This window comes from Saccostrea cucullata, unplaced genomic scaffold (genome assembly GCF_032062105.1).
Source record: "Saccostrea cucullata isolate Sc308-1 unplaced genomic scaffold, CSIRO_AGI_Scuc_v1 ctg1026, whole genome shotgun sequence".
Taxonomy (NCBI): domain Eukaryota; kingdom Metazoa; phylum Mollusca; class Bivalvia; order Ostreida; family Ostreidae; genus Saccostrea; species Saccostrea cuccullata.
Window position 1 is genome coordinate 44,869 of NW_026938259.1, and position 72,089 is coordinate 116,957.

Here is a 72,089-nt window from a genome sequence, read left to right on the forward strand (position 1 = left end):
GTTCACTGTTTTCAACACTTTCATTGAAATATTTTTGATCAATTTTATAAAGTCATTTGTTATTTCTTGCTTGGAGTTGAAGATAAAAAAAGAATTATTTTTGTTTTAAAATGTCAATTTCATTTTACCTGCAAGCGGCTATGCTATATACTGAACTTTAACAAAAACAGTGAAATAGCTATTTTTGTGTGAAAACTCTCTCATAGTTTTCATTAATAATTTATACAAAAAAGGTTTTACTTTTTTCATTTGTTGCAGGGTATATTTTTGATGAAAATTAAAACGTTTTTTATTTGATAAAGATTTTTTCAAACTGGTTTTTTTAAAACGATATTTTCATGTTTTTTGTATGTTTGCATAATCTCCCGATATCAGTTTAAAATAAGAACATAAATAAAAAAAGTGTTAACTATGAAAAGTTTTGTACATGTATTTAAATGAGGAATTACTACAAATGTAATGTAATTTTTAAAAAATCTTTATTTTAGCTTACATATTGGAATATGTGCCTTTAATTTTAAAATAAATATCTACCAAAACATATCAAAATCATTGTTTATGTTGCAATAGAAACAAGCCAGTAATTTAATAAAAATCAATTTTACTTTAACTGTAACAAAGCATATTCTATTTTAATCAAAAGCTTTAAAAAGAACATATTGAAAATATTGATAAACTAACCTAATTTTTTTTTACCTGGTTGTTTCTTTGCAAAATTGGAATTTATAGATTGCTTCAAAATATTGATGGCTTATATACTGTATATATTTTTTTGGCATAATCACAAGACTGCTTCATCTCGTGACAACGAAATTATTTGATATCCGCAAAGTACTAATACGAATCACTCATCATATTCTGATTATTTTATTAATTAATTAAATAAATATAACAAATGTGCATCTTAACTTTAACGAAATGTGATGTCCGTTTAAGTGTGTTTTTTGTTGTTTACATAATACTGAAGTAGACGTTTTTTTTTAATGTTTAATTAACTTTAATTTGCTTATTATTTCTATGTTAATCATGTAGCCTTGTTGAGTTTCTCTTATATTTACACTTTACATGTTAAAATAATTAAATATAACATATAAATTTCTTAGCCTGTATAGAAGAAAAACACAGCAAAATTTGTAAATATTTTGCTAATTTTTTTTTTGTTTTGTGAAAATTTAGTAATATGTATTCATGAAACCAAACTAAAAGAAAATATTTCGTTTAGGTAATTTCAGACTTTAAAACAATTCTTTTATATTTTTGTTACAAATATGATACACGATAGTTACCAAACTAAATCGGCAAAAAAGCCGAATATATTTGATATTTAAGGTTTGTCAAAACATCTATATTGCATTACTAGCAAGACAAGTCCAAATAGAGGAAGGGATAGCATAAAAAAACATTTGTAATCTGTGATCTTTTGAGTAAACTTGATTTAAATAATAGTCATTGATTTACGCATGTTTAGAATGAAATGTGGAAATGAAAGGATATGGAGAAAACGAACAGTATTCAATCTCAAAGTGCATAAAACAATACAAAATAAGAGCAGAGCAAATACGTACCCCCGAAACAACAGAGGTGGGATCAGGTGCCATGGAGGAGTGAGCACCCCCTGCCGACCGGTCACACCCGCCGTGTGCTCCTTGTCATGATCAGGATATAACGGAAAAAAATCCGTCGTCAATTCAGTGTATAAATAATGGACTAACAATTGGTATGAAAAACACCAGTCAGCATTTGAGTCAATGATAGATTGTATTTGCTGACAAGGTCATTTTATCGACCATAGAACTAACGAAATGATGACTTTTTTTGGATATCTCTATATAAAGTTCTTCCTCTAAAGGAGACCAATAACGTCTGAAAATGGCCTCAACTACCCAGCCCTCCAGAAAACAATACGAATCCGTAACGATAGAATAGGTTAAATGAAAAATTTAAAGAGGATTGATTTCTCATTTATTCGGTGATATCAAGCCCGATTTCATTGATAACATTTAGGAATAACTAGTCATTAGTATGAATAAGTTTACAAGTATTTAAAAACTTAACAATTTATGCATGTAATCTAAGAAGATATCAATTAGACTCAAGAGCCTAATATTGCTCATTGATTACGGAGTTTTTTTAAATCACCATATCATCAAACATTTAAGAGCTATTTAGATATTTTTGTTGATGGCGCCATAGTAAGCAATCAAAGAGATGCACGAGAACGGCGGGTTCAAAAACTGGTTACATCCAAATTTATAATTAGTTCGTACTTTTTAGCTTTGTAGGGGTTTAGACCATTTGAAACATTCACCTCATCATTTTTTAGGTCATCTGAGTAAACACAAGTGACCTATTGCTATCCGTTTTCGTCCGTTGTCGTGCATCATGTGTTGTGCGTTACTGTAACATTTGAACATTTTCAATTTCTTCTCTGCAACCACTGAACCAATTTCATTCAAATTTGGAACAAAGCATCTTTGGGTGAAAGGGAACACAAATTGTGATTTTTAATACCCCCCCCCCCCTCCCAGGATCTGAGGGGTTGGGCCAAAACCACTAAAATTAATACAATCTTTAAAAAGGCTTCTTCTTTACTCCTACACCTCAAGCTGTCAAAATGTTTGCATGATTGTAGTGAGCATTGAGTCCTCTTCCATAATTGTGAAATTCATGGGGAAAGTGATTCTAGTGCTAGGGCGAGGTATAATAAGTATACAGTGAAAATGCATCATTTCTTTGAAACTCTGCTCCTGGGTATTAAATTAAGCAACTAAGTATATTTTATACATAGTTATGATAAGCAAGAGTGCATCTACCAAAATTGTGAATTTATGGCCCCAGGATTGAGGGTTCTGGTGTTAGGCGGGGCTCTGTTGATTACATAGTGATTACATAGTGAAAATATATGAATTCTTAGAAAATTTTCTTCTCTGCTCCTAGGTATTAAATAAACTAACCAAGTGCATATTTATGATGAGCAAGAGGGCCTTTAACAAAATTGTGAATTTTATGGCCCCAGGGTCAGTGGTTCTTGTGTTAGGGCGGGGCTCCATTGATTATATAGTGAAAATACATGAATTTTTTGAAAATCTGTGAATTTTATGGCCCCAGGGTCAGGGGCGCTGGTGTTAGGGTGGGACTCTATTGATTACATAGTTAAAATACATGAATTCTTTGAACATTTTCTTCTGGTATTAAATAAACTAGCTAAGTACATAGTTATTGAGCAAAATTGCCTATTTGAAAGTTGTGATTTTATGGCCCCAGGGTCAGGGGTTCTGATGTTAGGCCGGGGGTCTATTGAATAGATATTGAAAACATATTAAACATTTGAAAATTTTGTTCTCTGCTCCTGGGTATTAAGCAGATGAACTACCTATATAGTTATGATGAGCAAGGGCCCTTATTTTCCAAAATTGTGAATTTCAAGGCCCCAGAGTCAAGTGTTCCATAGAGGGGGAAGGGGTTGTACATATATAATGAAAATGAATTAATTGTTTGAAATCTGCAGCTTGGTATTAATCAAATATTTTTGAAAAGCTAGGATGCATTTTAAAAATTGAGCAATGTGAGGATCTAGGTCAAAGGGTGAGGAATTCGTGTGTGGGAAGGGCACTACGGATTATTGCTGAATATTTCTCATTAGATGAAATGCATTTTTTGTTCCCTTACCCTGCCTATGATTATAAAGTAAACAAACGAAGCAACTGCTAAGTGTATAGTTATGATGATCTATGATGCCTCTTTTAAAATTGTCGATGCCATAGCATCTGGCTTAAAACATTTATCAAATGCAATCACTGGGAAGTTGTTGCGTAATGCTCAGGTGACCTATAAGACCCTGTGCCTCTTGTTTGTAAATCGAAACGAACAGATATTTGCTAAAAATGAAAAGGATACATAACACAATTTTTTTTAAAGTAATATACTATGAAATGATGAAATTATTAATATTCATGAAAGAAAAGGGAAAAGAAAAGAATTTGAATATCACTTAAAATCAGCATTTTTTTTATATTTGTGGAATTGGATATCTTTAGCATTTACAACCAATTCAAGCCCACAATGTATCAAATATTTGTAGCAGGCACCCTTAATGGCGATTAAATTCCACCAGAGATGTTTACAAATTGACCGTACGTGGTATAAACTGTCAAATAATAGAAATTTCATGGATGATTCTTCATATGTACACAAACATTATTTAGGTGAAAATATATACATTATTAATTGTTGCTTTTTAATTTAAATACGTTAATTTAAATTTATGATTTCCAACCAAAAGTAAAAGTCGATTTAACATACCGATGTGTTTAATTACATTTCAACTCCTGAAATGAAGACAAACGAACAGGAGTATGTGTTTTTATTTCCTATTCCATACGATAAAATAAATAAAAAATAAAAATATGTTAGGTTGGGGATAACAATAACAGAAATTGATGGATGAATGAGCATCATTCTACCATAAACGCTTCTTGCTTCTTATGAAAATGACACAAATTCTAGGATATCGGTGAGATAGAAATTGAATAAGGAATTCTTCCACCTGTAATCTACAAGTGTGCTATTATTTTCCACATTATTCTAAATGGAATGCAAAATGGAGATAACCAACAATATTAAAGTTCAGATTCCATTTAGACAATACAATCATGATAAGAGCAAACATAGACCTCTTAAAAACATCCGCTGTTAGATCGAGTGTTATTAAGGAGTGATCATCCCTTGCTGACTGGTCTCATCCGCCTTGTGTTCCTTGTCGTGGAAAAACGAAATAATCCGTAGATAACTCAGTGTATAAATAATGACTTATCAATTAGTATGAAAAGCCTGAGTTCGTATTTGACATATTGATAGATTGTATCACGTTACATGATTGAATCAACTATAAACTTGCGATATGATGACTTCAAACGCGATAGTTGATATCCTTTTTTCATAAACTTGTTTGTCCATAGCTTGCCTGGCTTAGAAATTAATCATACGTAGTTCGTGATCTTGCATACTTTAGAAGTTACGTTTTACTGTAAAATATGTATACATATTTGATTGTTGGAGAACCAAGTAATTTCTAAAATAAAGTGTTATTTATTAACGATGTACACGCACTCCTCTCCTTAAACATAATTATATTTTTCAAATTATATGCATGAGATACATGAATACGTATTTTGTTCACTATCATATCGATATCATTTTATGTATTAAAGATTGTTGTGGTTAATCCTAACCTATCTTCAAAGCGGAGACGAGAATATAATGTTGATATTGCCAACCGAATTGCCTTAGCATATCTTTAATATCAGCATACCTTTAAATTCATTTGACAAGCATGACATTCAATACATATGATTAAATATAGAAAAAAAATGTTTTTTAATGTGAAAGACCTAAGATGTGCCTTTCGCTGGGAGGATTTGAACTGAGGTTTCTTGGATATATTGGCTGTCGATGATTTCATTTGACAACTTTGAATAATACTGGATTTTCTCTCTAATTTTTTTCTCTTGCCACTTAAGAATTTTGGCAAGTATGTTCACAAATTTGATAAAACATTGTTTATTGAATGACATACCATGACAGGAGAAACGTACTGCGTACTGAAAACAAGATTAAGATGATTTGTTTTTTGATGGCCAAGGTCAAAACGGAGGATTTTCAGCTGCTTTAAATCGTGTTTTAGCCTTAATAAGGACCAATGGATGAAGATTAGCTTTCTCCAAAGAGCAGTGCACTTTTGTCACGTCAGTTTTCAATTGAAGACAAATGTAATCAAATATAGTAGATTTTCAGGGTTTTCAAAAATAACCATTACTGTCTTCCTGCAACTGAGAAATGAAAAACTGGTCACATTTCATCCAACTTTTCAAATATTTCTTATTGATTGTAATAGATCAAAGCCTCTTTTGTAATTTCAAATCGTTGAGTTCAGAAAATCTAACATTTCTTTTATTTAATGGAGTCTCTATCCCACAAGTTTCTGTTATCAATATAGTCAATCTACATTACAGATTCTAATGGGCATTAAATCATGCATTGATCAGACTTTTTACCTAAAGAACATGAGTATTTGACATTAATTATCTTTTTCTCAGTCAGTAAGGTATTTGAAAAGACATAGTTTGCTCAGGTCTCAACCTGGTAAAATATGTTTTGTCTAATAACTAATATCTGAATATATAAATGTATTCAATAAGTCAGTAGAATTAAAATCTTATCAATTAAGATTTAATGGCATTAATTACATAAGATTAAATTGGAAGGTTGGTCACCCACCAGTAGTCTAAGATAACATGTTTTGATAACAAACACTTTTTTCAGCACCTAGCTTTTTCATGCACATTGATTTATTCTGTTTATATAAATGCATGAAAAACTAGTAAACACTTGACACCCTAATGCATTACTCAGAACATACCACAGTAACTGGCATGCAAACTTATTTATATATTTTATAAACAATCGTAACAGGATGTTTTAATGCCAAAAATGTAGATATTATAATGCATTGGGAGAGACGATAAATGCGAAAGGATCCATAAAATATAAAAAAAAACCCTAGTATTAAGCTTAGAATGTTTAAATCTATGAATACGTCATCTTATTTAAGGGTATTCCATTTCCTTGAGGTTGTAAACAGACATTCAACCCTAATGTCCTACATAGTTAAAAACAGTTAGTATTATCATTTGTTATAAAGAGATACCCCCGATAAATGCTACAGTCAAGTTAAATTAAATTTGATCAAAAAAATATTTTGAAATTTCAAAAATAAAAAAAAAATATTAAATGATTATTTCTGGACTCCACTATTACATGACTTCCATCTCAGTCAAACAGCTGACAATTAGGTTTGATTTTTTTTTTTTACTAATAACGCTTTTTTATTTCTGTTTTTAAAAATCATTTCCGATTTTATTAATTATATTTCTTAATTTTAGATTGAAGACTTGTACCGTTTTAGGATTTTTTTTTAAATAGAAAAGCCAGTTTGCATCAAATATTTTCAATAAATCACAAATGAAAGGAAGAGCATACTCTTCTTCAACTTCCTACAATGTTGTTCAATGGAGACAGTTATAAAATACTTCAATTTAAAAAAAAACATGATAAATCTGTTTTAAATATTTTCAGAGAATTTTTAATATAACTGATATTAAAAATCGTTCATGTAAATTAAGCACAGATGATACAAACTTCCACATTTTTCTGTGGAAGAGACTTCATATTATGTAACAAGTTTAGAAAAGTGCATAATTCTTAGACTTTTTTCTCCTAACATCTGGAAAATAAAATAGACTTGTAAAATATTAGTACTATTTCAATAAAAATCAAATATAGACAAATCAGACTCAGTAAAGGTTTACAAGTGAAAAGAAATTTCAGAATTTGTTATATTGGTGCTAAAAGTGTAATATAAATTAAAAAGAAAAATATACCAGCCAGGTGGTTTTCATGAGGAAAAACAAAGTGACAAGAATTCAGCAATATCATATAGGCTAATTTCACCAGTTGCTTTTTCAGATAAAATTCACCTTGCTTGTTATACTTTTCTAAAGCTTATATTACACTTTAGCACCAATTAAACATATTCTAAAATTTGTTTTCATCTGTAAACCTTTACTGAATTTGTTTTGTCCATATTTGTAAATTTATCGAAATAGTACTAATATTTTCAAAGTCTATTTCATTATCCACTTTTTAAACCTTGTGGCATGATACTTAGTCTCCTCCAAAGAAAAAAAATTGTATCATCTGTCCTCAAAGGTGAAACGTGGGATTTTATATTTTGCTCGAAGGGATAGATATACAAGCCGAATAAATTGTTTATACATATAATGATCTTTTGCAGCAAAAACTCTTTCAGGTCATCTGTTCTTCTCCTGATAAGTTGCTAGAGTTTATGGTGCTGAACTATATTTTATATATACGAAACAGGTGGAAAAATATTTTAAGCTAAAAACATTTCAGACAATCGGATAATGGTCAAAAATTTGTTGGTGTCTGGTCATGGGCTTAATACTTTTTTCTGTTCAAATTTTTTTTTATCATTTAATAGATTAACAGAAGCTTTGGACTAAGATTTCAAGAAAGTTGCGTCTCAAAATTTTAGCTAATTGTAATTGTACAGAGCTAAGAGAAACAACCATGGCTTTTACAACGGATCATTAAAAAAAATCATAGTAAGATAGCACACTGTATGCACTAAATGATGTGTTACCGTCGACATGAAGTGATTCCCTGAATAAGTACATGCATGTTCTTCACTCTTATCTCCATCACTTTGTAAGTACATGCATGTTCTTCACTCTTATTGGAAAAACCGTGTTATTTTAAGAGCATTTAAAATACTTGTCAGAATATAAACATTTTTTAAAGTTACATTATTAAGATTCCTCCATTTTATCATTTAGGAAATGTGTACATTTTTACGTTTAAAGTTTCTTGTCTGGGTCCAATAGTTCTTTAAATCTGATGTGCCGTCCACAACCATTCCAATGCGGCGAGAGCGATTTTCTTCCTCTTTTGTTCGAATCAAGCTGAATGTGCCGTCTTGTAATCCGGAATTTTTTCTTCCAGGATGCCTTGGTTTTCTTTTTTGTTTGTATTTGTTATTTCCGTGCGTGTTGCACGAGATTTTTTCTGTCACTCGTCTCCTTACTCAGTACATGTACAGTCATACTGTTGTTACAGTTGTTTACTCTGCCCACAATGTAAGTATTTCTCATATATTTAACTTCTTTCAGTTATTTGTATAATGCTTATATATTTTCGGCAAAGTATTTCTTTCTAAATGTGCGTGAATTTTCTGTTAAATTTTACCGGGAATTTTGAGTGGCTAAATTTTTCCATGTTTTGTCAGTGTATGCAGATATTTGTAAAATAATGCTAATTTTACAAACACATTTATCTCAGTATTGTGTCATATTTATTAAGCAAAGGTATTTTTTCAGATTTTTTATTATTAATTTTCTGAACTTTGAGCATTGTACATCACACGTATTATTGTTTTTGTCTATTGTAGCTTTTCGCCATTTCGTTTCGTTTCGTTTCGTTATGTTTCGTTTCGTCTCAATAAATCATAAGAACAACAGTTAACTAGCTGTGGTTATTAATGGAGGCAGCATAGTGAAAAGATTGGTGAAAACGTTCCAGAGTTTCAACTACACAGACATGGCTCATAACCTGGGGAAGATTTCTACAGAGGACGAAGATACGTCACGTAGAGTGCACACCCTCACACAGAAAGCAAATGAACAATATCAAGAAAAAGTTCAGAGGTATAGAGACATACTTTTACGCTTCTCAGAGGATATTGAAAGTGTATTGTTAGAATGTGCTTCATCTGCAAAAGAGATCTACGCATTAAAGTCAGTGAAAGAGAAACTTGAGGACAGTTTCAAACGTTACAAAGATTATCATGAAGAATTCGGTGATTACCTCGATAGAAAACACACAGCTGATAGTACACAAGAGTTAGACACTATACGGAAGAATTTTAACGAGATAAATAAGAAGGTTCAAAACGCTTTAGTGAAAGTACAAGATGATATTGATTTAGTCCAGTTGGAAGTGAACTCTAACCCATCTCATAAGACAGCAAGTTCTAAATCATCAACGCTTAGTAGACGTTCACAACAGAGAGTGGAGGAAGCTAAAACCCGCCTTAAAATTGCTGAACAGTCTGCAAAACTGAAAAAACAAAAGTCCAAAATCACCTTAGAAGACAAAATCCACAAAGCTCAAAGTCAACGGCAGCAGGAAGATATAGATGTGGAATTGGATCTACTACAAAAACAGGAAGAACTGGACATTGCAAATATGCGTCTTAAATTTGAACTTGAAGAGGAGGAAGAAACCACGGAACATCAAGATTTAAAACCCAGTGTTCCTAGTGTATCTGGTGAGCAGAAAACAAGAAACTTTGTTGACAATCTCACATTGAACCCTAATGCTGAGCCTTTCATATTCAATAGTGGAACTCGTACAAACCATCTTCAGAGAAATGTTGACAATTATTGTTCACCGCTGCTACAGATACCAACGCAGTCTACCGTGAATTTACCATCACAGAACTATTCAGATGCTTCGAATTTCCTTCTCAAAAAGAACTTACTGTTGGAAAGTTTTCAACAACAGCGTTTTGATGACAAACCAGATCGATATGTAGTGTGGAAAATACAGTTTAAGACTATGGTGTCAGAAATAAGGTGTTCACCACTGGAAGAATTAACTCTTCTCACCAATTGTACAAACAAAAACTCAGAAGCTAACAGACTGATTATGAGTCCTAGAGCTTCATGTGCGAGTAATCCAGAACTATGCTTATTCAATATCTGGAAACGTATGGACGAAAGATTCGGATCGCCTGAATTGATAGAATCAAGCCTGAAATCCCGTCTGCAAACTTTGACAGATTTCACAGACCACAAGAAGTTGTATGAACTACATGACCTACTTTGTGAGGTACAGGCCGTGAAAGCTATTCCAGAATACAGTGTGATGTTTTCATACCTTGATTCATCTCTTGGATTGAAACCTATAGTTCAACGACTTCCTGGATATCTCCAGGAGAAGTTGATTAATCGTGTGGTTCATTACAAGAAAGAACACTGTGTAATCTTTCCTCCTTTCAGTGAGTTTGTGGCATTCATTGGTGAGATGAGCATCATCAGAAATGATCCTGGGTGGATATTTGATGATTCTAATAAGGAGAACCGCCTTGATCGCTAAGGACAAAGTAAAGTTAAATCTGCCGTATTTACCCACAAAACTGACATTTCATCAGAAACAGTGAATGGCGGACATCAGTGTTTGATTCACAAAGGATCTCGACATACTATAAACAAGTGTAAAGCTTTCAGAACCAAAAGTATCGAGGAACGCAAACACATTCTACGAGATCATAACATTTGTTTTCGTTGTTGTGAAACGTCAGATCACTTCACTAATCGATGTAAATCCAAAGTTTTGTGTGATGTGTGTAAAAGTACCTACCACTGTACAGCTCTTCATGAGGATGTAAGTAACCGTCAGATGTCCAGGAATTCTTCTTCTCGACTAAATCATGGCGAGGAGGAAAACTCACTTTCTGAAAATTTGAAGCAGTCAGTTTCTTCTAACTGTACTGATATTTGAGGTGAATTTAGTGGAAAGTCATGTGCAAGGATTGTACCAGTGCGAGTATATGTTCAAGGTCAACGTCAAGCATCGATTGTGACTTACGCTATGTTGGATGACCAAAGCAACAAAACTCTAGGTAAAAGTTACCTTTTTGACTCTTTGTGTATCAAAACTCTGCCAGTTGACTACACAATGCAATCGTGTTCAGGCAAGGTTACCAGAAGTTGGCGTGTTGCTGACAACCTTGTCATCGAGCCAATCAGTAACAATCGTCAGTTGAAATTACCACCTGTCTTGGAGTGCGACAACATACCAAACAGTCAGACGGAAATTCCTACACCGGATATCGCTCGTCATTATCCACACCTGCAGGATATTGCTCGAGACCTACATCCGTTAGATCCATCTATGGAAGTCCTACTGCTTATAGGACGGGATCTTCCAGAGGCACATCACGTTATTGATCAGAGATTAGGACCACCACGTTTTCCTTTTGCTCAACGATCTCCTTTAGGATGGACAATTATTGGAGATGTTTGTTTGTCTGGAAAACACATTCCACCATTGCATGTCAACAGAACTTTCATCGATAAAAGTGGTCGACCTACAATGTTGGAACCATGCAAACAAACGTTAAACATACAGAACACTGTCATCACTACGAACAAGACTGTCATCGGAAAAACAGATATCTTCAAGAAAACACCAGATGACAATAAACTCGGCCTATCGATTGAAGATCGCACTTTTCTGAAGATTATGGACGACAAGTTTCATCTTTATCCAACCGAAGGAAAATGGACTGCTCCATTGCCCTTCCGGCAAAATCGTGAACAACTTCCAGACAACTACTCACAAGCACTGTTTCGTGCTAAATGTCTTGATGCCTCCTTAAGAAAAACAACGTCAAGAAGGAACATTTCACTACATTTATGCAGAAAATATTTGACTGTGATCATGCAGAATTGGGTCCATATATACTACCGGATAAGGAACATTGGTACCTTCCACTTTTCGGAGTCTACCATCCTCATAAACCGGATCAAATTCGTGGTGTCTTCGACTCCTCAGCGGAATTCAAGGGTGTGTCCTTGAACCAACAGCTGTTACAAGGACCTGACTTCATAAACAATCTCCTGGGAATTCTCATTCGTTTCAGGAAGGAAAGAGTAGCCGTAGTTGCTGACATTCAAAGCATGGTTCACTCATTTCTGGTGGATGAAGGCCATCGTGACTATTTACGTTTCTTGTGGCACAAGGATAATGACTTTGAAAAACCACTGGTTACTTACCGCATGACAGTTCACGTATTTGGCGATCGCTCCTCTCCTTCCGTGGCAATGTATGGTTTACGTCGCATTGGTGAGCTAGCTGCTAAGACCCATGGACAGGAAGTGAAAGACTTCATTGTGAACGACTTTTACGTAGACGACGGCTTGAAATCTTGTGCAACTACTTATGAGGCAGTCAGCCTCATACACAAAACTCAAGATGCCATGAAGGAGTATGGTAACATAAAACTTCACAAATTCTCATCTAACGTCAAAGAAGTTATGGAAGCCTTTGATTCTAACGACCTTGCCAAGAACCTTGTTGACCTGAATTTCGATAAGGATGCCTTAACTCAAAGCAGTCTTGGACTTCTGTGGGACTTACAGACAGATACCATTAGATTCAAAGTTTCTAGTGAAAACAAACCATCTACAAGGAGAGGTGTACTTTCTGTTGTGAACCGTCTTTATGATCCTCTCGGATTCATCGCCCCAGTTATTATTCAGGGCAAGATCATTTTGCGGAAAGTAGTGTCAGACACTTCAGACTGGGATGAAGCCCTGCCTGATTACCTACTTTAAGAATGGGAGAAATGGAAAAATGACTTACCCGACTTGGAAAAGTTACAAATTCCTCGAGTGATTGTTCCTAATCTGAGCGAAGAACATAGGAAAGAACTACTCATTTTCTGTGATGCGTCCGAACTAGCCATAGCTGCTGTTTGCTATTTAAAGGTGCACTATCCCGATGGTTCTACTTCTCAAGGCTTCGTTTTAGGGAAAGCGAAAGTGGCCCCTGTCAGTGGACATACAATTCCTAGACTAGAACTTTGTGCCGCGGTACTTGCTGTGAATATAGGACAAACAGCAAAAGAATAGCTAAAGATAGAAATAAACAATGTGAAATATTTTAGTGACAGTCGGATTGTGTTAGGATACATAAACAATGCTAAGAAACGATTTTTGTGTACGTCGCTAATCGTATTGCTCACATTCTCAGTCTTAGTGATCCGTCACAATGGTTCTACATACGTAGTGAAATCAACCCAGCAGATGTTAGCACGAGAGGAATTCTCCCGAGGGAAATGCAGAACTGTGTCTGCATCTCTAACCTAGAAAAAACAGACATCATAACTTCTGAAGAACATTTTCCTCTTGTGAGTCCCGAGGAAGACAAGGAAATCCGCTGTAACAAAACTGACATTGAGACAAAATCAGCTTACGGCCTGAGCAATGATTTCCTCACAAAATTCTCAAAGTGGAACAAACTTGTAGCAGTGGTTGCTAAAGTTTATGGATTTAATCAGAAGTGTCGTAAAGCAGAGAGCATGATGAGTGATGTTGACCTTCTGTGCAAAGCTGAAATGGTCATTATCAGAGACATTCAGCAGAATTTCTATTCTGAGGAAATTGAAAACTTACAGGACTCTAAACCTTTGTCAAAAAACAGTCCTATTCTAAAACTAGACCCGTACATTGACAGTGAAGGCATTTTACGTGTTGGTGGTCGCTTGAGAAACCTCAGTGCTGATGCTTCATTCAAGAACCCAATGATTCTACCTGCGAAACATCATGTAACCACTCTTATTGTCAGAAAACTTCACTCAGATGTTAAACACCAAGGACGTCATATTACAGAGGGTCATATTCGTTCATCTGGATTTTGGATTGTCGGAGGTAAAAGACTTGTGTCATCTGTCCTCCATAAGGGCGTCACTTGCAGGAAGCTTAGAAAAGTACCAGAATACCAGAAAATGTCTAACTTACCTGAGGATCGTCTCATACCAGGGCAACCACCCTTCTCTAACGTTGGAGTTGACATTTTTGGACCGTGGAACATTATCACACGACGTACCAGAGGTGGCGCAGCAAACAGTAAAAGATGGGCTGCTCTATTCACTTGCCTCGTTACCAGGGCTGTACATATCGAAGTCATAGAGGAAATGACATCATTTTCATTTATAAATGCGCTCTGTCGATTTATCGCCATACGTGGGCCTGTTCACGTCTTTCGATCTGACAGAGGAACAAATTTCATTGGCGCTGCTAAGGAGTTAAAGGTCAATGTGATAAATGTAGAGGATGAACATCTCCACAACTTTCTCAACGAGCAGAAAGGAGGAGTGTGGGAGCAGATGGGAGGAGTGTGGGAACGTATGATTGGGATCACCAGACGTATATTGGATGCTATGCTACTTGACTACGGATCTAGGAGTTTAACGCATGAGGTGCTCACTACATTCCTAGCAGAAGCTTCATCCATAATCAACTCAAGACCCCTTGTGTCGGTACCTACAGATCCTGAGAATTCATTTGTGTTAACCCCATCAACTCTACTCACTCAGAAAACAAGTGTTAAAGACAACAAACTGTTCTCTGATCATGTTAACAAGAGTGAGTTGTTACAGACACAGTGGAGGAGGGTACAACATTTAGCATCCATTTTCTGGAGACGATGGAAAACGGAGTACTTGAACACTCTTCAGATGCGCCGTAAGTGGAATCTACCCCAAAGAAATCTATCATCCGGTGATGTGGTGTTACTTTGCGATAAAGAACTACCTCACAATTCTTGGCCAATGGGAATCGTTGTCAAGTCTCTACCAAGTGATGATGATCTAGTGCGTAAAGTGATAATTCGTATTATCGCGAATGGTGAACCCAAAACTTATGTGCGTCCCGTTACGGAACTTATTGTTCTTGTGGAACAGTGAACATTTCTGTCATTCAGTGCAACAGATAATACAAGAGACTGTAAATGGACTGTAATTTAATTGATTACATGTTTACATTATCTTAAATGTCTATTTTGGAATTTGATGATATTGTTAATATCAGGCGAGGAGTGTGCCGTCTTGTAATCCGGAATTTTTTCCTCCGGCATGCCTTGGTTTTGTTTTTTGTTTGTATTTGTTATTTCCGTGCGTGTTGCACGAGATTTTTTCTGTCACTCGTCGCCTTACTCAGTACATGTACAGTCATACTGTTGTTACAGTTGTTTACTCTGCCCACAATGTAAGTATTTCTCATATATTTAACTTCTTTCAGTTATTTGTATAATGCTTATATATTTTCGGCAAAGTATTTCTTTCTAAATGTGTGTGAATTTTCTGTTAAATTTTACAGGGAATTTTGAGTGGCTAAATTTTTCCATGTTTTGTCAATGTATGCAGATATTTGTAAAATAATGCTAATTTACACACACATTTATCTCAGTATTGTGTCATATTTATTAAGCAAAGGTATTTTTTCAGATTTTTTATTATTAATTTTCTGAACTTTGAGCATTGTACATCACACTTATTATTGTTTTTGTCTATTGTAGCTTTTCACCGTTTCGTTTCGTTTCGTTAGGTTTCGTTTCGTCTCAATAAATCATAAGAACAACGGTTAACTAGCTGTGGTTATTAATGGAGGCAGCATACTGAAAATGAGTGCACCAGAATCTCCAAGATGGGCAAAAGATGTACTGGTTCCAAAACATTCCACCTGGGACTGGTACACAAACGAACTTTGAGAAGATGGTTTACCTAGATCTTCTATATCGATTAGACCGTTTGACAGATATTTCGTTTAAAAGTAGAACACAATTGTAAATCTAATGTTTCCTCCCTATTTAAAAACATACATCTTTTAGATGGCCAAAGTTGTCCTGGCGATTATCCCGTAGAGTACACTCGGTATACTTGGGAATGTTTTCCTGTTAAAAACTGTAAATATTTTATCTATGTCAGGTTCATTATCAGTGTAACCTCAATACTAATGTACCGATTTGTTTCCAACAATTAAAACTTTCTTGCATTTTTTGAAAGAACTTTCAACAAGTGACATTACTATATTGTAATCCGAAACTTCAAAAAAAAAAAATCCTTAAAACAAAGACACATAGAAGATTGTGGTAAATCTTCAAGCCTGTTTCATTAATTCGTACTAAAATATAAACAGCAGTGAAAAAGAAATGAGTATCGTGAAACCAGATATTTAAACAGTGGCGTAAATTGTATGAAAATTCAAAAAAACTTTTGAAAAAAATTGAAATCACCAAATTTTACCAAAATCATTAACCCTAAAAGGTGCAACTTTTCAGCTCTCTACACAACCATTCCCCATTCCCCATGATAAAGACAAGGCTCTATGACGTCATTGACAGTTGCCTTTTTAAAATATGAATGGAACTCGTTCATTTTCTTACCCCTCCCCCCCCCCTCCACATTGGTCATTTGTAAATATTTTGTTTAAAAAATCATTCTGATTGTAAACACAAGTACATGTACTCTAAAGTTGATATTAAAAAGGTTAGACGTGGCGCGCGATACTTGTGTTACTTTCACATAGAGCATTGGGAAATTCATTTGTATGGTTGTGTAGAAATATATGAATAATGACAATATCATACTTAAAATATATTTTAGACATTTTTATTTTTAAAAATATAGCTAGATATACGGAGATATCGTCATTTTTATGATGTCCCAGCGTTACATAAAATGTGAAAGCGCTTAATCAAAAAGTTGTTAAAATAATAAATCCTATGCCTAATACCATAAAAATTGGTATATGATTGTATCAGTTGTATCCAAAAAGGATGTGATAAATAATTTGAATGCTCGGAGGACAAAAATGATATATCAGCACAGTAAATGTCGAAGACCTAGGTGTCTAGTTTTTGTAGACTTAGGTGGAACCAAACTATAAGTCGTGAGTACCAAGCCTAATCTATGGGTTAGATGATAATTTCTGGTATAGTTATAATGTACATGCATTGTAGAACACAGCAGTTACCAATATAATATAATTTTGGTAATATCTATTAAGCGGGTCGATTGTTTCTGTGTCCAGTGGAATGTCCCATTTATAAAAATATCGCACCTTTTTAACAATTATATCATTTTATCTTATAATTTCGAGTAATATACCAACGCGAATACTTAAAATAGTATAACCTACAAAAAGTACATAAAATTAACTGCAGAGAATATACAAATTTTCAGGTTATCCCGCATCAACTTTTACAAGGTTAGAGAAGTTTAAATGTACAAAGAATTGTCCCATGTTCGTATGACACGCCGTAACGTGACGTAACATACATGTGCAGTAGGCTACTCGTCAAGATTTGCCTGGTCCCCTAGCTCACTTTTTTTAATTCTAAAACAATATTATGACACAAATTTATCCTGCGCCTTTATCATTCTTTTCTGCGAAAAATAATTTCAAATTGAAATCAGGCCAAAGCATAGTGACATATAGGGTCACATGTATATTTCGAAAACTGAAACAAATAACATAAAATATTATTGTACCTGTAGCACAGACTAGACTTAACAAATACATGTATCCTGAGTCCTGATATAAATGTCAAATCTGAAAAAAAGGACAGGCACTTAAAGAACCAAATGAAAAAAAAAAATTATATTCTTAGTATTTTACATGTAAGCAGTAGACATATATCTTTAATTGTTAGAGTCTTTTAAAATTAAAATAGGCGCTCCTTTTGTGAATACGAAAAACTATATTGCAGTCTGTCCTGCGTCCACAAATACCATATACTCCATTCTTTACATGTAGTTAATAATATAAGGTAAAACTAGCATCAATTTCACATATTGTTGTAAGTACTATGGATATCAATTTTACTCGGATAGCCGAAGAAGTCGAATAACAGGTCAGTTGTCGAGCGAAAGTCGAGGGCTCATTCTGATCTGATCAGTTTATCTGCACTTCACTGTATGAAATCTTTTTAATCAAACTACTGTCACATATTTTTGGAAATATTAGTACCTAAAAGGTATACCTTTTGCTTTTGTATTTTAACATAAATTAGAATAATTGTACTACCCCATATCTTGTCGTCTTTAACGTAAGGAAGATTTTCAATACAGAATAATTTTTGAATATTGAATTTCAAATAAAACAATAAAATAAACATGGCATTTAAACCTCTAAACGAATTAATAGTCAAGGGAATAGCCGGGGTACCTTTGGTGAAGACGCTGTCCAGAGTAGACAGGGAGTATGGGGTCAAGGGTGGAAGCTAGTGAATTTTCGACGATTTCGATGTGCATATTCGACCCTCCTGATCGCATTTTTCTTACACTTCATTACGTTTTAACGGTGCCATATTAGAGGTCTGTTCTTTTTTTTTAATACAAAATACAGATAAGCAATCAAACATGAGAATTGAATGAAATGAAAATTAGAAGTATCAGTTCCCCCTTTCCCATCGGATACTTCATGCCGAGATGTAACAATTATAAACAAAATGTCAATATGAATTCTTATTGAAGGATACATATAATCTCCATTATAAAGCAAATATTACATCAAATTATTCAAAAGTTGTTAAGTGATAACTCCTAAGAAAAATGTTTGAATGTATTTGTGTTTTTCCCACATGAAAATGTGAAGTTCGTTCACGATGAAAATTTAGGAAATACTTTATTTTACCAATAACTTTATAACTTTTATAAAAAATATTTTTTTGTCAATAAATGTTGCTGAAGGAAAAAAGCACGTGTTCTTTTATTCTCCTTGAAATCTGTGTTTGGGTGTAAAAAATGTTGTTTTTTGGTGGGTTTTGATGGGGTTTTATTCTTCATTTTTATTTTAAATAACCATTTTATCTGATAAAACATTATAAAAAAAATTTACCTAGCATTACACACAGTCTTTACATACAACAGGTAGAATGCCATTTGCATGACGTACTGCTTGCTGGAAATCTCTCTTACTCAGTGGCATTGTTGGTTGATTCGGTATGTGGCAGTAATGTACAGAAACCCAAAAGTGCATCCAAATATAAATAACGAAAAAGGAAATTATTGAATAAAGAAAAACGAAATTATTAAATAAAGAAAACAAAATTATGAAATAAGGAAAACGAAATCTTTAAGTAAATCGAAATTCTGAAACAAAGAAAAAAGAAATCATGAAATAAACAAAAACGAAAATACTCTGAAATCATACATTTTCGTGGGGGTTAATTTTCGTTGTTTTCGAGGTATAGAGAGACCTACGAATTCAAGTCTACCACGAAATGATACATGTTACACATACATTAATACTCAACGATTCTTCATCCATGAATTCAAATCATCACGCATTTTTAAGTAAAACAAAGGTATTAAATGAAGAAAAATGTAATTATTAAGTAAGAAAACGAAACTAAGCGTGAAATAGAGAATTTTTAGCTGTGCATGGTACATGTAAGTGGCTGAACCCATGAATCATTCCATATAGCACGTGCTATAAAGCATTTAATAATAACTATATAGACATGGTTTAATGGGAAATGAAGTATATACAATCTTTAACAGATAAATGTTAAAATTGAGAAACGTGGAAAACCAAAATGTGGCTACAGCGTAAAATTCGTTTTTTTAAGTAGATGTTTCAAATCTATTCAATTTTGTTTACGGAAAGTTGTGTCGCGTCCCCACAACGTCAATGTTGGAGCTGTAAGTCTGGATCTAGAGAGGGTGGCTGTTTCTGTTTGAATAAAATGAATGGCATTGCAAAAGAGCTGATGAATCGCTAGAAGGCCTTGTGTTATTAATGAACTCCCCCTGAACTAAACCTAGCGTCCTATCTGTGTACCCTTAAATCTAAGGCTGTTGAAACAATACATAGAATAATGATTTAATACGTTGTGGGATTTGATGCACGTGTTTGCATTGTTTGTTCATAAATATCACTGACTTATGAATACTTTGAGAATTTGCCATTGATAATATTTGATAATAAATAGTGCATCACTTATAATTATGCTTTTAAAATGACCAAAACATTAGAAATGTTTTGCTTAATTTTCAATAAAGCAAGCAAGCATTAAAATCTACATATTTTAACCACTTTGATTTGTTTACCGTTTGCACTTTCTCTCTCTCTCTCTCTGTTATTTTTTTAATAATGTCAAAACAAATCCAGAAAATCCGATCAGTAATGAATCATTTTGCAGCAATTACACGTACGTACTGTGTAATAATTGAATAATAGCTTGGTTTCTCGTTTGATCCGATGATGTCGCCTGTCAACAGAATTATATTTCCATTCAGTACAATTAAGTATATAACAATTTTAACAAAATAGAAGTCATGTTGGAGCAAAATCCTAATTTTCTGGAAGAATTTGACAATGACAAGGAAGAAAAGAAAAAGGAAAAGGAGAGAAAGAAAGAAGAAAAAAGGAAAAAGAAGGAATAAGAGAAACAGAAGAAACAGGAGGCGAAAGCTGCATCAAAAGGAAGGGGGCTTAAAGGATTCTTTAGGAGAAAATAAACTTTATACAATGGGACCCCACTAATCTGGACTAAGCTTTTTCTCCCCTTTGAGAAAATTGTCAGGATCAGTTAGGGGTCCCCAACCATATGAATCAAGTAAGTCTGCGAAGCTAAATCATAAATTTTATAATTAAGATAATTAAAAATTCAATTCTATACCCTTAAAATTTTGCACAGGAGGTGAAACACTTGACTTCTGAGGTTCGATTATAAGTATGTCATTAAAGTGCTTAAGGCCATTTCTGTTGATATTATACTTAATAACAGAGGAATTCTTAACCTTTGATTGTCATTTTGTACATGTTATTTGCTCGTTCAGAGATTAATACTGTTGAAGGAAGAAAAAAAAGCTGAAAGTGTTAGTAAGCCCCACTATGTAATATTGTCAAGAAAATTTTGCTTCACTTGTATACATGGCCATCTTGTTTATACATATGTTTGGCTTACTTTAAATTAATTCTGTTTCTTTTCACATATTTTCGTTGGGTCAAATTTTCGAGGTTTTAGGAAAACATCTTAGTTTATGGAGACTTGATTTCGTGGATGGAGAATGTTTTAGTAGTGTACATATTAAATTTTACATTTCGTGGCAATCATAATTTCTTGGTCTCTCCTTGCTCAAAAACAATGAAAATTAAACATGTTAAACATCCACAAAAATAAGTGATATCCCAGTATATGCATAACATCTTCATTTTTTTCTATTTCTACATTGTTTAAGCAGACATTTGTTTTAATTTACATGACTGTATATCTACATATTTTGTTTCTTTGAACATTTTATTGTGTACTAGATATTAGTTTCTTATTCTATTTAATTTATTGATTTATGTTATCGGATTATGAAATGAACATGTGCAATCAATATTTGCGATAGTCATTTTAAATTGCCAATATATGTTGTCATGAACCACTACTGTTCATGTGACGTTATAAATATATTAAATTTTGATTTAAATAATTTCTGGATATTTGCATATTTGTGTAAGAGTGAAACATGAATAAAAGAAAAAGAAGATATATGTGTGCAGCATACTCCCCGTAGAGGCCTCATCTACAGAGGTTTGTGAGCAAACGAACTCCGGCGGAAGTTTGTGTGTGCAGTACTTATTTCTTAAATGAAGAGCAACCTTGTTTATGCCTTAATTGTCTGTAAACCAACTTTTTTTTGCGTACGAGAAATTTTCACGAAGTTCGCGAGAGCCTCATCATAGCGAATATTTCTCGCCGCAAACTGGTCCTTAAAGTGTATTTGGCCATTAAATACAGATCCAAAAAGTCTTTATCGCGAAATATTATCGAAAAGTTTATCCCTAGTAAATCGCGAAATAAAGTCGTCGCAAATAAAAGTATATACTTACCTACCGATAATCTAAATGCAGATGTCCTAGAAACAAATATAATATAAGAGCACTCCTTTTCACAATCATTGTAATTTTTGCATCTCATTACCAGTATCTGTGCATTGTATTGTCAATATTAGTATTTCTACATATTGTAACTATTATATGTATTTATGAGGTGATGCCAATGTTTTGATAAAATGTTGTAAATTCCTTATTCCTATAAAATGCTGCGTATAATTTGTTCTGCTGAAAAATGTTATATGATTTTAAAAAGAGGTAACTTGTTACAGTTTTCTTGTTTTGTAATTATTAAGATATTTTAATAAATCACAATAGAAGTTTTTCACATGTTTGTGTTACAGAACTTCTAAAAAGAACTGAGGAATTAAGGTAACGTTTTTTTTAATGGAAATACACCATCGTGCATTAAATTCGAAATTTTGTCTTTAAAGTAACGATTTCTCTGACGAAATTTGACAGATATTAAATTATGATGTGAATACTAGTAATATAAGGATATTTTGTGGGAAAAAATTACGCAGAAACGGCCTTGAAACTTGAATTTCTATATTAGGTTTTTCGCACACCTGAGCTGACTGTTTGACAGGGAATGCTTACTCCTCCTTGGCACCTGAACACTCTGTTGAGATTTCCAGCGGTTAACTGTGTTATGTCCTCCGAAGACTTTGTGCTATAAAGCACATTTTAGGCGTGGTTTAACAAGTACCCTGAAGTTGATTTTTAAAGGATGCTGTATACAAATGATTGCAGAATATTTCACTGATATGGAGACGTCACCATTGTCGGTGAAAGGCTGCAAATTTTGGCCTATGCTCGGCACTTACGGCCTTTGAGCAGATAGGGATCTTTATCGTGCCACACCTGCTGTGACACGGGGCCTCGAAGGACCGCCCCATTTAGTCGCATTTTACGACAAGCAAGTGGGTATTGAGGACCTATTCTAACCCGGATCCCCACGGGGCGATGCTGTATACGAAGTGTGTGTATCTCAGTTGATTTGATACGCAAGAGCATGCTCTATGTATGAACAATTTCTAAAACGACGTAAATTATTGATAAGCAAGTTGTTGAAACAAGAATATCAGCAATTTCTTTTAAAATCATCATTTCATAAGTTCTATGGTCGATACAATGACCTTTTCAGACAATACAATTGATCATTGAGCCAAATGCATTCTGACTGACGTTTTTCATACTTATTTTTAGTCCAGTCATTATACACTAAGTTGACGACGGATTTTCCCGTTATTTTCTGATAATGGCAAGGAGCATACGGCGGGTGTGACGGTCAGCAAGGGATGCTCACTCCTCCATTGCACCTGATCACACCTCTGATGTTTCGTAGGTCCGTGTTTGCTCTGCACTGAAAAAAAAAAACTAGTGAAAGTCACTTGGAAGACTAGTAAATTTACTGTCCATATATTCAGTACCTCATAAGTCGCTTTACCAGATATTGGGTAGATTTACTAGAGAGCATTAGTAAATCTAAGAATTTCTAAGTAACTTTTACTAGGTATCTAAGTATCTTTACGACCACTACTCCACGTTTCACTGTGTTAGCTAGTACACAGAGTGATTACTAATCACGAAGAACGTTTTACTAGGCACACTAGTTAAATCAACTAGGTAATTCTCTCAGTGTGCTCTTATTTTGTATTGTTTTATGGACTTTGAGATTGAATACTGTTCGTTTCTCCATATCCTTCTCTCGAGTTCCTAATTGACAACATCCTTTTCAAATCAGTATACTTAGTAACTTTTGAAATAATTTTTGTAACTTAACAACTACACTTTTTTTTAGGAATCAAAGTTTTCAGTTTATGGTCTGGAGACGAGGTCTTCCAATAAACTGTTAGAAACCGACGGACTATAACTGTGCTCCTTTATTAGATGACCTATGTTTTGGAGGTTCGATCAAGAGCTTTTGAGCAGATTTTGGTCTGGATCTTTATTTCAATAATTCTGAGTCATTTGGAGTTTTAACATAAAACAGGAGTCTATGACACAAATTGAATTATATTCAATAAAAAAGAATCGCGATTCAATTCCATTCAAGTAAGATATTAAGCCAGAGACTATATTTTGTGGTGAAAGGTATTCACACCATCTTCTCTGATCATTCATATTAGGGATTTACTTATTAATTAATAAGTATAAATGGGGATCTGATCTAAAATATTAGCACTATCCGTTCATTTTCTTCGCAGAGTAGGTTGCACATACTGATATGACATTTTATATACACTTTTTTTATATAGATATCTAGGTCAATTCTGTTTTCGGTATGATCCCCACATTTTTGACTGAGTTATGCTCTTTTGAACTTAAATTAGAAAAAAAAAATTCAATTTAGCGGGAGGGTGGCATAAGTGTTATACAAACATCTCTTGATTTCATAGGTTTTTCTGTGAATTTCAATCCTAGGGCAGGTCCCTTAAAAATCCCGTCTTGTTTTATTCTTTATAAGTGGTGTTCATGAGATGTGGATGCTTAAAATTTCCAACACACTTTGGGATAACTTGAAATAATATTTCACCAAAATCAAGAGCCTAAAACTTAGCACTTTTTAGCTTTATACACAACCATTCTCCTCGGTAAATCAAAGTTTAAACTTTTGCTATCATTTACAGCTGACTTTTTAATAAATACGGAACTCGTCAATTTTCTGACCTAGTCATTAGTCATTTGCAAAATTATTTTGAAAAAAAAACCACACTGATTGTGCACACAAGTATTCTGAATGAGACAAAAGATGGTGTAGCATCTGCATAACAATATCTGTGTGGTGTTTGGAGACCTGGACTACCAACAATAGATTGGAATTTCCAATTTTGCGCCCCGTTATAAGAAGAATTTTTTTGTATTCATATGAAGCAGAATTTGAGCAAAATCTTACGTAAAGATCTTACTGAAAAGAAGTAAACACTTAATTGCTGTGCCCTTCAGTTTGACATTTAGATATATCGACGAGGTAATGTTAATATACAATGGTCATTTAAAAAAAGATACAACAGAGTCTGACACATCTGTTTCATATTTGGATATTTTAATGAAAATGACATTAGTGGTAACCTAACAGCCAAGCTCTATAAAAACGTGATGACTTTAATTTTATTTATCGTCAACTTCTCTTACTTGTGCAGGAATATACCTGCATACGGAGTGTATATACCAGTATCTAAGTTGAATTTGTACACAAGAGCATGCTCTACGCATGAATAATATCTAAATCGAGGTCATTGACAAACAACTTGATGAAACAAGAATATAAGCATTTTCTTTTAAGATCTATGATCAATGAAATGACCTTGTTAGCAAATACAATTTATCATTGAGTCAAATGCTGACTGACAAAACTACATACTTACTCTAAGTCCATTATTTACACTGAATTGACGACGGATTTTCCCTTATTTCCAAATCATGACAAGGAGCAAACGGTGGGTGTGACTGGTCAGAAGGGGATGCTCATTCCTCCATTGCACCTGATCCCACTACTGATGCTTTAAAAGTCCGTGTTTGCTCTGCTCCTATTTTGTATTGTTTCATAGACTTTTGATTTTGAATACTGCAGGTTATCTTCACATGTTTTATTATACCCACCGAACATGTATCTCTGCTGGTAGACGGTCTGTCCCCGAAGATAATGTGTATTTGTCGTTTGGAACCTATTCATTCATGAGTATACAGAATAAAGAAATGATACTGACAGGCGCCTCGCCCAGTATAAAAAAGGTGCCACAGCTTTTGGTCTATAAGAGATAAAGACTCAAGTAGTTCATTCGGTGTCCCTCGGATAATCTTCAGAGATATTAAACATACCCTGATATGTCATACGTACAGTCTACAGATTCCTAATTTTCGTATAAAACCAATGGCTCATACAACAAGCTCATTCAGAGAATTTGTGTCCCCCGCTTTGGGAAAAAGTAAACCATGCGCAGTTCGGGGGAAGGGGGGGGGGGTCGGATCCCCCTCACTGAATTTGTAGAATTATTAAATGTATACATGTATACTGAAGCAAATAAAATGTACCAATATGGATATAAAGTTTTAATTGCTTATTCTTTATTATGTGTATAATTTTTTTTTATGGAATATTTATCACACTGCAATAATGATTTTATGAATTTGTACAAGTCAGACTTCGTAAATTTTTCATTTCGCGTGATGAATACTATCATTTAGTAAAAAAATAAGTATTTCTAAAAAAAGTGGTCCATCCAGGACTTGAATTTGGGACCTCTCACGTGGGAAGCGATAAACATACCACTAGACCACGGAGGTCGCTTTACCTAGAACAAAGTATATGCAGACGTGAAGTCACATACATGTATATATTCATGTTCGGTATTGTCAAAATTTTACACAATCCATGGTTTTTAATTTATTTAGCCTTTATTAAACAGTTCTAATTAATAGATGTAATAAGAACATAAATTCCACCGAGAACCTGTTTTATTTGCAATAACTCTCCTCATGCCCCTGTGCTAAAAATAGCGACATGTAATGTTATAAATACTAATAAAACAAACGGGGCGGGACACTTTGAGAGGGGTTAGAGAGGTCCTAGGGAGTTTTGGTATAAAATTACATTGCATAAGCTCAAAATCTTTTTGAAATATCGTCCGGAAATGATATTGTTGCACACAGAGAAAATGTATAAATTTACGACCTTGAACTTTGACCTTTTGACCTCAAAATCAATAGGGGTCTTCCTTAGGCCACAGGGAGTGTTATGTAAAATTTTATTGCAATAGCTCAAAGGGTTCTGGAGATATCGTTTGGAAACGAAATTGTTATAACCGACAGAATTTGCTTATTTATGACCCTGACCTTTGACCTTTTGACCTCAAAATCAATAAGTTCTTCGTTAGTCCATAGGGAGTTGCTATGCTAAATTTCATTGCTAAACATTAAAGGGTTCTCGAGATATCGTGTGGAAACAAAAGCGTTAAAGACAGACAGAAAGACGGACGGACAGCTAGACGGACGGGCGGACAAACCCCACTTTTCAGACAGGGGACAAAAAATTGAAAGAATGTACATGTAAGGTTTCTATTACAATTAAAGTTGAAGATTCCTTTTTTGATCCCATGTCTTCTGTTTAAAAATGTTCTCTGAAAAACTGTAAAACCCGTGACATTTTGATAACAAACGTTTCTTACTGATCTTTAAAAAAAAGTAGTCGGATAATAGCTCTTTAGAGCTAATGTTATTTGTTAATATACCCGACTTTAAATAAATATTATCTTATTTTATCTTATCTTACAGAGTTCTTTACCAACACTTGGAAAATCTAAACTGTAAATCTTTTTATGTTGTCTATGAAATTGAATGTAATCTGTATGGACATCTTCATGGCAAAACAAAGGGATCACAACAAAAGAATACAGATCATCGATTTAAAACAAAATCATGAGATCAGCAGCTTCTATACAAACGTTTTGATTTTCCTGATCATTCTATTTTGTCAATGAAAGTTAGAATTCTCGAAGAGATTGAACACCATTCATCACCATACAAAGAGTCCATCATTTCAAACACCTTTCTGTAGACTACGAGAAGAATTTCTGATCAGAAAACTAGGGATAGCCTTTCCCAAAGGTCATTGAATGTAATGAAAATGTTGACAGTGTTGGAAATCTTTTATTACATTAATTTCGTAGATAATTCTTACATTAAAACACCAAGCTTTACATTTATACATTTTTTTTCAAGACTGAGATAATTCGTACACTCATTGACAACATTAGTTAACTAAGAATACATGTGAAGATATACTCGGTATAAAAGAAATCAAATCCACATATCTTTAACACATCTTAAATATTAGTTTTTTGGTATTCTCAATTTGGAAGAAATTATAGACTTCAATTTATTTTCTTGATTGAAAATAGAAAAGAATGTTCCTTTTGAAAAAAAAGAGTTTTTGTAAACTTTTATTGGCAAACATGTACTTCATTCTCAAGATTAAAAAAAATTGCTGAACTACTGACACTGACAAAAGAAAAAAAATCAAGATTGTTAATATAAAAATGCATGTTGTACAAGAATTATGACCTAGCTACACGGGGCAAGACACTATATACTTTAAAATAGTAATACATATGTATTTTTAAAAAAAAAATAACCACACATGCACACACACTACGAATTAAGCCGAATTCATCATAATTAGAGGATTATACATTCCAGGAAAAAAGATACCGACATGATAACATTTCATTAAATTATGAGATAAATGTTTTGCTACACCTGAAATAATTGATAAAAGGCAATTATACGGAAACCGAAAACTAGTACAGAAAAATACAAATACAGAACTCTTTAAAACGAATCGGCTTAATCTAAAAGTAAGATCTGATATATTGTCCATTTTCTAGAGATAGAACGAGGAGAATATTAAAAAAATATTCCTAGATTTAAAAAATTTTATCCATCGTCACAGGTTATAAAAAAATAAAATGTTGTTACCAAAAGAAAGGACTTGTCTCAATTAATATCATTATGAAATATGAAAGCCCAAGCACTAATCTTTCAAAAATTATGGCTACGGTAAAAGTTTAAAATGTCACCGGGTAAAGGGGCACATGCGGGGTTGCGGTTAAGTAACATATGAGGTTTAAACTTCGAAGCGGTGAATTTTTGCATTTGGAAAATATATTTGTAAAATTTCTTTGCTAATGAATTCTTTGGAGCCAAAGACATGCGCACGGTTGTAAGAATGTGTTACCTACCAATTTAGTGCAATAGGCTGGTTGAAAGCCTCACAGATTATTCTAACATGTCTGGACAGTTCAGTCGACTGGAAAAAGTTGTGGTGTCGCTGATATTCTTTGCTCTTATATTTTCAAACACTGACGTTTAAGCTCATTTTAAGAATGATAGATAAAGATTGATACAAAAACAATCCATGTAAATTTTTTATCCTGAAACAATCTTGATTTCTGAAACAAATATAATCTTTTGTGACCAAATTCTACTCTACCTATCGGGGTTTCAATGTTTGTTAACACAGGGGTTTCACCTCAAAGGCTTTTTCTATGTTTAAATCTTTGTTTTCTTTCAATAATATGGATTTCGTCCTTTTACCAGGAAAAAAAGTGGATAGATATGTATTAGGCAAAAGACACCAACTAAAATGATGACCAATGTCTAGTCACAAGGAAAGTATACATCTGTGAATTTGAAAACCCTAGTACTAACTGTTCAGTAGTTATGTCCATGGTTTAAGTTTTTAAAAAGTGGGACAAATGCAAAGGTCAAGAGGTCAAAAATCTTTTAATCCATGGAAAAGTTTTTCGCCATAATTAAAAACATGTGATACAAATACAACTTTGTAGCAGGCATTATGTATTATTATTTCACAAACTCATGGGGGTGGGGGGTGTTTAATATTTTTGTTAATTAGGAATTGCTATTTTAACACTGTTTTTAAAATTATTTATAAGTTACTTACTAATGTTTCTTTATATTCAAAATCCTAGTAAGGTTTTAGACAAATTACCATTTATTTTGAATAAGTAGGATGGATGGAATCAATGGTATGCGTTCGAAGTTCTACGCTATGTCGAAAAATTCAAAAAAGAAAATTGAAGGTGTGCAAAAATAATTATAATGTCATTGTTAATAAAAGTCAATTCTTTCGATGTTAGGGATTCTATCTATCAGATTGTCCACTGATGCTCTCAACGGAGCACAAAGCACAAGGCGTTCATCGTGGAAAACTTCTTGTGGGGCTTCAGAGCAAACCATACCGATGACCTCTAACTTATTGTCATTTGAGGAAGAAGGTAGAAATACAAGCGAACCCGAATCTCCACGTTTTGCAAACGCAGTATTTTTAAAAAAAGGTTTAACAATAATTGCTGAACCTGCAACTGAGTAATGCATATATGTTATGTTGCAAACTTCAGATACTACTCCTGTTGTTAACAGAGTTCTTGCACCCCTCTTACGAACAACAGTATTTAAAAATTTATCCAGATCTATTAAATCTCTACAGTTAGAGATATAAGCTGAAGTTGGTTGGCCTCTTCCATTGAGTAAACGCTTTTCACAATCAGACTCAATTATTTGTTCATCAACGTCAATAAGGGCGATGTCATCATGAATACTCCTGATGTCTTGAACATGAAACATGACACTGCCGAGTTTTACGTCAACTAAATTTATGTTCACGGTTACACCCGGGTTTTGAATTCCAAGGAAAGGATGTAGGCAGGTTATTGCAGCCATTATGGAACCCTTTCTTTTAACAAGACTACCAATTGTTGCATAAGTACTACTATTAGTAGGTGCGAGACTAGGCACAAATTTTGCTCCATGTAAAGGAAAATTAAATGGAGCCGTTGTTATTTTTTCTTGCACACTTATTTTGACCTCAAAATTTCCAACATTTGACAAACGATTTTCCAACTCAGCCATCACACTTTGGTCAGTAATGGTTATTCGAACTCCCTTTGTATTAAATCCAAGGTACAAAATTTTGTCTTGATATCTGAAATGAGTGGTAGCATTTTCTGTTATTGGCAAAAACATAAATTAAATCTATAAGTGTAGGCAAAATACAGAAATGTCATTTGCTAACAATAAGAAAACTATTAGCTGAAGGCAGAAGTGGATATTTATCTAAATGATGCTTAGTGATATCTGCAGAACAGAAAAAATTCTCATTGTTTTATTGTAATATTGTAAATGAGGCAATGACAAAAATTGTTTTTCATTAAAATGAAACGCTACTGCGTCAATGAAGAAAACTAATTCGTTTAAAGTATTTCTCAATATTACTCATTTATATATATATATATATATATATATATATATATATATATATATATATATATATATATATATATATATATATATATATATATATATATATATATATATATATATATATATATATATATATATATATATATATATATATATATATATATATATATATATATATATATATATATATATATATATATATAAATAAATAATAATATTGAAATTTAAGACGATCATTCAAAGTCTTAAAATCCTTGCGAGATAAACAACTACAATTTTGTATGAGTTACTCATTGGAATACACATATCATTTTATGTAAATCTATGCAAGTTTCCCCCAGGCGGGTAATATCTAGAAAAAAATTCATTGTAAACAATATTTTCATAGCAACTTTAAAATAACTTAATTTCCATCGGTTTGCAAATGTTTTGGTTTCGTGTAAAGCATATTAACAATTTATGTCCTAGAAAAAAAAATTGAAGACTCTGGAATCTTTTTGAGCCAACAAGACAAATTATCGTTTATGAAGAGTTTGAGTCGTAAAAATAATCGTGTACTAGTGGCTCTGTCGTACATGTACCTCTTTCTTAACTCACTCTCCGAATATCAGTTGGAAAAGTCCCGTTTCAAAGAGTGCTCTGTAAAAGTTTTAATGTTTATATAAAAGCGTGGGGAGACACTTTGTCCTTTTTTAGGGGTGGATGGGTTGGTTAGATATAGTATAGAATGTTGTATCTAAGAAGAAGCATAACTTCAACATTTCAAATATCGGTATTTTAATGGATGAACGATATTTTACTTGAAAAAGACATTATGGTACGTATGTAATCTAACAACCAAGCTCTCTTATAAAGGTGATGACTTTAACTTATCTATCGTCAACTTCCCTTATTTATGCAGTAATATGCCTCCATCATCTGCCAACGGAGCTAATATATCTCAGTTGATTCGACGCCGAGAGCATTCTCTACGTATGAAAAATTTCTAAAACGAGGTAAATTATTGACAAACAAGTTGATGAAACAGAAATATCAGTTGTCTCGTTTAAAGTCATCATTTCGTAGGTTCTATGGTCAATAAAATGATCTTGTCATCAAATACAATTTATCATTGAGGCAAATGCTGACTGATGTATTTCATTCTGCATGTAATTGTTAGTCCATTTTCATACACTGAATTTACGACAGAATTTTCCGTTATGTCATGATCATGTCAATGGGCACACAGGGGGTAAGACCGGTCGGCAAGGGATGCCCATTCCTCTATGGCACCTGATCCCACCTTTGATGTTTTAAAGGTAATGACTGATGTTTCGGAGGTCTGTATTTCTCTGCTCTTATTTTGTTTTGTTTTATGGACTTTGATATTGAATGCTGTTCGTTATCTCCAAATTCTTTATTTACAAGTTTTAAAATAAATCTTTTTAGAAAATAATTGAATTTGGCTGTTATATGCCTAACTTAGACAACCTCATATAGTAATCTTTAATGTTTTTAAAGAAAACTTTGAATTCCTAATTACCATGTTTACAACACTTGTTTTCATACTTAAGGAAATGTCTTAAACTTTCCAATTTCGATTGGATTATAATCCTGCGCTCTTCATAAATACATTGTAAATAGTGCAATAAAAAATTATGCTTATTTTTCTGCTTAAAAATTATTTCAAATATAATTAGTTGAGGACAAGAATGAGAGAGAGAAAGAGAGACAGCAAAAGACTCACGGTTTAATGATGTCCAATACGTCTTGTTTATTGTATGGTCTTTTAGGATTGTGCTGTTCTTCCTGTAGCGTTTCGATAATTGCTCGTATTTTCTCTAAACATTCTTCTACGTGTTCTGCTGACGGCAATTCAGATAAAAGTCCTGCAGCATCACGGAGATACTGAATCAAACTGGATTGAAATGTTTTTGCTATGGTTTGTCTTATTTCTTTGCTCTCTCTTTTAACTGAAAAAACTCTTCTAAATCTTAATTTTTGTATCTTCTGTAAAGCAGCTGAAATGTCTTCTGCAGAACTGGGTTTGATATCTTTTGGCAAAATGAGAAGTAAATCGGCTTCCTTGCATTGGAATTCCTCTGAAGTCTTTTTGAAAATAAATAAAAAATAGCACGTTTCAATTTATAAGGTAAATATAATCATCTACTCTGATTCAGGAAAGGTAAATGCACTACTTCCATCTCATACATTAGATAAAACCTAACTTTATTCACGGGTATGCTTGATCAAAAGCACTTCTTGTTTTGACAAAGCCTCTCACTTAAGGATGTGAACTTCTCGAAACAATCTGTCTGTGAACCTTCTTGCCTTATCAACTGGTTGCTTATGAGCAAAATGATTGTTTAACTTTTTACAACTTACTGAACTGTTATGCAACTTACGATTAATGTTAACGTCATAGAAATATGACGTTACCATTTCCCCGAAAGCACTTAAAGCGCGGTACAAATTTCTCTAAATTTTAGCTTAAATACTATTATGACGAAACATGTTTTAAGAAAAGAACTTTTTCTTTGTTGAGAACTTAGCAAGTATAAAATAATCTTATAATATTAGATAGGTAACTTGCATGTCAGCATCATCCTCAGTGATGGATTGTAATGCAAAGTCTCAAGCATTACTTTTGATTCTAATGCAGTTGAGGAAATGAGCTGTTACAATTCAAGTAACGTTCTTTGTTATACACACATGTATATCTGACGTATTCATTTGTTTGCACGAGGGTGACATTTCATACCCTCCCTCCAAAATATTTGAAATTAAAAATGCTCTTTGCATCCTTATTACTGCAGATTTTTAGTATTGGGAGAAGATGTATGATTTTTCTCTAGTGTTTCGAATATATTCAAATAAGTCCGATTAACATTTAATTACTGCCGATTTTTACCAAATACTTATCAAGGGTTGGCGAGTGCATTTCATGAATTTCACTGACGATAGGGTAAAATTAACTTGCATGTTGACATAAATGTGTTGCATGTCTCCATAATTATGTTGCATGTTAGCAAAATTTATCTTACATGTAGGGGATAGAAATATGCCACCATACGTTTGCCGTTATGAAATGTCTTATCATTTATTTACTACTTCAATAATGGATATAGAAAAAGTCTAGTCACTTTTAACAATGCTTTCTTACATTATGCTGTATAACTTTCGATGATCTATAAGAAGCTCAACACTGGGTGGATCCAATTTGCAATTGGATTGTGGCTGTTTTATTTTCTTTTACCCACCTTTTTTGATAGCAGGCAGCAATGTAGCACATTTATTTTCATGTATATTTATAATTTTTGTATGTTTCGTAGGGGGTCAACTAAGATACATGTATACTACATGTATACATGCCAATGTTTTTTCCATGTTTTGTTTTCTTAATTAGTCTACTGGTTGTTCCCCCTTTTTTCTATGTATAACATTTACAATGACATTATGGTGCTGGGGGTCAGATTGAGCAATATTGTGATAAAGATATGTTATATTTTATATTTAAGTCCCCCTTTCTGACCCCCTGTCTTGTATTGTAAATATGTTTTTACTAATTTTACGTCATTTACTTCAATAAATGACATTTTTTCACTTCAATAATGTTGTTTGTTTTTGCCTGCTTTAACCAAAAAACAAGCCCAGTTGTCTGGCAGGAGAACTAAGGAACATAAAATGTATTATGTTAATGATTAAAATATTAAAGAATTCTTTTTTGGACTCTGTAGAGCTAAAAGTAATGATTAATGAAATAAATGTAAATCAATCTTGAATCTATGCATCTGGTGATTTAAAAAAAATAATATATTCTATTATTGATTTCTATATTGAAATTGAATACAATAATTAAAATGATTAAGTAAAAAAGACGTTCTGCAAATAAACGAAAAGAAAGCATCTTGTGCTGTTTCCAAAAAAAATGTTGATTTTGAAATTTAAATTCAAATTGTTAGAAGTATCTCCTCAGTTGCTTTTTTCTGTACAGAAGGTAAATTTATATTTATTCAGAGGAGCAACGATGTGACAAAAAATTTAAATTACAATGTATGTGCAAATTTAAAACAGAAAATTGATCCATCCTGTTACGCAGCACTGTTAAGGCTTACTATGAGAAATCAATGGAAAATAAAAGTGCAAAAAACGGGAAATTTTTAAAATTGAATTTATTTTTATTCAGCAATTCTATCATCACAGAGCTTAAATACTTATGGAAATAGCATGGTATAACATACTCTGTACTGTGTAGAGATTGGTCCCAGTCACGTGATGAACGCATAGCAGGTACACGGAATGTAGGTCATTAACAAATTTCAATATCGCAAGGGCATACCCTAATTGAAATTAAAAATTCAAGCTATTAATTATTTCTGTGTACTTTGTAGTTTCTGAAAAGTGCTGCTGCTTTGACTAGAATTCGCGTTTTAATACTTAAATGTTTAAGTAAATAGACGAATGTCGAAATATGTTAGAATTTTACCAAATATTTTGTGCACTTATAAAATCATGGCCTCGATTTAAAGAAAGCAGCAGCACTTTTCAAGTTAAGGAATATATCCTTTATCTATATTTAAAATATGGTTCAGATCTATGCAGTGTATGCCCTTGCGAAAGTACGATTTTATGGGGCATCTCGATGTAAAATATACGTAACCTGTACATTAAAACACGACATAATTAATAAAATACATTCTCTTGGTATTTAATTAATAATCGCACTAAACAAAGGCTATACATTGGTATTAATCGACTATTTAATATCTGATAAATAATATTCCGTTTAATAATAAAACACATTTTTCGTTGATAAACAATATCTCAATTTGCCTCTCACAGCACATGAAGTACGTCATTTTTACCAGTATGACGTCATGTTTACAAGTTCATTGCGACGAGTGCTTTGTCTACAAAAAGCTACATGGGATTTAACTGGCAACTTTTTTTAATGCATTGATAAGTTATAATGTTGTTTATTATGCTATTACTGTTCAGCGTTGCAGATTATTTCATTTACACGTAAAATGAGAACTACATAAATGTCATATTTTTGTGTGACGTCATAGCATACTTTTCCCGTATGAATTAGGCCCCGCCCCATTATTCAAGCCTTAACAGTGCTGCGTAGTGATATACTGTTTGGATCTTTAGAAAATCTACTGTTTGTGTACTATGGAGTCAAAGTTTAGAACATGTTGACCTCTGCAGTATCTGTAACTAGGCTTGGGGTAATGCTAATTGTAATAGTAATGCATTGCAGTGCATTACATAAAATCAAAGTAATGGTAGTAATGTGTAATGCCGAAAAAAATTGCATTAAATGTAATGCATTTCTTCATTAAATCCAGTAATGCTAGCATTACGTAGCATTACAAAGCATTATTTTGTATGTGCCTATTTATAGAATTTCGAATGGACATGGATGGTCGAAATTATTTTTTAGGTAATTTATTTTCTTATTCATCTATTTTTATTAATTTATTTCTGTAAATGATAAAATTGAAAAATAAATTATTCAAATAAAATTTCTTTATCTAATGAAATACACTTTTTATTCTGTTGAAAATACTCTTACCTTACATTTTCAAACTGATTTCTGATAAGACTGTAACTCAGAGAAAGGCAAGAGGCACACACTTTCGTGTTATATATAATGATTTATCTGTATCTCTTTTACAAAATATATTTATATATAAACACCTAATCAAAAATAATTACTTATAGAATATAATTTACAAATTAGGGAAATGATGACTTATAGAATATAATTTCTATAATAAGGAAATGATTTTCCATAATCTAGTACCAACATAAAGCTAAACCTAACTTTGTGTTCCTGTTGCTCCATGGAGAATTTCACACAAAAATCCTTCCTAAAAGCACAAATTCGACTTTATTATAATTTTTGAAACCCTGTCTTCGACCTCAATGTATTTTAAAACAAGGACCAATACTTCTCGCATTTTATACACAGTTTCTTCAGGGAAAATGAATTTATACACAGTTTCTTCAGGGAAAATGAATTTTTCCCAGCAAGAAGCACGTGGAAAATCTTGGATCCCTTGATTAGAGTTTCTTTGCTCAGAATTGGTGTGAATCAGATCGCAAATGTTGTCACACTTTTCAACTTCCCTTACTTATGCAGCAATATACCTTCATCACCTGCGTACGGAGTCTAAATATCTCAGTTGATTCGATACGCAAGAGCATGGTCTACGTATGAACAATTTCTAAAACGAGGTAAATTATTGACAAGCAAGATGATGAAACAAGAATATCAACAGTCTCGTTTAAAGTCATCATTTCGAAGGGTGTGACCGTTCAGCAGGGGTGCTCACTCCTCCATGGCACCTGATCCTACCTCTGATGTTTCGGAGGTCTGTGTTTGCTCTGCTTTTACTTTTTATTGTTTAATGGACTTTGAGGTTGAATGCTGTTCATTATTTCCATATCCTATTCCAAAACTATCATCAGTATGGGGATCTGTTTTAAATGTAGATCTATGCATGTTTGATACATGGTTGCTAATTTATAGCAATGCACATGTACAAAAAATACCAACGTACCGATTCCTAAATAGCTTCTTTTAGAAAAAAAATTGCATAAAGAATACTTTTAAAAATAAATAATATTTGTTATTTTGATCGATGTTTTTATTATTTTATGTCTCAGAAATGCATCCCTCAATTTGCTTATTTGCACACTTTTGCTGCAAGATATTGCAAATGTCGACTAAAATCCAACCTCCCTAAGATATTTCTCCTAACAATGTTATAAGCTAAGTAAGCAAGAAGCATTTAATAAGACATTGGATTTTTATGTTATTTTATACGAGTTTCACTTGGATGAACGCAAAACAAAGCCCTTAATTCTAATTAGAAAATTAGAGCAAAAACTGATAAACATGTATCTTTCAACTATATTAACTTAACATAATTACCGCAGTTAAGTATGACAGAAGGCTTTCTGTCTTCTTCATGTCATCTTGCGTCATGAAGTAGAGAAAAATCATATAAACACCAACAACCATTTCTGTTTAAGTAAAATAAAAAATCAATAAAATCATAGTTAATATATACAGTGTATAACTTAGTTTGGAATATCAAAAAATGTTGACCATTATTGTCGTACACCAAACTTCTGTGTTTACACAAAATAATGAAATGGGACAATGATTTTTCAAGTTTGCAATGGATTCTAGTATAATGTATTTAAAGAATAAGCAAAGAATAAGCAAAGACAAATTAGAAGTACATATAGTTATTTTAAGGTGTTTCCACAGATATTATATCGCTCTCTTGCTAAGGCAATAATTTCGGTGTAGATATTTAATTTATACCACTGTACATTCGAATTTTATTTCTCATACTCTAGAATTTATTAACAACAAGATGTGTTTATGAAACACTATGCGCACTGTGACCACATAGTTTGCAAAAAGCTATTTTTAGCCTAAAGAATACAGTAAAGGTCACAATCATTCACCTTGGTGCTATTTGAAACAACTTAATTAATTGAATTGGCATACCAAATCTTTTATGGTTAAAAAGTTATGGTGAGGGTACAAAAATATATTCTTAGAAAAAATGTCACAGTCTCGGTCACAAGGTCATTTAAGCGAACTTGATTAGTGGAGTATGCATACCAAATTTGGTATCTCTATCTCTCATGGTTCAAAAGTTAAGTGAAAGATCGAAAGAACATATTTAAACATATCTGAATATTTAAGTTTATCTGTCTGTGATAAGCGTTAACAATAGATTTTGTTGATAAACATAGATTCACGTTTGTAAACTATAGTTTACAATCGTAAACTATAGTTGAGAGTTGTTAATCATAGTTTCACAAATCGTTAAACTATATTTATCAGGTCGTTAAAGCCATATATGGCGTATGTGAAATGAAAATTCTTAGATTAAAATTATAGAAACTTATTATTTGTATCATTACTTTATATAAAGATAGAACTTTTCCGTAAATTACAAAATCTAAGTCAATTGCGTTATAAAGCTATCACAATTCAAATTTGATTCTCAGAATTTTCTCCGTATCGGAAGAAAATACAAAAGATTTAAATAACACATTACAGAGAAGATAAAATTGTATTTTTAGATGAGACGTGGTGTTATCCGTGTCCAGAATTATACGAAAAGCTTTAATTTGAATGTATTAACTATATTTCTTTACTTAATTTTGTATTTTTCAAAAATATATATTTTGATCAGTTACGCCATATATGGCTTTAACTATAATTAACGGTTTGTAAACTATAGTTTACAAATCGTAAAACTGTATTTATCAGATTATCTATGTTTTGCAATTGCAAATGATTGTTTTCAGTGTTAAGTAAAGTTTACGGATGTGAAACATATATTATCGCATTAACTATGATTTACGGATGTAAAATATAGATTAACGTCGTTAACTATAGTTTACAGTCCGTAAACTATAGTTTACAACCGATAAACCTAGTTTATCGACTGTGAAACTATGTTTAGCTCATTTTTGTAAATTTGGCGTGCCATACACTGTACATATGTCACAATCATGGTTACATGGGCATTGAACTTGGTTTTGTGCAATATAACTTAATTAGTGGAGTAAGCGTATCAAATATAAAGTCACTGTCTCTCGCAGCTCAAGAGACTGTTAAAGTTTGCAGACAAAAAAAGCTATTTTTAGCATTTAGGGTAACAGTCAAGGACACAAGGTCATAGACCTAAGTGTTGTTTGAAAGAACATATTTCGTGGAGTAGACATACCAAATACAAAATTTCTATCTTTCAGGGTTCACAAATTATGGTGAATGTTAAAGTTTGTGGACAAACAGACACACAGACAGACAGGCAAACAGACGGACAGGCAGCACAAAAACAATAAACACTGATCTATAGATCCAGATGCATAATAAAACATTAAAGTACATGTAGTATTTTTAACACAAAGACCTCATATTGTGCATCTTTGAAATAAATATTTCAGGATACGATACACGTAATTTTCCTTTGATATGAATAAGTACATGTATTTTAAAGTGTGGTATACATTGTGATATTTAGGAAATATAAATGAGAAAGCCTTTTTAAAGCAATATGAGCTGCATTTTTGAGAATTTAATTTTGCTGGTAAAATGTGTTATAAGAATTAATCTGTATGAAATCTAAACCCTAATGATCATTAAAACCAAAATAAAGTTTAAAAATGTTTCAGAAGAAATATTCCTGTACAACCGAATATACAGTATTATATAAGAAATCATTATTGTACAGGTCGACAATAATTCAAGTTTGCTTCAATCAACGCGAATAAAAAGTTCTTTCATAGCAAATATGAAGTACAGAAGTTTATAAATGTTCTATTTTTCTGTCATTGAACTAGTTAATTACAAATTTGCAACATTTTTTTCCGATGTCAAACATGCAGCTCATATTGCTTTAAATACAGCATTACCAGTCACAAAAGCCAAATGGGAGAGGGCTTGCTATAATGGGATATAGTGGTTTGATTCTCATTCACGCAAACGCAATTTCTTATATGAGTGAAAAATTATTGCAAAGAAATAAAATCAGATAATCAAACAACGAATTAAAAAAGTAAACTTTATATAAATTTACCCGTTGTAAAATCCGAGAAGCAATTTCCTTCAGCAATGTCTGAACTTAAAAGAGACTCATTCTCCTTGCTCAAATCACCTCCAACTAAAACAATGCATTCCGTCATTGGATCAACTGCAAAACCGTCTATCAAGTCCGCACCTTCTAGACTCAAGTCTACAAGGAATTTGTGGTATGCATACCGAGGCAAACATACACGTTTATCTAAAACTTAAAAAAGAAAAGACATATTTAGTATGATCTGAATAAAAAAAAACCAAACATATTTCCCAAAAGAAAATAATAAGAAATAAAATTACCTCCATTAATCTTAAAAGGAAATATTTCAGTAAAAAGGTAAATTAGTCTCTTCAACAGTAAAATAACATCATAAACCTGCATACAGTTATGTTTATTGTAACTTTCTCTACGAAAATCATTCCACATCATTTAACACCCTATATACATGTATAAGATGAAATATATAAAGATAAGGAATAATAGTAGTATTCGAGCTCAAAAGTCTATGAAACAATACAAAATTGGAGCAGAGCAAACATCGACCTCTAAAACATCATTCCTATAATACACCTGGCTATGCTTACAAATTGTATAATTTGTCGGCATGGCCAGGTGTGTTATAGGACCGACGACATCCAGAAGCTTTAATTCAATGCTCATATGTACATTATCTAATTTCCATCCTCATACATTTTTATTTTGTTAATCTTTAATGAATTTTGAGGGCTTCAAAACTCTTGTGCTTAAGAGACATAAGAGCCGTTTGTTACGTTGCTAAGTTAAATACAACGCAAACGAATAATGGGAGGAATAAAAAATGACAAATTGATTTTAAATGCACATTTGTTTTATTTTTACGTCAATTTAAAAGGTTTATATATTTACCGAAGGTTCAAGTGAGCTTTTAGATCACATTTTGTTCGTCGTTTATCCGTCTGTCCGTTTGTAAACTTCTTACATTTTCGACTTCCTCTCAAAATCTACTGGGTCAGTTTTAAACAAAATTGATTTAAAACATCCTTTGAGAGGGGGGGGGGGTTAAATGGAAAAAAAATGATCCAAGTACCCTCTCAAAGGGGGATAATCAAGAAATGAGAAGAATAGTGTGGTCACTAAAAGTTTTCTTCTCAAGAACCACTGGGCGAGAAAAGCTGAAACTTATATGGGGTCATCCTGTTGTAGGGTAGATTCTAAATAGAAGAAATAAGAGCTACTGTGGGTAGGACAGGACCGCAGTGGGGAATCCAAGTTTTACCTTGAAATAAATAGGAAAAAAACCCTTTAACAGTCTTTTTTAAGATCCACTGGCTAAAACATTTGAAACTTATATGGAAGCATTCTTCGGTAATGTAGATTCCAAATCTTCAAATCATGATTTACTCATGACTCACTCATGACTCATGTGGATAGGGTGGGGCAGCTATAGGTAATGCAAGGATCTACAATTTATTAAAAGGCAAAGAACAGCATGGTCAAAGCTATTCAGATGAGCGACGTGGCACATGGGCCTCTTGTTCATTTAATTGAGTTAAAACTTTGTGCACTAATTTTTGTATTCCTAGAGTATTGAAAATGCACATAGTTCCTACTGTTCATTCTAACGGGCGATGTCAAGGTTTCCCGTGTTTATGAAGATTTGAATGTTGTTGACTTCTATTGGATTTTACCGGTCACGGTACCCTAGTGGTAGAGCGTTCACTTCGTGATCGGGAGGCCCGGGTTCGATTCTCGATCGCGGCGCCGCGTCATACCTAAGACGTAAACAAAGGTAGTGACTGTTCCTTCGCCAAGCGCTCGGCATTAGAAGTGAAAGTCACGGGTCTTGCGGATATGACCTTAAAAACGTAGGCCCCGTGTCACGGTATGCGCTGGCACGATAAAGAACCCTGCTCAATGGCCCTGAGTGCCGATTATAGGTCTTAATTTGAAGCCCTTCACCGGCATACGGTGACGTCTCCATATGAGTGAAAAATTCTCAAGAGGTTCGTTAAACAATACACAATTAATCTATTGGATTTTATAAAGGATATTCCTCTGAATGTAAAAATTACTTTATAAGTAAGGGATGTTAATGACTGAAAAGTTAATGTCATCATGTTTATCATAAAGCTCTGTTGGTAGATTACCATTAACGTTTTTTTTAAGTAAAATAACCAAGTATGAAACAAATGTGTCAGACTCTGAGGTATCCTTTATCTCATTTTAGCTTACCAGGATACCGTTATATCGTTTAGACATTGTTAATTGACAATACATCGTCGATATAGTTGCATGTATATTCCAGCTTGTCTGTAAATATATGTAATCTGTTTTCAAAGCTTTAACCCTAATAATAATACTTGAAGTCAATATTGATGAAGATATATGTATTCTGTTGATCTAAAATATTTGTTTGTTTAGTTGTAAATTTCCTGTTGCGTAATCTGGAATCTTTGATCTGGAAGTTTAAAGCATTCCGTGTTTCACTCTGAAAAACATGTATTTTGCCTAAAAAGTGCTGCAAGAATCCCACTGTCCGGTCAGTCAAATAAGTATTCCACACATTCGCACAAAATCTTACCCTATGTTTTGAATATATACTTATGAAACCATGTTTATCTCTGGATTCTAGCAGCACTTTCCAAGAACTTTCCGTCTGTACAAATCTGATAATTTTAAATACCCAGCTTATTATTGTTCTGTTGCATTATTTTTGTCACGAATCACCGAGGACAGTTCGACCGGTAAACGTATATTTTTGACTGTCTTCGAAAGAAAATATAATCACTGAAAAAAAAAATTGCATACTTTCTTAATTAACTTAATTCCACATGAATTTCACAAAATATTCACGAAATTTTCATTAAAACTCCATTTACGTATTTTTGTGCGTATACATGCCGTCTTAGCCAAATTCTTTTTACACGACATGATCAAATTCCAAGTTAATTGATGTACACTTACACTGTATGACGTCATTGATGGTAGATTTTAATCAAAATGACAGATACAGCATGACAAAATAAAAGTATTCTATTTTAGTTAATATTTACACGTTTCTGTTCAAATTCTAGTGTTAAATTACGTATCTAAATACTTATATTAAGAAAACTTGTCTTCTAAATATGACGTCGTCTCGCCTACGACTTGTAATGTATCACTAAATATGTCAAGATAGAATATTCTGTTTGCTTCCTTATTACCCCTACACACTAACCTTTTCGGACGACACATAAAGTGTACGTAGGGGGTCAGCCCTGTTGTCTGTCTACCCAATAGTTGATGTTGATATACATTTATTTAAACACTGTGGCCAATTTTTGCCATACTGTAAACATTGAATGTGTTTAAATAATGTTACAAATACAAGCTTTGTGTATTATGGTGGGGGGGGGGGTCTAGGTAGGATACGACATCACTGTCTTTCTAATGAATGTCTAAATGTGAGTTGAAGACCACAGCAAGTGTTTCATCTTTTCACGTAATAGAATTTGAACAAATTCTCCTTCATATGAATTCAAATAACTTGTTTGAAGACCTGGTACCCCAAAACCAAATAAACTTTGACATTTAGAAACTCAAGCATCTTATCCCTGACACTGTTCGACAGAAAACAAAGTAGGAACTGCATGCAATACTCCAGTGATTCCTTGTTATGTTTATTGTTTTGGATCAATTTAACCAAACAAATTACCTTTTTAAATTCATTATTTGGTAAAATATAACCATTGAATGTACGTTTGTGAAAAATATTTCCCCATCTCAATATTCATATTCATTTTAAAACTTCTCACGTCACATCCGCTCTTACATATGTACACCTGATCTGAAAGGTGCTAATTTATTTTCAATATTTAAGAAATTTAAAATTAAGAAGAATGCTTCTATAAACGTTTGTTTCTTATTTTTAACAAAAAAATTATAACCTGCTCGAGCCTACAAATTATTATACCGCGCTAAGGCATTGTACAATTCAATGCTTTCATGTTTATTTGTCAAATTACTCAATCAAAGAAAACAAATGAAAATTTGAAAGAATATAAAAGAGCCTGAAAATGACTAAAGCCTGTATCAAAAGAATTAAGTAACCACTTAATAGTGAGAAAACATCCTACAGAGGAGATATAGCGCTATTAATATTCTTTAAGTTAAATGTCAGGTTAATACAATATCAACTAAAGGTCACTTAAGACCCAGAACATTTGTTCTTGATTTATAATTTAGGTGCAAAAAAGTAGTGCATTTTCGCTTAATATTTAATTCATTATTTAAAAGTCTACCTTAGCACTGATAACCTTTAAATTAAATTATATAGTATATTATGTAATTTCTGAATTACATCCTTCTGTGATTTCAAAACTATTAGGACAAGCGCAGTTTTAATATTGTAATAATTTTTCCACAATAGTATACACATCTAAATGTCTTGCTGCATTCTGTCTATAAAGTAGCAGTTTTTAGTGAAATTTGTTTGCCTGTTTTCTAAATCCCTTTTATTTCATTATAAAAAACGATATACACCAATAATTACATTTAATATTATTTCCCTTTACAGCTGCCATGCAATGTGATTGAGATTATGACAAATTTTCGCAACTAATTCGGGATAGTCCGAGCCGTTTGAAGTATGTCACTTGTCAAAAAGATATGTCAGAACCTCTCATTTTCAATTCTGTTAAGAAACATATTTGAAATACACAATGCAAAGAAAACAGAATTCAATTAAAAATGGTCACTCAATCAGAAAGAATCTAGGTTTATGGAGGGAGGGGGGCATAAATATTTGTTTGAAAGATATTTAGAAGAAATTCACATTTGTAAAATTTGATGGCCTGAACAACCTCTTCATATTTTGCTTACAAGCAATTTTTATATTTCCATTGCAGAGTGTTTTGAGTAGAAGATTTCATCATCATTATCATTTTCATTTTAATTGTTCATAAAAATGAACTAATACTTTCTTTCAACTTATTCTGTTTTTTTTTTCGTTAGAGCTGCAACATATGTATTTAACAGACTATGTAACTTATATTCTGTTTTAAACGTCAATGTTATTACCCTGTTACCTTTAAACTCTTTGGCTGTAGCTGAGCGTTTTCTGAGATCACCGAATTGCACGTCATCCTTCAAAAAAATAATTATTTATGTATATCAATTACTGGATGCCGTATTAGAAGTGTAAAATCTCTGGTCTTCAGATATGACCTTAAAAACGAAGGTCCAGTGTCACGGTTGAAGTTGGCACGATATAGATGCCTCTGTTTTAAATGACCCTGAGTGCCAAGTAAAGGTCTAAAGTAGAAGGCGCCTTTCCGGTAACGTCTCTGCATCAGTAAAAAAATCCTCCAATGGGACGTTAAACAGTATGCAATCAATCATTTACGGAATGGAACAAATCTGTCGTTAACATCCGTATTAATTATACATTTCATTTTATTTTTCCAACGTAGAGTGTTTTGAGAGAAAATATTCATTATTATCATAATTTCTTTTATTTTCAGTATATGTATCAATGAGCTTATACTTTCTATTAACTTATTGAGTTGCCATATACATTTTGTTCCTGTTAAAATTGCTTCACTTCATACGCAATCTTTTACAATTTCTGGTCCTAACAATCAAAGTTCGTGTATTGTACAGAATATGATGTAATTCGCATTCTGTTTTATACGTCAATGCCACTACCTCACAACCCTTAAGCTGTAGCTGGGTGGTTTCTGTGATCACCGTACTGCATGCCATCCTTCAATAAGAAAAAAAATAATATTATAAGGTTTCACTGACTAATTAAAATGCTCTCAATGAAAATTTTGCTGTCAACGTTGTTCTAAACATGTTGCTTGCAAAAGTCATTTTCCCTATTCGCTCAATTTTTTTTTTGTCAACTTTTTAAGAAAGTTAAACAGAACAGATTATTAGATTAAGCAACGATGCGTTCAAAGATTTTCAAAACAATAGACTTATAAGAGGAAAGAAAATCACTTTCAGAATCAAAGTATGTATTATTCCTTCTGTCTATACAAGGGCTATTCCAAACGTAATGTCTAAACTGCTATAAAGTCTTCCATTACAATTAATCGTCAACGAAATTGTGAATACCATTCCACTTGTTAGAATATTGCTTTTTAAATTTAATATGATTGTAAGATACACTGTAAACGGCATTATTACATAAGAGTTCACGGCATGTGTTATCAGTCAACAGGAGATGTTTACAAGTATATTTTTCTTTTTTTGACACTTGAGTCCACAACTAGTTTTCCATTGGTCCATGTTTTGCCATAGTTACGACTTGTTTTGTATATTTGATTTGTTAAATAAACTTCATTTAAGCACATTCAAATCTTTATATTTGCTTCATTATCTTTGTTTCAAAGAGAGCAATCACAGCTGGATGAGTATTCAATTTTTTTCTTAAATATGTCATTCAAAAATACACAATTCAGATATTCATCTAATTTTGTGCTTTCATCAATTTTATTTTGTTATTACTTTGATTTAACACGATGACAGCAAAACTCATATGAAAAAAAAAAATTAAAAAGTTATGATACAAACTGAAAGTAACATTTATCCTCCAGAGAAAAATGTGCCGAACTACCTTATGTGATAAATCAAAATAATTAGAGTGTATTGAAATATTATTGAAATATTGTGAGCTTTTTGATCACATTTTATCCTTCTTTCGCCTTTCTGTCCGTAAACTTTTCACATTTTCGACTTCTTTTAAGAACCAATGAGTCAATTTTGACCAAACTTGATACAAAGCATTCCTGGGCTAAGTTTTGCATAGAAACACCACTGACCCTGAAATATTACATGCAACACTTAATGACTTCAAGACGCACTTATCAAAGCGAGGCTTCTCTACTTCGGAAATTGATTCTATTATCAAGGAAACGGTCAACACAAACCGATCAAAACTCATTATCAAAAAGACTAAAGAACTGTCATTACGTAACCCTACAGTACTGGTTACTAAATTTAACCCTTGCGTTAAAGGACTGAAAAAACGAATTCTAGAATATTGGAACACCATTCTTAGAAATCCAGAATGCAAAACTTTATTTAATTCTCAACCAATCATTGCTTACAGCAAACACAAGAATATAGGTGACGAGATAATCCGGTCTCACCTAAAACAAACACCATGATTTATGTCCGTGACCCCTGATGAGGCTTCTTAATAGCCGAAACACTCTACAACTACTTGCATAATTCAAATAAGATATTAATCTGCTCTATGCAAAAAACATATCTACTTAAAGTGTGGTTTGGAGTGTCGGGTCCTAATAAATCTCTTACAAGTTTGGTTGATTGATGTCGCTAATTTTCACACTTTGACTAGGGACAATGTCCCACCGGCATCATCCCGTGCATCGCCCTCCCTTGGACAGCGATCGACTTGTGTGGTTTATATGGTCATCCAACAATCCGGCCACACTTTTTGCTTCTATTTTCTTCTAAGACATTTTATTACCAGCACTTCCTTTACCAAAATCAGCACATGTTTGTAAAGGATTGAACTGCTACTTCAAAGGTCGTCTTTTACGCTTCTCTTATAATCAAATAATTCGGCTTGCTCAAGTATACAAATACAATAGTGCCCTTCATTCAATCACTTTGTACCAATGCAAGAAAACCACGAGAATATCAGATTGTAAATACTAGGATATATTGAAGGACCAGATCAGCTTAAACAAGGAAGAATTCATTCAAGATTTGGACAGTCATGTGAAATATTAATCCTCTTATTGTCATCATATGATATTAAGACGGATCTTTATTTTACCCTCATTTTATGACACTATGTATATCAGACGGCTTAAGATCCACAGGATTTAATTACTATAAAATTGGTGTGTATTAGCCACCCATTGGACCAGCTCTTAAACATACACCGCCCCTTGCACGTGACCGTAACGAATCATCGGAATCTGACTATCGGTTTCTTATAGCCACATACTCTTCTTATCCTCTAATCTATCAACACTTATTGATAATTAGACGGATTCATTATCTCATCGAAATACTCATTGTTGATCTATAGCGCCTCGCTATATACAATATATTTACCACCTACTGCTCCTCTATTTGAATGGCTCGACGAATAAATAGACGGAGTAAACAATGCAAAAATGCTAAACGCACTCGTAATTATTTACGGGGAGTTAAAGCTCACTGCAAGGAAACTACGACCACAGGGGGAAAGTTTGTTATAAATCTATCAAGATACAACTTATCCGAACATGAACTCTCAGTTCTGAGCAAAGGCTTAAAATTTATTCCAACGCCTAAAAGCGACAATGCTAAAAGCCTGCTGCTCAGAGATTTTGAAGAATTTGCCAGGAAACTCAGATGCAAATTCCACTTTCATACCGGAGACGACAATGTCATTCACCCCTTTAACACAAAATCTGGCTACAAACCGCCATTTACATGCAGCGAACTATATAGGAATATATAGATAAAACAAAATCGGGACTTTCCTCTTTGGAAATTGCAAAAAAGAGATCAAACATCTCAATTGCTGAAAGAGAAGCTATTTTATTTCTTAAAAATAACAACGACATTGTTATTAAAAAAGCAGATAAAAGCAAGACAATTGTCATCATGAACAAAGACCAGTATGTCTTAGAAGCACAAAGCCAAATGCAATCTAAACACTATATGCAAGTATCTGAACCCAACATGCTGAAACTGCATGAAAACATTCAAAATAAACTTGCCACAATGCATTTAAATGGTTCACTGGACAAAGAAACTTACAAATTTCTTAATGACAAAAAACCTTCACTCAAATGTGGGCATTTGTACCTTTTACCGAAAACCCACAAAATACCAGCAAACATTTACAATGCTCTAATAAATGGTCAGTGCAGCATTAGGAAATTACCACCTGGTAGACCAATTATCTCGCAATGCGATACGCCAACGAGGAAAATAGGACAATATTGCGATTACTTTCTTGTACCCATTGTACAAAAACAATCAACTTATATCAAAGACACTACGGACTTTATCACCAAAATTGAAGGCCTCACATTGCCAACAAACGCATTATTAATTACTTATGATGTGACGAGCATGTACACAAACATGGAATTCAACGAACTTCTCTCATCAGTAAATGAGGCTTACACACAGGCCAATAAAACGCAATTAGACATTCCATTTCCGGACCCTGAGGATCTAAACTTCTTACTGAAATGCGTCTTGGAAAACGATTTCTTTGAATTCGACGGAAAATATTACAAACAAATAAAAGGAGCAAGTATGGGGGCAGTCCCCAGTCCAGAGATCTGTGACATCAGAATGTATCAAATCACAAAGCATATAATGGCACAATTTCGTCATGCCAGCAAAATTGTCTTCCACGGCAGATACCGTGATGACGGCTTCATAATATTCAATGGAACGCAACCAGAGATAGAAGAATTCTTTAATATCGGCAATCACTGTCACAAGCATCTTAGATTTACATTTGAAATTTCTCCATCTGCTGCAAAATTTTAACAAACTTGATATCAAGTCGTTTATCAAACCAACAAATAACTTTCAGTATCTACACAGAGAGAGCGCTCATAGCCCAGCTGTGTTTAAGGGATTCATTAAAGGAGAATGCATTAGACATGCAAGAAACACCACTGACCCTGAAATATTACATGCAACACTTAATGACTTCAAGACGCACTTATCAAAGCGAGGCTTCTCTACTTCGGAAATTGATCCTATTATCAAGGAAACGGTCAACACAAACCGATCAAAACTCATCATCAAAAAGACTAAAGAACAGTCATTACATAACCCTAGATTTTTTTGGTTGTTACTCTATTTTACGAGGAATATGACTTCAGACACTATTATGCGTATTGTTTGTGACTTAACGGTGCTAAATTTTGAACTCCTCCGCGATCCCTTATTAGCATTTTTAAAATCTTTTTTTTAAGGTCTTCCGTTGGAGACGGAAGACCTTCTACTGATTCTGAAGATTAAGATTATTAAGGTCTTCCGTCTTCAGCGGAAGACCTTCTTGTTATTCTTAGGTTTCTTTTTCACTTTTATTATTATTATTCTTTTTTTTCTTACCGATTTTGTGCACGCGATTTCTCAAAAACGGCTCGATGGATTTTCATGAAACTTTCAGGACTTATGTAACATAACTTGAACCTTATGCATTTTTTTCCGATTTGATGACGTCACTTCCGGTTTCGAGAAATTGTCGATTTTATGATTTTTGAAGGGTCAGGTTGTCTCCAGACTTTCTCAATAATGGCTCAAGATAGAATCATGAAACTTTGAGGTATGATAGACCAAAGTCTGTAGATATGTATAAAGTATTTCATTTTTTTTTTTTCTTTTTTTTTTTTAATGCTTTATTTCCATGCTTTCAACACAAACATCAAATACATTTATCAAAATTTGCACAGAAATTTTTTCACACCCACCCACTTTCGCACTTCACTCATACTTATATCAACAATACATCAATTTTAGCAAATTTTTACACACTTTATATGGATAAAACAGGAGACAGAAAAAGTATGCTACATTTGATCTAAATATGTTTTTTTTTCAGAGGATTTACATTTCCAACAAAGTTTTCCAATGTGACCATGTAGACTCAAAATTTTCTGCAGTTAGATTTTTAACAGATATGTACTTCTCAACCTTATAATACATTTTTAAATGGGCAATCAGCCCATTTAAATTAGGCTTCTTTACATTTTTTAAGCAGTAAAAAATGTACTGTTTAGCATATAAAATTACAAAATTTATGACATAGTTTGAATTTGACAAAGGTAACTCTCCAAAGATTACATTCTGAATATTAAAACCTACACGTTTTGATGTGTAATTGTAAATATGTAGACTAAGATCATTCCAAATATGCATTACATCTTTACACAAGAATAGACTGTGCAATATGGTTTCACATTCATTGTTACAGAATGTACAAGTATCATTTTCTTTTATTTTAATTTTTTTAAGGTAATAATTTACAGGTAGTATTCTATGCAAAATTCTAAATTGTAGCCACTGGACAGCTGAATTTGAAGACACCTTAAAGCACACATTAAAAACATCTCTCAATTCCATTTCTTGAAATCCTTTTAGAAGCATTTCTGAATTCCATTTTGAAAAACCAGTTGGCTTTACATTCTTTGTGTTAATATTTTTATAAATATCTTTTGAACATTTATCAATCAATATTAATCTTTTGTATAACAATGGCAAAAATGGGCGCTGTAGCTTTGAGAAACCTACCCTAGAAAATTTTGAATCTTTTAAAAACTTTGAAATAGCACTTATAATGCTGTTATACTGCATAAAACATACATGATGAATGCTATGTTTTTTCACAAAATTCTCTCTAGATAAAAATGACCCATTGACATCCAAAAAATCATCAATAATTTTTACACCATTTTTATACCATTCTTTATAAAAAATACTCTTTTTATTCACTTTGATACAAGAGTTTAGCCAAACTGGGGTTGATAAAATTTCAGACTGTGTAAGATTTGCCTTGTCAAAACAATTATCAGTGATGACAGATAACCAAGACTCTAAGACATCTTTCCAAAATTTGTTTTTTGTACATTTCAACATTTTCAACACAAAATCATCACCCAAATTCAAAATCTTTTCCACCACATCTTGCCCATAAACTATTTCAAAAATACTCAACCATGAATGACTTCCTTTAATAATTCTTTGAATCCATGAACATTTTAGAGAAAGTATAAAATTTTTAAGATGTACCATGTTAAGGCCTCCCAATGTCTGGTGTTGCGTAGCAACAACACGTTTTATTTTATCACTTTTTGACCCCCATACAAATCTAAACAACTGCTGTGTTAAATTGTCTAAGATTTCTTCATTTGGATTTGGTAATGAGATAAATAGATGGTTCAATTTTGGTACAATTAAAGTTTTTGCAACTGTTACCCGTCCAATGGGAGTTAGAATACGTCTTTTCCATTGCTGGATCATTGAAGTGATTTTTGGCAATTGGACTTTGAAATTTATATCAACAATCTTTTCTAAGTCGACAGAGAAATTTATTCCTAGCAAGGAGAAAGTTGTTGCCCCCCAATCTAGCTTCCATCTTGAATGGTGGAAAACCTCAGCAGAAAATTTTTTTGAGCCTATCCAAATAATTTTAGTTTTTGTACTGTTTATTTTCAAACCTGAAAATTTTGCATATAATTCTAATGTATCAAGAGCAGCATACAAAGAACCTGCAGAACCATCAAGGGCAAGAGAAGTATCATCAGCAAATTGAGATAATTTGTGTTCCTTATCATTTACAACAATACCCTTTATATCATGATTTTGTTTAATAAGAATGGCTAAAATTTCTGCACAGAGAAGAAAAATGTATGGAGAAACAGGGTCTCCCTGGCGACATCCACGCTGGACTGGAAATTGCTTAGAAAGAAAACCGCTTTGGAGTATAGAAGCTTCAAAATTTGTGTTTAAAATTTTAATCCATTTAATTATATTTTTACCAAAACCAAAAAAGTGTAAAACCTTGTAAACAAAAGACCATGAAATGGAATCAAAGGCCTTCTCAAAGTCAATGAGAACCAACAATCCCGGTATATTATTTATTTCAGTATAAGACATAAGATCATAAATAAATCGTGTGTTTTCCCCAATATATCTCCCTTTCATAAATCCTGTTTGTGTTTCTGAAATTAGAAGATCGAGTGTAGATTTTATTCTATAACTAATACAACCAGATATTAACTTATAGAATACGTTTAACAGAGTTATTGGTCTCCAGTTTTTTAAGAGATGTCTTGGCTTGTCTCCTTTTGGCAAACAAGATATTATACCAAGTCTCTGGGATATTGGAAGCTGTGTCTGAAGAAATATTTGATTTATTGCTTTTAAGATAAACATTTTAAGATCATTCCAGAAAAACTTAAAGAATTCAGTTGTGAATCCATCACTTCCGGGTGATTTATTATTATTCATATTTTTCAGTACCAGAAAAACCTCCTCTTCTTCTATATCTTTATCTAGGATTAATGTTGTTTCTATGTCTAATTTTGGAACATTGTGGTATTGAATGGTATTAGAGAGATCTACGTCTATCAATTCAGAATCTGCGTTTTTATATAAAGTTTCATAATAATTTTTTACTTCGTTTAGAATATCAGATTGTTTATATATAATACCTTTGTCTAGAGTTTCTACCTTTTTTATTGTTTTGTTCAGAAAATTTCTAGACTCAAGATGACAGAAATATTTTGTTGGCTTTTCCCCTTCTTCCACCCACTTGGCTCTAGATCTGATCATATTACCTTTTAGTTTTTCTTTTCTTAAATTTTCAAGAGTAGATTTTTTTTCTTCCAGTACAGAGAAATCAGGAATTGTACTTTTGTTTTCCAAATCCTCTATTTCCTTAATTAATGATTTTTCTAATTTATCTTTTTCTCTTTTTTTGAAAGTTGAATATGATATAGTTAACCCCCTGATTTCCATTAGTAGTATGTCAAAAAATACAGAGTCATCAACTGAAGTCTCTACTTCTACTCCATTTAGGTCCTGAGAATACTGGTTTTTAACTAATTGAATTTTTTGTTTCACCTTTTCAACATACTCTTTATCATGTAAAAGATTATTGTTAAATTTCCATAGTCCATGTCCTCGTTCAAATAAATTAAACTTTAACTCAATTGTAACTGAAGAATGATCAGATCTATACCCAGGTTTTATATCAAAATGTTCAACAATATTTGATAGGTTTTCTGATATAAGGATGTAGTCAAGACGACCCTGCTTAACTGGATTTTTTCTTCTCCATGTATAAACTTTTTTATCTGGGTTAAGTATTCTATAATAGTCAACTAAATTCAAATCATTCATTATTTCAATAAGTTTATCTCTGGCTTTGGGGTTATTTACATTTGCATAATTAAATGTGTCTATGTTGGGATTCAATGCCAGATTAAAATCTCCACAGAGGATTAAATAATCATTATCAAATTCTAAGAAATAATCCCTAACTTTTTCATAAAATTCAGGGCTATCGTAATTTGGGCCATAAATATTAATAATAGTAATTCTGTTATCATCAACACTTATGTCAAGTGCTAAAATATTACCCTCATTATCTTTTTTCTCCCTGTGGAGCTTTAGTTCAAAATTATTATTGAAAAAAATAGCTACCCCTCTAGAGTTTGACAAATATGAATTAAACACACATTTATAGCCCCACTGAGTCTCTACACATGATTCTAAGTCAGTTGTAAAATGGGTATCCTGAAAACAAACTATAGAATATTTTTTTGTTTTATAAAAGTTTAGTACATCTTTTCTCTTTGATTGTGTATTTAACCCTTGACAATTGACTGTTGCTATTTTTATCGAACCCATATCGGTGTAAAAATAATGCTAAGTTCATTACATTCATACTGGCCTTTCACACAAACAATCTCACTGAAAAACATAATACAGGAATGAAAAAGTAAACAAATGAAAGAAAAGAGAAAAAAATAAATGAATAGAAAAAAAAGAAAAAAAAAACACGTAAAATCTGAAAAATAGACTTTAAATTGACACTAAAGTCAGCCGTGGATCATCCAAACTAGCAGGACTCAAACCGGAAGTTTATGGTGTGACTGTTATTAACAAAGTAAACAATGGCGGAACATTTTTTCCCGAAAAAATCACTTACTAATTTTCTTGATCTTGTCGTCTAGATCATCTGTTATGTCAAATTTCGTTCTTTTTTCGCTTCCCTTGATTTGTGCATAGATGGAACCGTTAAAGTACCATGCAGATTCGATGTCTTCTCGACTTAGAAGTTTACTGATAAGTTCCCCATTTGCTTTTGTCACATCGTCCACCAATTTTAAACCGTTTCCTAGTTTCTTTATATCTGAACGCTTCCTCATGACTCTGGCCTTGGCATCTGAGTTGATCACTTTAACAATAATGGGCCTTGGCTTTCCGTTCTCTCCCGGAATACGATGCGCTGCTATTATTTCGCGATCTTGGAGTTGTACACCTGCGTTCTCCTGAATAAACTCTTTTACAACCATCTGAGTGTTTTCTTTCTCCATCTCCATAACTCCCATGATCTTAAAATTATATTTTCTGGAGTATTGTTCATTTCTGTTGCTCAATCTGAAAGCTTCACCTGCAATTTTTTCGTTCATTTGCACCCTCTGTTTTAATTCTCTGATTTCTTTATTGCTCTCCGCTAATTTCTCGGCTAGTACTTCTGCCCTTGATTCAAGTTTTTCAATATCTCCCGCTGCCTTATCTATTTTCTTTTGAAATTCAACTTTTAATGCCTGGCACTGTTCTTCTACTTCTGCTTTTACACTCTCATCTCTTTCTTTATTGTTTTGTTCTATAATTTTTTTCACAATTGTGGTTACAAGCGTCTCCAACTTATCAGCTTTGACAGTTTTTTTAATTTCAGTTTTTAATTCCACGAGATCTTTTGAAATCTGGGTTAGCTGTTTACTTACGTCTGTCAAAGTGCTTTCCTCTTGATTTTCATTGTTTGATTTTTCATTTTTCTCTCCTTTTTTATTCCCTCGGGTAGATACACTAGGGGTCGACATTCTTACCGTGTAGAGTGACCGTGAACAGTTTTCACAACAGGCACTGGTGCGGGTTTTTTAAATGTACACTTTACTTATATGATCTTCAATACCAAGTCCCAATCACAATCGCATTCACATTCACTTACAATTCACAATATTATTTGCATGGATATATCACTTAGAAGGTATCACATAATTTCCACATCCAGGAACGGTTTAGAATTAGTATTAATTAAGAGTCCAGCATGTTTTCGACCACTCGCTAAACAGCACGTCTTGCCTGGCCGAGCGCCATTTTTAAAGTCCCGTATTTCATTTTTTTTTTTTTTTTTTTTTTTTTTTTGAAGTGCCGCACGTCGGCGCTCGCTATGGCCCGAAAATTGTCATATCGCGAATTTCCAAATTTTTAACACCTTTTCTACGATATCTTTTTACCCAGAAATATTTTAAATATATAGAACAAAAGAAGTGTAGAATTTCAAGATCTTTCAAATGATATCTTGTAAAAGGGACTGGCCCCTACAACAAGGGGCCTAGAGGGGCCAAAAGTTTTTTCTTTATATCTCAAAAAGTATTGAGAATTTGTAATACATCAAAGAAGCAAAGTTGATCAAGATGTCAAGCTTTATCTATTAGAGTCGTCAAAATACGTCCGGCGTCGTCACTTCCTGCAAAACCGGAAGTACTCGGAAAACGCGTATTTTTGCCGTTCTTGACAGGTTTTTGGATAACATATGTCTCTGGGAGCATAAAAATTAATTTTCCGTCACTTCCGGTCAAACCGGAAGTAGCCAAAAATGGCTTATTTTGAAGGTTTTTGATGCAAAATTGAGATTATAAAGTCACTGGAGACGATTTAGCTCATTGCTTTCTTTTTTGATGTCACTTTCGACACTTCCGGTCAAAACCGGACGGAAGACCTACTCGTTGCTTTGCAACGAGCTTTGCTCTAGTTCTTATTATTCTTTTTTTATTTTCTTCCTAGACGCCAAATTTGAGGCCTCATATCTCACTCGTTTCTCAATGGATTTTGCTCAAATTTTCAGACATTATAGACGGTAATAAACTCTTTCAGAATACTGTCTAAAATTTCAAAATTTCACTTCCGGTTTTGAGTTATTCCCCTTTAAACGAAAAATTATAGGCTTTCATTTCCAGACAAAGGCTCAGATACCACTCGAGCTGGAGCAGAAATTTTACGTGTTTTAGATAACAGAAGGATTGAAGTTGTGCACATCGGTTTTTGTTTTTCGATTTCTGTTTTCAAAATGGCGCTATATAGGGGTCAAAAAATAGAACGCCTATTAGAGCGAAAATTTACACATATTTTCCTTTTTATTTTGAAAACTAAAAATATTTTGTTAAGACATGTTGAACAAAAGTTGTGCATAATTGCAAGGGCTTTCATATAATACTATTCAAAAGGGGCTGGCCCCTATTATTAGGGATTTAGGTAGCTTGAAAGTTTTTGCTTTATAACTCAACAAGAGGCCCATGGGCCACATCGCTCACCTGAGAAGCTTTGACAATTCTGTACTTTACTAGATTTACCCCTTGTAATACATATGGTGACCCCACCCTACCCCACTGATCATAATTTAGACAATTTGTAACCTACACAGATTTTTCCTATATATTTCTATGTAAAACTTTCATTCCCCATTGTGGCCCCGCCCAATCCCTGGGGGTCTTGATTTGATCAATTTAGAATCTACACTACCCCAGAATGTTTCCACATAAGTTTCAGCTTTTCAGGCACAGTGGTTCTTGAGAAGAAGACTTTCAAAGATTTTTCCTATATATTTTTATGAAAAACTTTGATTCCCCATTGTGACCCCGCCAAATCCCCGGAGGTTATGATTTGAACAATTTAGAATCTACACTACCCCAGGATGCTTCCACATAAGTTTCAGCTTTTCTGACACAGTGGTTCTTGAGAAGAAGATTTTCAAAGATTTTTCCTATATATTTCTATGTAAAACTTTGATTCCCCATTGTGGCCCTGCCCAATCCCCGGGGGTCTTGATTTGAACAATTTAGAATCTACACTACCCCAGGATGTTTCCACATAAGTTTCAGCTTTTCAGGCACAGTGGTTCTTGAGAAGAAGACTTTCAAAGATTTTTCCTATATATTTTTATGAAAAACTTTGATTCCCCATTGTGACCCCGCCAAATCCCCGGAGGTTATGATTTGAACAATTTAGAATCTACACTACCCCAGGATGCTTCCACATAAGTTTCAGCTTTTCTGACACAGTGGTTCTTGAGAAGAAGATTTTCAAAGTTTTTTCCTATATATTTCTATGAAAAACTTTGATTCCCCATTGTGGCCCTGCCCAATCCCGGGGGGTTATGATTTGAACAATTTAGAATCTACACTACCCCAGGATGCTTCCACATAAGTTTCAGCTTTTCTGACACAGTGGTTCTTGAGAAGAAGATTTTCAAAGATTTTTCCTATATATTTCTATGTAAAACTTTGATTCCCCATTGTGGCCCCGCCCAATCCCGGGGGGTCATGATTTGAACAATTTAGAATCTACACTACCCCAGGATGCTTCCACATAAGTTTCAGCTTTTCTGGCCCAGTGGTTCTTGAGAAGAAGATTTTTTAATGACCCCACCCTATTTTTGTCTTTTCTTGATTATCTCCCCTTGCGAGGGGATATGTCCCTTCATTTTAACAATTTAAATTTCCGTTCACCCAAGGATGCTTTGTACCAAGTTTGATTAAAATTAGCCCAGTGGTTCTTGAGAAGGTCGAAAATGTGAAAAGTTTACGGACGGACGGACAGACAGACGGACAGACGGACGGACGGACGGACGGACGACGGACACAATGTGATTAGAAAAGCTCACTTGAGCCTTCGGCTCAGGTGAGCTAAAAACGGTAAATATTTCGATCTGGATTATACGAACAAAATTTTTCTTTGACACCTTTTTGATCTGATAAGAATGTTAATTTGTTCGAATATACCGGGGATATTGCGTAACACGAAGTAGAAAGCAGGCCAGGTAAACAGGTGGCGTTTTTCAATCGGAAAGAAAATCAGACCTCTTCATTTGTATAATTTACACAAACTTCCTATCAATAATATACCCTATGGTATTTAATGTTAAATTTCTACCTAAAATGTCTTTATACATGCTTTACGGTTCATTATTAAATTATTTATATAACAATTAGTTTTTCTTTTTTATGTATTATTTATTAGTTTTATAGTGAACACGTCTTCATCGGAATATATTAAATCTATCTTTCTATGTTAAATATAATTATAAGTAATTTTAAGCTATATTAATCGAATAATTCACGATCATTTAGTTGATCTCCACGTTCGTCAGCCTAGATGTTTGTAACAGTTGCGTAATCAAACGCGCCAATCCCACGCTGCCAATCGGGGTCACTTGTGTATACCAGCCACCCGTTGTCGTAAACAAAGCAAGTGTCTGTGATCGTGTTTAAAATCCATTGTGTACAAAGACCTATCAATTAATAGAAAATTGTGTTTTTAATTAATCGAATCAATAAGAATACGTCACCGATCTTACATTAAATCGCAATTCCTAACACTGGTGCATAAAATCATTTTGAATTTTGATAACTTTCTTTGGCCTGTTCACGCAAAATTAAGGTCTTCCGCTCAGGCGGAAGACCTTCTACTGATTCTGATGGTTAAGATTATTAGGGTCTTCCGAGCTTCCTTCGGAAGACCCTACTGTTATTCTACTGTTTCTTATTATTATTTGCTTTTTTTTCCCGCCGGATTTTTGACAGGCGATTTCTCAAAGACCTTTCCACTGATTTTTATGAAACTTTCAGGTTGTATACTTTGTATTAACACCTGTTAACATCTGCTTTCAATTTTTTGATACATGCCTTACTTTGTGAGTTATTGCCCTTTAATTGATAATTTTGATGTCTCGTGTCCACTAATAAACTCAAAAACGACATATGATAATTACATGAAAGTTTGAGAACTTGTAGCCAATACATTGTAGATGTGCATATCGATAAAATTATAAGCTGATTTCTTAAAGATCGGAAGCTATGTGACGGCAATTTTTAGTATTTATTTTCCCATTAAATTTTGCTTCTTTTTGTGTAATAACTTTTGAACCGAGAATAATTTGGTAAGAAATATAAAACAAAAGTTGTGCATAATTACGAGAGCTTTCATATAAGATCAAGGAAAAGGGGCTGGCCCCTATAATTAGGGGTTAATAGTTCATACAAGTGTTTTTCTGAAAGCTAAAAATTTTGGTATATTATGAAAAAGTTTGACTGAAATAGTTTCAAACTGATTAAATCTTGTCGTTTGACATAAAGAGAAATAAGCTTCAAGCTATATATAATAGTTTTTTATAAAACAAATATGTGAGAAACGTTACAGGAACAAGTTGTCTACTATAAACCAAGCCTTGACTGGGCCTCTTGCATAGTTTTTGTTGATGCATCTGAAAGATATTGTTTTGATTCGGTGTTTCCCTGTTTTCTTTTTTAAATTAAATAATTAAATAATGTGATGATGTACACGGCAACAAGTAAAATCAAAATATTTCTGCATTAGTTAAGTGGAAGTCTTTTCGGGGCCTCTTGTTTGTAAACAACGCGCGGCATTGTGGGAAATGGGAAGGTACTAAAGACCTGATATACTACAAACCTTATTTGACCTGATTCAAAATCGTCAGTAAATATTCCAATCAAACGAATTTTTGTTTAGCATTATGAATGATAGTCATAAAGTATTTGGATAAGTCATTTGAAGTACTCAATATCGTCATTTAATCTAAAATAAAAACATCAGGTAAATATCAGGTCTTTCGTATATCCGGTTATTAGTGTGTCCCAAAAGTCGAAAACATGTTTACAAACTGAAAGTTGGAAATCAGGTGAAGTTGAGCATTTCTTACCACACAAGCCACAGGCCGTATGTAGACATGCACGCACATTTAATCTGCAGCTACGAAGTATTTTATCAATTATCTGGAGCATTATTTTCAGCAGAATTATCCGATTTATAAATTTTTGTGTGAATTGTTTACGAGGAAATTCCGACTGTTACATTAACAAGCTGAGCACTCTTGACTCTGGTTCGTGGTTCCCAGTGATAAATGTATCGAGTGATGAAAGATTCGACGATGACAATTTAAAGTTTGATTGGCGTGGACTATCGGAATGAAGGTAAGAAATTTATTTTACCTAAAATTTAAATTACTATGGCAGCTTAGAGCACTGATATTTTTAGAAATACACAGACACACCGATACATTATCTGTTTTAAGGCTCAGACGCTTTCTGTAAGCCTTTTAAAAATTCCAACAGCTTTATATTTTTTTTTAATATATTTTAGCATTTAATTTCAACAAGACTCACTTTCAAAACAAAAAAATCCAACACTCCACTATCCATCATAAGTATAAGTCACATTATCCAGCGATGGGGTATACGATGAGAAACCGATGTGTTTTTTTATGAGAATGGTGTGGTTGCCGGCCGGGCACTGAGTCTTTTTTTGCAAATCAGTGGGGTTGCCGGTAGGAAATAATTTGTAGTTAAAATTCAGCGATGTCTACAACAATGCCTTACATCGCTCCTCATCGGCAACCCATCATTAACACATCTTTCAAGGATCGGCCTATGTATGGCCGAGCATCGTGCAATATCTGTTGAATCTGATGTCATCGGGGAGTTTAGTGGTTTTAACAGATAACGACCGATCATTGTTTGATGTTCGACGAAACATTGGCCCGTGGTCGACCAATGTACGAACAATGTTCACCAATGTATGAGCGATGTAATATACATCGGCCGATTATCCTTGAACATCGTTTTATGATTAGCAATGCATTGATGGGCCTTTGTAAGACCGGTAAGCAACCACGCCATTTTTCCAATAAAACACATTGGTTGTCAATCGTATACCCCTCGCTGGATAATGTGACTGATACTTTAAATACTACTTGGCCGATGTTGACCGATGTTGAGGCATCGTTAACACCACGGATTACCACCGATTACCACTGGTCTACGGCTACCGGCCGGGAAATGTGACCAAGGCATTAGTGATACTCTTATAGACTGTTTCACGGTAACTGCGGTACTGTTCTTTTGCAGGGCAAAATGATATAGTTTGGTGAAATATGACATATAAGTAATTGTTAAATATATGTAATTCAATTATCTCTCAACAAAAACTTTGCCAAACGTTATTATTTTGCCCTGCAAAAGAGCAATACCTCAGTAACCATGGAGGGGTAATTCACACTACACTTATTATTTGTTGAATATACACTGTAACAATATGTTGACAGTGTGACTGTTAGGGTGAGGGCAGATACTTATTCAGTTTTAATTTAGATCGGGCTTGTCAAACCGCACTTGATATTTGGTGCATCGATGCTCTGTTCACATGAGGAGTTTAATTCAAATTAGTTTTATTAATTCGAATTAATTTACTGTGAATTAAATTACTTTGCATAAGCTCCATGTAAACACAAAGGGAAACTTATTCAAATTGAATTTTGAGGCATGTGTAATGGCAAAATTAATTCAAAGGCTACATGTTGGTGGTCAGCTTTAAGTACTTAAAAAACTTAATTGTGCTATTTTTGAGTGGATAGCTTTACTGACACTTGACTGTAGAAGTAAAATTTTTATTCGCATTTGTTTAAATTAATTTGCATTAGCTGTCATGTTAACACAGTTTGATTCCCATTAGTTTGATTCACATCAGTTTACTTTGCAATCATTTACTGCGAATTAAACTCTCCATGTGAACAGGGCACTAGACTTTGAAGTCACACGATGTCGTAGTGTAAGTTAGGCCTACATTACCAGTCTAAATCTTGAATAGTGCTGACTTTAATGAAGAATTTTTCCCCCCACTATTTATCTGCAATTTATCCATGAAATCAAGGTGAATTTATTTTTTGGAAACTTTTGATCAATTCTTGCAAAAATATAGCTTAAAGAATCAAAGCACTGTGGGTCCAAAGTTACTGCAAAAAAGAAATTGTGTGGATCAATAAGAAATTGATAATTTTCTCTTCGCCAAGGCATTGTCATGAGAGCTTGCACTATGAGCAGCGCTACATGCTGCTGTCTGTAATTGCTATAAATACAGTCTTCACAACAATTCTTTTTCAGCACATGCCCTTCGGGCATGTATACCGGTCATTTTAACCCAGCCCATTGAAATTTGTACATGCCCTACTCAAAATTCATTCATATAGCAGAGATATGATTGTGCAACAAAAAATAAGGTTTTTATATTAACTATAAGGACAGTGTTTCTGTTTTTAATTTCTCTCGATCTTTAGTTTAAATTGTTTCCAGAGTTTTAAATCAACCGTGGCCTGCCTGTCTGCCATTTTGGTATGCGTTTTTGACTGTTCACAACTTTTGACTCGCATGCTGGCCATTTGTTGGCCATTATAGCTGAATTGAATTCCATATGTAGGATCATGATCATCATGACAGCAGTCCACTGCACGTGGTATCTATAAACATTTTGTACTATGTAATTTAGCAAGAACCATCGAGAAAAAAAAATCGGTTAAATTAAACACTTTAATGATTACGATTGAAAATCATTTGACAGGTCGTAATGATAATGTAACGTAAGTTGAAGGTAGACTGGCAATTCAGATTAAGACATGACATAGCAAGTTTACACAAATAACTGGGGTACAACAGAAGAAATAACAAGTAAACATCGTGAATCAAAAGAAAATTCACACATGCCCTTTGGGCATGTAATTTGAGAATTTTCACATGCCCCCAGGCAAATTTACCAGGTCCCGGGCATGGGGCACCCAGGTTATTTCGAAGACTGTAAATAGCTGTTCAAACAAAGTCTTAAGTATCAAAATTTATTGACAAAAAAATGCACAATTGTTGCTCAGTTAAATCTCAAAAGAAATTTTCAAAAACAATTGTAATAATAGAAAGTTTGCTTATTTTTAGATGACTGCAGGAATGGTTTGTTTGATTATTGGCCTATCAAACATTTTCCAGTCATTTGATGATGCCACCAATTGGGATAGTAAGCTGCAAATATAGACTTGTACTCAGCACTTATTGCCTTTGAGAAGTAAGGGATCCTTTTGACACTGAATCTCGGTGTATGCGGTCTCATTGGAGTAACCTGTCTGAAGCATTTAGCAATGGGATTGGAACCTGTGATGTAAGAATCAGCTTCTTATTGGTACTTTGATTGGTAATGTTATTTGAGAATTTTCACTCCTTCACTCATTTAGAGGTGTTAATAAATACCGGTGAATAGTTTTTAGCTCGCCTGAGCTGAAGGCTCAAGTGAGCTTTTCTGATCACATTTTGTCCGTCGTCCGTCTGTCCATCTGTCTGTAAACTTTTCACATTTTTCGACTTCTTCTCAAGAACCACTGGGCCAATTTTGACAAAACTTGGTACAAAGCATCCTTGGGTGAAGGGGAATTTACCTTTTGTAAATTGTTAAATTGAAGGGACATATCCCCTCGCAAGGGGAGATGATCAAGAAAAGACCAAAATAGGGTTGGGTCATTAAAAAATCTTCTTCTCCAGAACCACTGGGCCAGAAAAGCTGAAACTTATGTGGAAGCAACCTAGGGTAGTGTAGATTCTAAATTGTTCAAATCATGACCCCCGGGGGTAGGGTGGGACCACAATGGGGAATCAAAGTTTTACATAGAAATATATAGGAAAAATCTTTGAAAATCTTCTTCTCAAGAACCACTAGGCCAGTAAAGCTGAAACTTATGTGAAAGCATCCTGGGGTAGAGTAGATTCTAAATTGTTCAAATCATGACTCCCTGGGGGTTGGGCACTGGGCCACAATGTGGGTTCAATGTTTTACATAGAAATATGTAGAAAAAAATCTGAAAATCAAAGCTGAAACTTATATGGAAGCATAGATTTCAAATTGTGTAAATTATGATCAGTGGGGTAGGGTGGGGTCACAATATGTATTACAAGAGGGAAATCTGGTAAAGAACTGAATGGCCAAAGCTTCTCAGGTGAGCGATGTGGCCCATGGGCCTCTTGTTATTTAGATCTTTATTTGGAACTCAGTGACATTGTCCTAACATATACTATGAGGTTTTAAAGGTCACATTCACTTCAAATGCTGGGTGCATGGTTAAGTAACATTACTGCATCATGTTTTTGTCTAAGTTTTGATACAGTGAATAATCAAAGTACTCAGAAGTACTGAAAGCTGGGATCATTTACAGGGTAATGAACAAAGACCGTGATGAGAGTTTAAAAACAAATTCAGACATTGAGAGGATATGTTATCCACAAAAATATCTCTATGGCATATATATAGTATTAAAAAGTTTTAAAATTAAATAAAATTATAGAATTTAACAGCATAAAATATTCATCACATGTATCGTTTGAGGCGGTTTCGGGGATTTATATACCAACAGAAGTAAATAAACACTAATGCAGCAAGATTAATTGAGGTCAAACGATTATGCACTGATGTGTCCTCAGCTGAGAATTTGCATCAAAGTGTACATCAAGTAATAAATGATGTTTACCGCATTTGTGTTAGACTGACAATACAACTTTTATTTATAGAATATGGCGCACACATCGATACCTGATGAAAACCTTTTGCATATTTTAAACAAATAATTAATCGAAGAAGACTGTAGAAAGTACATTATTATAATAATTTTTTTGACTATTTCAGATAACTTTGAAAATTTAATTCTGTAATCAGTGTTTGTATTGCCTCAAATTTGATTGCACAAATTTTGTATATTTTAGCGTGTAAATTTGATAAGCATCAGTTATGAAGCAGCATTTCCTGTTGAACTTCGTAGCAATGAGCCCGGCTAGAAATCAAGCTAAACTTCCCTTATATAAAGGGAATGCCCTACCACTAGGCTACCATAAATACAAAGATGTATTTTGGTTATATAGGAAAAAATGCTTTGGCAAACACTTACAATGAATAGAAGCTTATAGAAAATTGAATTTTATTCCTTGTCTTTTAAAAACATAAGGAAATCGAAATGAAAAAAAAATGATTTACATGTACCCTGGTACATGTACTTTTACAAAAAATCATGGCTAGCTGGTTATGAAAATTATGGTGTCCTGATAAGGCTAATTGTAAAAGTGCTTCAGCATCTTTAGGAAAAATGTGCTAATACAGTGTTCACAACACTGTCAGGCTAAGGCAACTTAAAATAACATACAGTTGTGCTGACACAAAATATGCTGCCATGCCAACACAGCTTTACACAATCTATTACATGTAATCTTGACTGTGTGGTGTAAAAGCCTGCTGCAACATTGTTACAATGCACAAGTACATTGTCATTGTGTTGTTATAAACACACTAGACCATCGTCATAAGTGTTGTAGCACATTTTTACTTCATGCTACCTAATACTTTGTCTTAAACTGGCCAGAATGTTGTCATAAACTTACTAGCATGGTGTTATAAATGAGCTAGAGCCACATTGTTACTTTGCGTTAGCTCTTTGTTCCTTATGCGATAGCATTTTGTCACCTCATTAGCACATTGTTCTTTATTGCTGTAACACCTTTACGAATGGTCTTATCCTGACACATAAAAAAATCATAACTGGATACCATCTTTTTGGCTAAGTAGTCGGTTAACAACTGTTTACCATTACCATTCCTAATAAATTTTGATATGAACAAGTAAAGTACATTTTCTTTATTTCAATTCATGAAAAACTAATGTTATTTTACAACATCCTCAAATGACTGCCTGTAAATCTATATTTTTTAATAATCATAGACTACCGGAAAATGTGACTGTATCTTTGAACTCAGTTTGATGGTTTATCTTATCTTATAACAGTGTATAAGTTGAACTTTTTAAAAAAAATTCAATAAAAAATTTCAATTTTTTTTTTTTGATAGGTGTGACTGTCATCAGAGTATTGAAATTTGATTCCAAGCATGATCATGATTTGCCAGAAGAGCATCTGTTGGGGGATGACAAGGAATAAACAGCATAATGAAATTGAAACATTCATGTGAAACAGTCTTTGTTTATGATATTGACTTTAAATATTCATATTTAAATTTTGATTTGAGAAACAGACATAAATCCACAAATATGAACAAATCAATTGCTTTCAGTTTTTCAAGAGAAATAGATTTTATTACAGAGTCTATCTTTAGTTTGGAATAAATATTCTTTTTAAGTATGTGTCAGATCTTGCATGTTAACATCTGTATTGAGGTCTTCCATTTCCAAGAGAAGACATACCAGTTCTAATAGTTAAGGTTATAAATGTGTGTAATTAAATATCTGTATTTTTACAGTATAATTGATTGATTGATTGTTTACTGTTTAACTCCCTCTCCAGAATATTTCACTTATATGGAGACATCACAATTGCCGATAAAGGGCTGCAAATTTAGGCCTATGCTTGGCACTTATGGCCTTTGAGTATGGAGACGTCACCATTGCCGGTAAAGGGCTGCAAATTTAGGCCTATGCTTGGCACTTACGGCCTTTGAACAGGGAGGGATCTTTATTGTGTAACACCTGCTGTGACACGGGGCCTCGGTTTATACGGTCTCATCCGAAGAACTGCCCCATTTAGTTGCCTTTTACGACAAGCAAGAGGGTACTGAGGACCTATTCTAACCCGGAAAGGTTTTTGCTATTTGAGTCAAAGAAATAAAGAATGGTAGCAAAGTTGACAATTGAAACATTTCACTTTCCGCTTATCGCTAAGAAGGAAGACTCACTCGTTGCTTTGCAACGAGCTTTGCTCTAGTTTTCTTTTTTTTCCTAGACGCCAACTTTGAGACCTCGTAACTTGCTCATTTTTAACGGATTTCGCTCAAATTTTCAGAGTTTTTGGACGTTACAAAACTCAATTAAAATGTTTTCATACATTTCAAAAATTCCCTTCCGCTTTCGAGTTATTTCCCTTTAAGTGAAAATTTGGTACTGTTCGTTTCCAGACAAAGGCTCAGAAACGACAAAAGCTGGAGCAGAATGTTTACTGCATTTGAATACTAGAAGGATTGAAGTTGTGCCTATCGGTTTTTCTTTCTCGATTTCTGCGCTCCAAACGGTGCTAGATAGGGGTCAAAAATGAGGATGCCCAAAAGCGCCAAATTTTGCATATATTTCCTTGTATATCTTTTAAACTAAAAATAATTTGTTAAGACATATTTTACAAATATTGTGCATAATTTTAAGATCTATAATTTGACATCATTAAAAAGGGGCTGGCCCCTCAAATTAGGGGTCAAGGGCGCTCGAAAGTTTTTGCCTTATAACTCAAAAACGGTAAATATTTCGATATGGTTATCGATTTGAAATGGGTTCTTTAACATCTTACTGATCTCATGAAAACGTTATTTTGTTCGAATCTTGTGTTTTTGAATGAGCAGCAGACTTTATGTACAGGTAAATGATTAGTTTTATACGGCCAGTGAAGAATTCTTTATGCGTACGCGTATAACACGTATAGCTGAAATAAACTGGATAAAAATATATACTTAATTAAACTGAATGTTAAACTTTGTTGAGATAAAGTTTTTAACGTATTCTCTAGCTGGATGTCATACAGATTATTCAGAGACAACTTCCTCCTTGTATTTAGTTTGAATTACAAGACGGGAGATAGGAAAAATACTTATCATCTCTCATTCGATTGATACTCAATGTTGCATTATTTATGAATAAAAGAAAAAAAATAAGCTTACAACTAGAGCCGAGCTCGTTGCAAAGCAACGAGTAGGTCTTCCGTCGGAGCTGCGGACAGGAGAAATGACCTTGGGTCAAGATCATGCCACGTTCTAATGTTAAAGCAATGTTTTAAGGGTAGATGTCATCTTATTTATGTTTTACTATTAAAAAAGATAGTAAAGGAATATTTGCGACCTTGACCTTGTTAAAATGACCTTACGTCACACCATGACACACGCTGGTGATAAGCAAAGCCGTTTGTGTGCTACCGTATTGACGAATTCTTAAGCTATACTTTTTTCGATAGGCCTTGCCACAGCTAATACGTGTACATGTGTAAATCTAGGTATGAAAGCGTTATCCTTTCTTTATCAAAAGTCATGGTCAATTTTAAGCAATGTTTAAAGGCGGTTAAACTTCAAGGTCAAAGTTCATTATATGCTAGTATTTGAAATGATTTTATCACAGGTTAAAAACATTTGATTTTTGTGTAATACGAAAACCCTATCTCTTCTCATTCAAAAGTTATGATCAAGATTAAAATTGTGAAAAGTAAGTCAAGCCTCAAGGTCACGTTGTCAAAATCAGCGTATCGGTATTTTAAATCAAAGTACTGAAAGTACTGGGAAGCGCTTAGCATATTGATTTGAAATTCATCCGAATTATTTTTATTTAAATTGTCCTCTTGTATTGCATTTTAAGCGATATTTTGACAGTGCGATAGCGCTAGGTCGAGCACAGTTGTCAAAAAGTATGTGAGTCCTGAATATGTGAACCCCGTTGGGATATGAAATTTAACATTGTCTCATTCCTTTTTTTCACGCATGATACATTATCTTCGTATGTAAAAAGATCAATCAATTTCATTTACAGTACTGTATACGAAATTGTCAGAAATTATTTTTCCGTGTAAAATTAATTTCTTTCCACATCGCCTGGTAGGAATCTATTAAGAGATCGTATTTACGTATAAATTGCAATTTATTGGAGGGAGATCTTTATCGAGTTTTCCGATGAAATTTAAACTCTAACTCTAAATGTACATGTAATTGTACTTTTTGCTAGAAAATGTATACATTGTATTTGAAAAAAATGTTAACACTTGAAAATGTCGCTGAAATTCCTCTTATCTATGTGCAACACTGAAAGATAAAATCTTCTGGTGATCATATTTAATAACAAATTCATTCTGCCTTTACAAGTTTTTCAAATTGAAAATTGGCATCATGTTTGTAACAACATCATATGGCAAAACTCTATGTAAATGAAATGATCATCCGTAGAATTAACGCCCTTAATGTAAGAGATATATATATACATTTTAGTATAAAGTTATTATATTTATCTTTTGATGCTTTCCTGTAATCTCTAATTTTCAAATATATGATTTATAGCGTACATGTTTTTGCAGTAACATATGTGTTGAATTATACAGTATGTGTCACTCATTAATAAATGATACGTTTTTGCGATAAAAATTTTACACTTTTCTACTCTGGATTAAAAATACGTCATTAAACCCCCAAAAGTATTTTTGACTATTATTGAAATAATTTGAAATGCTTCAATATTTTTTGCGGACGCTTGATGCTTTTCATCATTCTTTACTTGTGTATGTATGATTTTCACTACCATGCAAAACATGCTGAGAGGAATAAACATATCTGCGGCATTGTTGTGCTAGTTGAAATGGAATACTGAAAATAATTGATTATAATATATCTGCTATTTCAATGATTAATAATTCAAGAGTTCAAGAAAGAAAATACAGTATTAATCTCAAGTAAAGGTATACAACATTATTTTATCATGTTTTATTTAGTCTTCATTAAGAATCGGCAACACAGCTGAGACACATCTTTACATAAACTATTTATTCCTAGTTCCCTACTTCAAGTATTACACCGTTTGCTGAACATTTCATCAGCCCTATTTCTGTCTTACTTAAGTTTTACTATTTGAGTGGATTCGTTGAAAGCAAATCCACCACGTGCTCTTCATGTCTGTACAGCCACAAACTGCCCTTTTTTCGAATTATGTACAACACAAGTATAGACATTAAAAAAGACCGTCCCTGAATGCATTCCAGACTGTTACTAATTGATACTTAGATGCGAAAATCAACTTCACTAATAAATCTCAGCATGGTGCAAGATGTTAATAGAAAGGCTTGTTTTGGTTACATTGCCTGAAATAATTGGCTAGCAGAAAAAAACAATTATATTTTATATGGATGTATAGAACGTACCATATTATGTAATTAGTACATTGTAAATCAATTTTATGTGATTTCTTTTACTAAATAACTCACTTCCAGTTTGAGATTTGAAAACTTATCCAAATCCCATCTGAGTTTTATATCATGTACCAGGTACGTATTGAATATTCAATCACTATATTGCATGTACATGATAAATAATATACACATGTACTGTTTTTTAATTAAGTATTTGCGCCATAGAGGCAGCAATTGTGAGCTACATGGTACCAAAGTAATGTGTGCCGACATGATTTAAATGAATTACTACAATGTATAGAGAAGACCATGATAAGAACTGATTCCACTGACAAACTGTGGAACATCCTTAAACCTTAGTAATTGCCTTCTATTATTAGAAATGCACGTAACGCAGCTTTACACTAAAATAGCAGAAAACGGGGATTTCCAGTTGCATATTTTTAGAATAACAAGTGGAGTTATCTATCTTGCTTATAGTGGCACTGGATCCAGAACGGAAGTAGATTTACGCTGACAGAAAGCGCTTTGCGCTGCGCTTAGCGCTTAAAAATGTTGTTACAGGTAATACACAGTGGCAAATTAAAAGCCCTAATCGATCTCTTTTCTCTCAAAAGGTATGACTATGGTTATGTTTTTGAAAAGTGGGTCAAACTTCAAGGTCAAAGGGTCAAAAATCATAATGAATTTTCAAAGGCGTTGACACAGGTATTACATGTACATGTTTATAAAATGAAAGCTTTCAATAGTTATGGTCAATTTAAAGTAATGTTATTTTTTTAAGTAGGTCAAGCTCCAAGATCAAGGTCACGGGGTTAAAATCACAGTATACTAGTATTTGAAAATCACATGTCACAAATAATGCACATGTGAAATATGAAAGTCCTATTTCAACTCATTCAATAGTTATTATCAAGTTTAAATTCTCGTGCCAGATGGACACTGTCAGACTGGTTGACAAATAAGGTTTAATTTGCCCTAATAAAAATAAATACACGTTATTTGAACATGATAAATTGAGAAATACGAAGAATAAAAAACTAGAAAATATTAGAAAAAAATTGCACTGAAGCTATATATCCAATATTCGTGTTTTTCAACTGCTTGAATCTAAAAATATTATTTACCATGTGTTTCTAACACATTCCTTAAATTTTTCTACAGTTAAACATTCCTTACAACCGT

At 33.3% G+C, this 72,089-nt stretch overlaps 2 protein-coding genes and 1 long non-coding RNA gene across 3 annotated transcripts; 2 read left to right on the forward strand and 1 right to left on the reverse strand.

Annotated features, from left to right (window-relative positions):
* The first annotated feature begins 11,229 nt into the window (after positions 1 to 11,229).
* On the forward strand, positions 11,230 to 12,977 carry LOC134249855 (uncharacterized). The gene is made up of 2 exons (XM_062732221.1): positions 11,230 to 11,992; positions 12,088 to 12,977. The coding sequence occupies exons 1-2, from the start codon at positions 11,230 to 11,232 to the stop codon at positions 12,975 to 12,977; spliced, it is 1,653 nt and encodes a 550-aa protein (XP_062588205.1).
* Positions 12,978 to 29,428: 16,451 nt separating this feature from the next.
* LOC134249856 (uncharacterized) lies at positions 29,429 to 46,135 on the reverse strand. The gene is made up of 6 exons (XM_062732222.1): positions 46,079 to 46,135; positions 45,460 to 45,517; positions 40,415 to 40,624; positions 37,741 to 37,832; positions 32,545 to 32,906; positions 29,429 to 30,540 (listed from the first exon to the last, which is right to left on the reverse strand). Exons 1-6 carry the CDS (start codon positions 46,133 to 46,135, stop codon positions 29,667 to 29,669), a joined length of 1,653 nt encoding a protein of 550 aa, XP_062588206.1. The 3' UTR covers positions 29,429 to 29,666.
* A 14,706-nt stretch (positions 46,136 to 60,841) lies between these two features.
* LOC134249857 (uncharacterized) lies at positions 60,842 to 67,164 on the forward strand. Its single transcript, XR_009988377.1, has 3 exons — positions 60,842 to 61,152; positions 63,937 to 64,156; positions 66,877 to 67,164. It is a non-coding gene; the product is annotated as an uncharacterized LOC134249857 (long non-coding RNA).
* The last annotated feature ends 4,925 nt before the right edge of the window (positions 67,165 to 72,089 follow it).

What these genes read in the sequence shown, in the direction of transcription:
- LOC134249855 (XM_062732221.1), top strand. Translation starts at nt 11,230, where the DNA reads ATGTTGGATGACCAAAGCAACAAAACTCTAGGTAAAAGTTACCTTTTT. An exon ending in CTACTCACAAGCACTGTTTC is followed by an intron (nt 11,993 to 12,087) that starts GTGCTAAATGTC and finishes GTGATCATGCAG; the next exon opens with AATTGGGTCCATATATACTA.
- LOC134249856 (XM_062732222.1), bottom strand. Translation starts at nt 46,135, where the DNA reads ATGGCATGCAGTACGGTGATCACAGAAACCACCCAGCTACAGCTTAAG. An exon ending in TTCTGTCATACTTAACTGCG is followed by an intron (nt 32,907 to 37,740) that starts GTAATTATGTTA and finishes ATTTTCAAAAAG; the next exon opens with ACTTCAGAGGAATTCCAATG. An exon ending in GTATTGGACATCATTAAACC is followed by an intron (nt 30,541 to 32,544) that starts GTGAGTCTTTTG and finishes CACTCATTTCAG; the next exon opens with ATATCAAGACAAAATTTTGT.